Source organism: Salvelinus namaycush, unplaced genomic scaffold (genome assembly GCF_016432855.1).
Source record: "Salvelinus namaycush isolate Seneca unplaced genomic scaffold, SaNama_1.0 Scaffold1641, whole genome shotgun sequence".
Lineage (NCBI taxonomy): Eukaryota > Metazoa > Chordata > Actinopteri > Salmoniformes > Salmonidae > Salvelinus > Salvelinus namaycush.
In genome coordinates, this window is record NW_024058388.1 from 1 (window position 1) to 56,689 (window position 56,689).

Consider the following 56,689-nt stretch of genomic DNA (forward strand, 5'->3'; position numbering starts at 1 on the left):
CCCTTCCTCTCATCCCCCTCCTTTCCGGAATCTCGTCCCAGCTAGGCCCCCGCATTCTCTTTCTCCTCCTCTCCCTCCCCTCCCTCTTCCCACACACCTTGTCCGCTCTCGCGTGCCCTTCCCCCCCCCTCCTCTCGTCATCCTCCCCCGTTATGTTCAGTGTTGGGTTAGCATGTACCGTATATCTCCAGTGTGGTTAGACATGTACAGTATGTCTCAGTGTGGGTAGCATGTACAGTATGCTCAGTTGGTTAGCATGTACATATATCTCAGTGTGGGTTAGCATGTACAGTATGTCTCAGTGTGGGTTAGCATGTACAGTATATCTCAGTGTGGGTTAGCATGTACAGTATATCTCAGTGTGGGTTAGCATGTACAGTATGTCTCAGTGTGGGTTAGCATGTACAGTATATCTCAGTGTGGGTTAGCATGTACAGTATGTCTCAGTGTGGGTTAGCATGTACAGTATATCTCAGTGTGGGTTAGCATGTACAGTATATCTCAGTGTGGGTTAGCATGTACAGTGTATCTCAGTGTGTGTGTGATGCATGTATGTGTGTCTCTCTGTCCCTGCGTGTAGCTCACTGCCTGTGTGTACTTGGTGTGTGTGTGTGTGTGTGTGTGTGTGTGTGTGTGTGTGTGTGGTGTGTGTGTGGTCAGCTGGATTCCACCCAGATCATCAGGCGTTGCACATTGTGTGTCAGGGTGAATCTGACTCGTCCTCCTCATCCCTCCCTCCCTCCTCATCCCTCTCTCCTCTCCCCCACTACTCCCTCTGTTCATTACGCTTCTCTGTCTGTTGTTGCACTCCTTGCTTCCGACTCTGTGCCCTCCTTTCGCTTCACACTCCTCTCGTACACACACACACACACGCACACACACACACAACACACACCACACACAACACAACACACACACAACCACACACACAACACACACACACACACAAACACACACCAGCCCGCCCTCCCTTCACCCTCCATCTGTGCGTTTAACATTTGGATCACTTGTCTTTTCTTCTTGTGAACCCAAACTAAACCGCTGAACATCTGTCTACGGTAGACTTGTCTTCCCAACTCTCTCTCCCCCTCTCTCTCTTCCCAACTCTCTCTCTTCCCAACTCTCTCTCTTCCCAACTCTCTCTCTTCCCAACTCTCTCTCTGCCTCTGTCTGTCTGTGTGTGTGTGTTAGACGCTAGACTTCAGAATATCTTTCTGCTTCTGCATCGTCCTGATTTCTCCTAACAGCACGACGGTGATGTGATTTAGTACACAACACTTAAAACTAGATGCTGATGAAGGCACCCCCTCCTTGTTTCAGTCCACTTTATTTTGTTCCTAATGAATACAGCCCTGGTCTCTTGGTCCTTCACATTCATTCTTCCATCTCCCCCTCTCTCTCTCTCTCTCTCTCTCTCTCGCCTCTCTTCTCTCTCCACCCCCCTCTCTTTCTTTCTCTCTCTCTCCCCTCCCCCCTACCGCCCTCGTTCTGACGCATGCGTGTACAGAGTCCGCCGGTGCAGTTCTTGCTCTCCATCATGCTCCCACTACAGTGGAGTCCTCCGTTTCGGGGCGGGGGGGCCTGACACTCCCTGCTTGTCCAATGGGTACATTCTGTCCCGCACACTGACCACTTGGCCCACTCTGTCCAGCCTCCGTCCACTACAGGGGTCAGGGGTCAGAGGTGAGGGGTTAGAGGGCAAGGGGTCAAAATTAACTAACTAACTAACTAACAAGCTGGCTAACTAGCAGTAGGTACAAATCTGACCTTAACCTTGAATTAAAATCAATAATATAATTTTTGTTTTCAGGAATACAATATAGACAATATTGACATTGCAGCTGACCTATCTAAGGGGAAATCGCTCAGTTCTGCCTCCAGGACAAGACTCATGACAATATAGGTCAACCTGTGTTTTTAACAAGACCACCTGTCAATAATTTTTACCTGAACATATAGTGGTGCATGTAATTCTCTGAGTAGGCGGGCCCTCGCAGAAGGCTCCCCCGTTTAGAGGAGCGGGATTGGTGCAGCTGCGTGTCCGTCTCTGCCAGCCCCGCCCACACTGGGCGTTACACTCCAACCACTCAGTCCACGAAGACCAGCCCCCACTCACTGAGAGAGAGAGAGAGAGAGAGAGAGAGAGAATTAAAGAGAGAGAGAATTAAAGAGTGAGAGAGAATTAAATAGAGAGAGAGAGAGAGAGAGAGAATTAAAGAGAGAGAGAATTAAAGAGAGAGAGAGAGAGAGAGAGTGCAGAGACTCAAAACAGGAGAGTACTTTATCTGGTTAAAAATCAACAAGGAGGCTCTTTCAACCGATTAAAAGCTCTTCCTCTGTGCCTTACATGTTTACAGTCCCCTACTTTAATGAAGAGTTTCTCCATTCTAGAGGGGGAAATGAGTCACTGTCAGGCCCAAGGTAACGTACTGGTCTGTGGAGACCTGACTGCTAGAACACCAGAAAAACTAGGCACTATTAACAGTCATGGGGACAAACACCTACCGGGAAACAAATCCCTATCAGATTCCTGTGGATAACCCCAATTACAGAAGAAGAATTATTAACTACGTTATTCTACACACCCAAAAATTCCTGTCCGCCGCTTTATGTATTTTAAATCAATGATCAAATATACAGACAACAATAAATCGGCTATACTCAAACTCTTCAACATTATCCTCAATGCAGGTATTTTCCCCCGATATTTGGCCCAAATAATTACAGAGGAATTTGCGTTAAACAGCAAACTTTTGGGGGGAAAATTCTGTGTAGTATTATAAATAGACGACTACGTCATTTCCTTGAAGAATACAACATCATGAGCAGAAAGGCAGATTGGATTTTTACCAAATTACTACAAACAGACCACCACATACACCCTCCTCACTGACAAACAAGTCGACCACATCATTTATGAACTGATACACAAAACAACGCTTGATTAGAATACTTAAGAGTGGTTTTTTTTACGTTAAATTATTATACACAAATCTTGCCACTAACATGATGTTATGTATACAACCATCTCAGCTCTGCAGATTTCGCTGCGAAGAGACAGAATCATTAGATCATTTATTTTGGGTATCCCATCTATGTAGCTTGTTTCAGGAACGGCAGAAAAAAAATCACAACATTTATCTCGAATTAACCAAATAGCACTTTTGGGAGATTTGGAAAAACCAGAGTCAATCAACAATATAACAATACTTTTAGTAAAAAATATTTATATTTTATTTACAATCTGTAGATATTAACGATGAGACAGTAACAGGTCGGAGGTGAGGGCTCTGGTGGAGTCAGGAAAACAACTTCTCCCTCAACGTCAACAAAAACAAAGGAGCTGATCGTGGACTTCAGGAAACAGCAGAGGGAGCACGGGGCTGCAGTGGAGAAGGTGAAAAGCTTCAGGTTCCTCGGTGTACACATCACTGAACATCTGAAATGGTCCACCCACACAGACAGTGTGATGAAGTCGGCGCAACAGCGCCTCTTCAACCTCAGGAGGCTGAAGAAACTTGGCTTGGCCCCTAAGACCCTCACAAACTTGTACAGATGCACCATTGAGAGCATCCTGCCGGGCTGTATCACCGCCTGGTTTGGCAACTGCACCGTCCGCAAGCGTAAGGCTCTCCAGAGGGCGCTGTGGTCTGCACAACGCATCACCAGGAGCACTGCCTGCCCTTCAGGACATCTACAGCACCCGATGTCACAGGAAGGCCATAAAGATCATCAAGGACAACAACCACCCGAGCCACTGCCTGTTCACCCCGCTATCATCCAGAAGGCGAGGTTCAGTACAGGGATCAAAGCTGGGACGAGAGACTGAAAAACAGCTTCTATCTCAAGCTATCGGACTGTGAAAATAGCATCCATATCCGTCCCCACCCAGTACCTTGCCTGAAATTAGTACTGTCACTAGCAGCTATCACCAGGTACTCTACCTCTGCACCTTAGAGACGTTACTAACCGGCTACCACCAGGAATACTCATAACCTGCACCTTAGAGGTGTGCCCTATGACATAGACATGGAACACTAGCCACTTAATAATGTTTACATATGTTTAAACTGTATTCACTGTATTCTAGCCAGTCCATCCTATTCAACTATTGCGTAACATATTATATTGTAGCCATTTATTCTACAGAACATATATATAGTCAATCCACTATGATGTCCCATCATGTCCATCATCTCTTTCATCCTATACACACACACATATATAATATATATATATATATATATATATATATATATGGATATGGAGACAGCAGTTTGTTAAAGATGGGACATTTTATCACGCAAGTCTCTTACAAGTACAGTACTTCGTGTGCGGTGGTAATGAATAACGTTACAGATGCGGTTTCCCACACCCTAGGGGGGTTAAACAAGGAGATGCCTTATCGCCTTATCTTTGTTTGCTTTGTTTAAAAAAATCAAAAAAAGATTTTGCAAAATAGATGAAACAGTTAAATATTGGAGTAAGATATGATGATGAAATGCGAAGTTTTATATACTGATGATGTTATTATGATGTCAGAAACTGAACAAGACCTGCATAACATGTTGTTATGTCCAGTCTGTTGGTGTAAAAGATGGAGACTCGTGATCAACCAGACTAAAACACAGATAATGACTTGGTGTAAAAGATGGAGACTCATCATTAACCAGACTAAAACACAAAAAAACAGCTACTAAGGGAAGTGTTTTTCAGTTTTGTTTTGGAGAAGACATTATTGAGTTTACTAGCAATTATAAATATTTGGGTATGTTTATTGATGAACATAAAACACAGATAGTAAAGCTCTTGGGGGAGTTACAGGAAAAACCAAAACATTTAAAGACATTGGTTACGCTATGTACTTCAAACTGTATCAGACATGCGTGTGTCCTGTTCTGGACTATTCAGCAGGAGTGTTGCGGTCGGTTATGGACTATCAGCAGGAGTGTGGGTCCTGTTCTGGACTATTCAGCCGGAGTGTGGGTCTGTTCTGGACTATCAGCAGGAAGTGTGGTCCTGTTCTGGACTATTCAGCAGGAGTTGTGGGCCTGTCTGGATATAGCAGGAGTGTGGGTCCTGTTCGACTATTCAGCAGGAGTGTGGGTACTGTTTGGACTATTCAGCAGGAGTGTGGGTCCTGTTGGACTATCAGCAGGAGTGTGGGTCCTGTTCTGGACTATTCAGCAGGAGTGTGGGTCCTGTTCTGGGATATTCAAGCCGGAGTGTGGGTCCTGTTATGGACTATTCAGCAGATGTGGTGTGGTCCTGTTCTGGATATTCAGCAGGAGGTGGGGGTCCTGTTCTGGACTATTCAGCAGAGTGTGGGTCCTGTTTCTGATCTATTCGCAGGAGTGTGGGTGGGGTCTGTTGGTACTATTACAGCAACGGAGTGTGGGGGTCCTTGTCTGGACATTCACAGGAGTGTGCGGTCCTGTCGGACTATTCAGCAGGAGTGTGGGGTGCTTAAGAGATTCAAAAACAAACATGTCCAAACAGCGTGCCCCCAGCAGAGTAACTACACGTTTGCACCGTTACTTGCAATAACTGGGAATATGGGCTGGGGACCTGGAAGCGTGAGGATGGAAGGCCCGGTGAATGGTGAGGACTTGGAATAGACTGTGGATAGGCCAAACTGCCAGAATAGCTAGTCAAGTTTTTCAATGGCGAATATATCTCTCAAGGGACCTGGGGACGGGGAAATGTCTGACCTTTTTCAACAGTCTGACTGTGAACATCTGTACGAAAACCAAATTAAGGGAGACATAGATATTATTATGAGGAAGCTCGGCCCCAGTGATGTACTGGGCCGTACGCACTACCCTCTGTAGCGCCTTACGGTCAAGATGATGAGCAATTGCCATACCAGGCGGTGATGCAACCGGTCAGGATGCTCTCGATGGTGCAGCTCTAGAACTTATTGAGGATCTGGGGACCCATGCCAAATCTTTTCAGTCTCCTGAGGTGGGAAAAGGTTGTCGTGCCCTCTTCATGGCTCGTCCTTGGTGTGTTTGGACCATGATAGTTGTGGTGATGTGGACACCAAGGAACATTGAAAACTCCGACCCGCTCCACTACAGCCCCGTCGATGAGAATGGGGGCGTGTTCAGCCTTCCTTTTCCTGTAGTCCACGATCAGCTCCTTTGTCACATTGAGAGAGAGGTTGTTGTCCTGGTTGTTGACCTGGTTGTTGTCCTGGTTGTTGTCCTGGTTGTTGACCTGGTTGTTGACCTGGTTGTTGTCCTGGTTGTTGTCCTGGTTGTTGTCCTGGTTGTTGACCTGGTTGTTGTCCTGGTTGTTGACCTGGTTGTTGTCCTGGTTGTTGACATGGTGTGACCCTGGTTGTTGTCTGTGTTGACCTGGTGTTGTCATGGTTTTTGTTCCTGGTGTTGACCTGTTGTTGTCATGGTGTTGACCTGGCTGGTGACCTTGGTTGTTGTCCTGGTTGTTGTCCTGGTGTTGTCTGGTTGTTGACCTGGTGTGACCTGAGTTGTTGTCCTGGTTCGTGACCTGGTTGTTGTCCGGTTGTTGTCTGTTGTTGTCCTGGTGGTTGACGCTGTGTGACCTGGTTGTTGTCCTGGTTGTTGACCTGGTTGTTGACCTGGTTGTTGACCTGGTTGTTGACCTGGTTGTTGTCCTGGTTGTTGACCTGGTTGTTGACCTGGTTGTTGTCCTGGTGTTGACCTGGTGTTGTCCTGAGTGTTGTCCTGGTTGTGTCCTGGTGTGACCTGGTTGGTGACCTGCGGTGTTGTCAGGTTGTTGTCGCTGGCTTGTTGACTGGTTGTTGTCTGGTTGGTTGTCTGGTTGTTGACCTGGTTGTTGTCCTGGTTGTTGACCTGGTTGTTGACCTGGTTGTTGTCCTGGTTGTTGTCCTGGTTGTTGTCCTGGTTGTTGTCCTGGTTGTTGACCTAGTTGTTGTCCTGGTTGTTGTCCTGGTTGTTGACCTGGTTATTGTCCTGGTTGTTGTCCTGGTTGTTGTCCTGGTTGTTGTCCTGGTTGTTGTCCTGGTTGTTGTCTGGGTGTTGACTGGTGTTAGTCGGGTTGTTGACCTGGTTGTTGTCCTGGTTGTCCTGGTTGTTGACCTAGTTGTTGTCCTGGTTGTTGTCCTGGTTGTTGTCCTGGTTGTTGTCCTGGTTGTTGTCCTGGTTGTTGACCTGGTGTCTTGTCCTAGGTTGTTGACCTGGTTGTGTCCGGTTGTCCTGGTTGTTGACCTGGTTGTTGTCCTGGTTGTTGACCTGGTTGTTGCCCTGGTTGTTGTCCTGGTTGTTGTCCTGGTTGTTGTCATGGTTGTTGACCTGGTTGTTGTCCTGGTTGTTGTCCTGGTTGTTGTCCTGGTTGTTGTCCTGGTTGTTGTCCTGGTTGTTGTCCTGGTTGTTGACCTGGTTGTTGTCCTGGTTGTTGACCTGGTTGTTGTCCTGGTTGTTGACCTGGTTGTTGACCTGGTTGTTGACCTGGTTGTTGTCCTGGTTGTTGACCTGGTTGTTGTCCTGGTTGTTGACCTGGTTGTTGTCCTGGTTGTTGTCCTGGTTGTTGACCTGGTTGTTGACCTGGTTGTTGACCTGGTTGTTGACCTGTTGTGTCATGGTTGTTGACCTGGTTGTTGTCCTGGTTGTTGGACCTGGTTGTTGTCCTGGTTGTGACTGGTTGTTGTCCTGGTTGTTGACCTGGTTGTTGACCCTGGTGTGCCTGGTGTTGACCTGCGTTGTGTCCTGCGTTGTTGTTCTGGTTGTTTTCCTGGTTTTTGACTGGTTGTTGTCCTGGTTGTTGACCTGGTGTTAGTCCTGGCGTTGTTTGACCTGCGTGTGTTTCCTGTGTTAGTCCTGGTTGTTGACCTGGTTGTTGTCCTGGTTGTTGTCCTGGTTGTTGACCTGGTTGTGTCCTGGTTTGTCTGTCATGGTGTTGACCTGGTTGTTGTCCTGGTTGTCCTGGTTGTTGACCTGGTTGTTGACCTGGTTGTTGTCCTGGTTGTTGTCCTAGCAACACACTACCGTTCCTCTAACCTCCTCCCTACCTAAAAGCAAGAGATCGCTATGTGCACAAGTAAGATCAGGGATATTGAAACAGGTCGGTACTGTGGTGAAATGGAAGAGGAAAATAATATGTAACTATTGGGACCTCGAAGAAATAGAGAATTAAACACATTTTATCCTCTATTGCCCTTTCTACCACGATATACACTTGATCTTATTCCAGAAGGCACACCTGAAATGATTATTTTTGTCCAATGTGTTTTTCTATTTGTGGAATATTTAGATAAAGCCAGGAATAAAAGAAAAAGGGATACCTATAATTAAATTATTCAAATATTATTCAAATATTTATCCTCTATGTGGTTAGTGGTGTGTGTATATAGATTGTGTATATGCTTGTCTACCATTTTCATCTTCTCTTTGTGCCAGACTGGGTTCAAATTCCTTCTGTTTCATTTATCTGTATGTATGTATGTATATATTTTATTTAACCTTTATTTAACCAGGCAAGTCAGTTAAGAACAAATTCTTATTTACAATGACGGCCTACACCGGCCAAAACCGGATGGCACTGGGCCAATTGTGCGCCGCCCTATGGGACTCCCAATCACGGCCGGTTGTGATACAGCCTGGATTCAAACCAGGGTGTATGTAGTGACTCCTCTAGCACTGAGATGCAGTGCCTGAGTCCGCTGCACCACTCGGGAGCTCATGTTGATGTATGTATATTATTTTACTGCTCTACGGATGTAATTATTGTTTGGATAACCTTATTTACCTTCCTGGGGCGGTAGGTAGCCTAGTGGTTAGAGCATTGGGACAGTAACTGAAAGGTTGCTGGATTGAATCCCCGAGCCGACAAGATAAAGATCTGTCATTCTGCCCCTGAACAAGGCAGTTAACCCACTGTTCCTAGGCCGTCATTGTAAATAAGAATTTTGTTCTTAACTGACTTATTCTAGTTAAATAAAAGGTTAAAAACATTTGTTTTTACTTTTATGTATTGAGTTTTACCTTAAATGTTTTCACTCTTTATGCGATGCGCACTGCAGATAACCACAGAAGAAGAATTACACTAATGATTGTTTATGTGTCTGTTAATCCCACAAGGGATGGGTTGACAACTGGAGATTTGACACCAAAATAACATTCATTCATTCAGTCATTAATTTCATTCATTCATTCATTGATTTCATTCATTCATTTATTCGTTAATTCATTAATTTCATTCATTCATTCGTTAATTCATTAATTTCATTCATTAATTTCATTAATTTCATTCATTCATTTATTCGTTAATTCATTAATTTCATTCATTCATTCGTTAATTCATTCATTTCATTCATTCATTCATTCATTCATTCTTAATTCCATTCTTTAACTTTTTGTTGTTGTTGATTTGTGTGTATTGTTGTGTATTGTTAGATATTACTGCCCTGTTGGAGCTAGGAAGCATTCCTCTACACGCACTAACATCTGCCTAAACATGTGTATGGAGGGTCTCGCCACAGTCTCACTAAGGAGGGTGCCTGTGTCTGCCACTAAGGAGGGTCTGCCCATAAGGAGGGTCTGCCACTAAGGAGGGTCTGCCACTAAGAGGGTCTGCCACTTAGGAGGGTCTGCCACTAAGGAGGGCGTCTGCCACTAAGGAGGGTCTTATTAAGGAGGGCTCCACTAAGGGGGTCTGCCACTAAGGAGGGTTCTGCCACTAAGGAGGTGTCTGACCACTAAGGAGGGTCTGCCACTAAGGAGGGCTGACGAGGGTGTGCCACTAAGAGGGTGAAGGGGTCTGCCACTAAGGAGGGTCTATCTGCCACTTAGGAGGGATCTGCCACTAAGGAGGGTCTGCCACTAAGGGAGGGTCTGCCACTAAGGAGGGTCTGCCAAAAGGAGGGTGCAAAGGGAGGGTCTGCCAAAGGCAGGGTCCTGCTGTCTCACGCTAAGGAGGGGCTCTGCCAAGGAGGGTTCTGTGTCTCCGTAAGAGGTGAGTCTGCCAAAGGAGTGGTCTGCTGTCTCCCACTAAGGAGGTTCTGCCAAAGGAGGTCAGGTGCGTCTCCCACTAAGGAGGGTCTTGCTGTCTCCCACTTAAGGAGGGTTCTGCTGTCTCCCACTAAGGAGGGCTATGCGGTCTGCCCATAGGAGGGTCTGCTGTCTCCCAACTAAGGAGGGTTGCTGTCTCCCACTAAGGGAGTGGTCTGCTGTCTCCCACTAGGAGGGTTGCTGTAGTCCCGCATAAGGAGGGGTCTCTGTCTCCCACTAAAGGAGGGTTCTGCTGTCTCCACTAAGAGTGTCTGCTGTCTCCCGCTGAAGGAGGGTCTGCTGTCTCCGCTAAGGAGGGTCTGTCTGGATGCAGATGACCTGGTGCTGTGTCTCCGCCTAAGGAGGGTTTGCTGTCTCCGCTAAGGAGGTGTCTGGTATGCAGATGACCTGGTTGCTGCTGTCTCACGCTCAAGCGAGGGTATCGCTGTCTCCCACTAGGAGGGTCTCCCCTAAGGAGGCACTGTCTCCCACTAAGGAGGGTCCTGCGTCTCCAACTAGGAGGGTCTGCTGAGTCTACACTACAGGAGGGTCTGCATGCTCCCGCATAAGGAGGGTTCTGATGTTCCACACTAAGGAGGTCTGCTGTCTCCACGCTAAGGAGGGCTGCTGTGTCTCCGACTAAGGAGGTCTGCGTCTCCCACTAAGGAGGTGTCTCTTTGTGTTCTCCCACTAAGGAGGGTCTGCTGGTCTCCGCTAAAGGACGGTACTGCTGTTCCACTAAGGAGGGTCTGGCTGTATGCAGAGACCTGGTGCTGCTGTCTCCCACTAAGGAGGGTCTGCGTATGCAGTGACCTATGGTGCTGCTGTCTCCCGCTTAAGGAGGGTCTGCTGGTATGCAGATGACGTGCTGTGCTGCTGTCTCCACTAAGAGAGGGTCGGCTGCTAGGGCAGATGACTGGTGCTGCTGTCTCCCGCTAAGGGAGGTCTTGCGATATGCAGATTACCTGGTGCTGCTGTCTCCCGCTGAGGAGGGTCTCTCCGCTGGCATAAGGAGGGTCTGCTGTATGAAGATGACCTGGTGCTGCTGTACTCCACTAAGGAGGGTTCGCTGTATGCAGATGACATCGGGTGCTGCCTGTCTCCCACTAAGGAGGTCTGTCTGTATGCAGATGACCTGGTGCGCTGTCTCCCACTAAGAGCGGTTACAGAGCATGGTCTGCTGCCATAGATGGTCTGGTATGCAGATGATCCTGGGATGCTGCTGTCTCCCAGTTAAGGAGGTCGGCTTATGACAGATGACCTGGTGCTGCTGTCTCCGCTAGGAGGGTCTGTCTGTATAGCAGAACCTGGTGCTATCCCCGTGGAGGCCGTGATACGATGACGTTTGCTGTCTCCCACAGGAGGGCTGCGTCTCCAAACCTCCCCCCACCACCCTCTCTCCCCCCCCCCCCCGCCAGCTCACCCCCCTACCTGCCCCCCCCGCTCCCCTCCCTCCCCTCCCCCGCCCCCCCCCCTCTACCCACATCCTTTTTTTTTTTTTTTGCTCTACCTCCCCCCAGACTGCAAAAGGCCAGGAGGGTTGCCAGTAGGTCTTGCCAGGGTCCCTTCACGCTCAAGGAGGGTATGCTGTATCGCAGATGGGGACTAGGTGCGCTGTCTCCCACTAAGGAGGGTGCTGTATGCCCAGATGACTGTCGTTCAAAGGACTGTGTGCAGATGCTGGTTGCTCTATCCCACTAAGGAGTCGGTCTGCTGTATGCAGATGACCTGGTGCTGCTGTCTCCCGCACTAAGGAGGGTCTGCATGTATGCGATGACCTGTGGCTGCTGTCTCCCGCTAAGGAGGGTCCTGTATGCAGATGACCTGGTGCTGCGTCTCCCACTAAGGAGGGTTGCTGTCGGTGGAATATGCTAGCCACTAGAGGCGCAGAGGGCTGTGTGAAGCTTTGCTCTGTCTCCACTAAGGAGGGTCTGCTGTATGCAGATGACACTGGTGCTGCTGCCTCTCACACACGGAGGGTCTGCCTGTATGCAGATGGACCTGGTGCTTGCTGTCTCCGCTAAGGAGGGTGCCTGGAGACAGATGACATGGTGCTGCTGTCTCCCACTGAGGAAGCGTCTGCCGTATGGGATTACCTGGTGCTGCTGTCTCCCGCAAGGAGGTTCGCGTCTCCACTGAAAGGAGGTTCTGATGTAGACAGATGGACTGGTGCTGCTGCTTCCACTAAGGGGAGTCTGCTGTTAGACCCAGATGACCTGGGCTGCTGTTACCACACTAAGGGAGGGCTCGCTGTATGCAGAGACTGGTGCTGCTGTCTCCCACTAGAGGGTCTGCTGTATGGCAGATGTACCTGGTGCTGCTGTCTCCCGCTAAGGAGGGTTCTGCTGTCTCCCACTAAGGAGGTCTGCTGTAGACAGAGTACTGAGTGCTGACTGTCTCCCACTAAGGAGGGTTACTGCTGTATGCGAGATGACGGTGCTCCCTAAGGGTTGCTTGATGGAATCGGTGCTGTCTCCCACTGGAGTAGGCGGAATGAGAAGGAGGGTCTCTGCTGTATGCAGAATGGACTGGTGCTGCTGTCTCCCACTAAGGTAGGGTCGCCTGTAGCAGATGAACCCCCTGTGCTGCTGTCCCACTAGTGAGGGTCTGCTGTAGCAGATGACCTGGGTGACTGCTGTTCTCCCACAGGAGGGTTGCTAGTATGCAGATGGACCTGGTGCTGTACTGTTCCCACTAAAGGAGGCGTTCTGCTGTAGATGAGATGACCTGCGTTCGCTGTCTCCCACTAAGGAGAGTCGCATGTATGCAGAGACCTGGTGCTGCTCGTCTCCCCACGAAGGAGGGTCTGTCTGTATGCAGCATGAACCCTGGTGTGCTGTCTCCCACTAAGGAGGGTCTGCTAGTATGAGATGACCTGGTGCTGCTGTCTCCCACTAAGGAGGGGTCAGCTGTATGCAGATGACCTGGTGCTGCTGACTCCCACTAAAGGAGGGTCTGCTGTATCAGAGAATGAGATGCGTGCTGCTGTCTCCACTAAGGAGGGTCTGCTGTATGCATAGTTGTTGTCACTAGGATTTTCCATGCGTGACTGTCGGCTGTCTCCCGCTAAGGAGGTCTGCTCGGTAGACAGATGACCTGGTGCTGCTGTCTCCACACAAGGAGGGTTCTTGCTGTAGCAGATGGACCTGTGACTGCTGTCGCCCACTAAGAGGGTCTGCTGTATGCAAGATACCTGGTGTGTAGCTGTCTCCCACTAAAGGAGGGTCTGCTGGTATGCAGATGACCTGTGCTGCTGTCTCCCCACTAAGGAGGGTTCGCTGTATGCATGATGACCTGGTGAATAGCTTGTGGCTCACTAAGGAGGGTCTGCTGTATGCAGATGGACCTGGTGTGCTGTCCCCGATGAAGGAGGCTCTGCTGTATGACAGATTAACCTGGTGCGCTGTCTCCCGCTAAGGAGGGCTGCGTTCCCACTAAAGGAGGGTCTGCTGTAGGACAGATGACCTGGTTGCATGCTGTCTCCCACTAAGGAGGGTCTGCTGTAGACAGATTGACCTGGTGCTGCTGTCTCCCGCTAAGGAGGGTCTGCTGTATGCAGATGACCTGGTGTGCTCGTCACTCCACTAAGGAGGTCTGCTTGTATGCAGAGACTGGTCGCTGGCTTAGTCTGCCCGCTAAGGAGGGCTCGCTGTCCCCCAATAAAGGAGGTATGACCCTGTAGACAGATGACCTGGTGCTGCTGTCTCCCACTAAGGAGGGTCTGCTGTAGACAGATGACCTGTGCTGCTGTATCCCGTAAAGGAGGGTCTGCTGTATGCAGAGACCTGGTGCTGCTGTCTCCCACTAAGGAGGGTCTGCTAGTATGCAGATGACCTGGTGCTGCTGTCTACACTAAGGAGGGTCTGCTGTATGCAGATGACTGGATGCTGATGTCTCCCAACTAAGGGGGTTGGCTGTATGCAGATGGACCTGGATGCCTGACTGTTCTCCCTGTTAAGGAGGGTCTGCTGATGCAGATTACCGGTGCTGCTGTCCTCCGCTAAGGAGGCTGCCTGTCTCCCACTAAGGAGTGTCTGCTGATAGACAGATGACCTGGTGCTGCTCGTCTCCCACTAAGGAGGGTATGCTGTAGACAGATGACCTGGTGTGCGTTCTCCGCTGAGAGGAGGGTCTGCGTTATGAGATGACTGGTGCTGCTCGTCTCCTAAGGAGGGTATCTGCTGTAGCAGATGACCTGGTGCTGCTGTTCTCCCACTAAGGAGGGTCTGCTGTATGCAGCATGTACCTGGGTGCTGTCTCCCACTAAGGAGGGGCTGCGGTATGCCAGATGACTGGTGCTGCTGTCTCCCGCTAAGGGAGGGTCTGCTGTAGCAGATTACTTGGTGCTGCTGTCTCCCGCGTAAGGAAGGGTGCTGTCTCCCATAAGGAGGGTCTGCTGTAGACAGATGACGGGTAGCTGCCTGTCTCCCACTAAGCAGGGAGGGTTTACTGCTGTAGAAAGGACTAGGTAGCTGCGTCGCCCGCCCCTAAAGGAGGGTCTGCTGTAGACAGATGGACCTGGTGCTGACTGTCCCCACTAAGGAGGGTCTGCTGTCTACCACAAGGAGGGTCTGCTGTAGACAGTGACACTGGTCGGCTTTGCTGTGTTCCAATAAGGAGGGTCTGCTGTCTCCCACTAAGGAGGGTCTGCTGTTCCCACTAAGGAGGGCCTTGCTGTAGACAGATGACCTGGTGCTGCTGTCTTCCCACTAAGGAGGGTCTGCTGTAGACAGATGACCTGTGGTGCTGCTGTACTCCCACAAGGAGGGTGTGCTGTACGACAGATGACCTGTGGTGCGATGGTCTCCCGCTAAGGAGGTCTGCTGTCTCCCGCCTAAAGGAGGGTCTGCTGTATAGAGGCACCTGGTGCGCTGTCTCCAATAAGGAGGGTCTGCTGTAGACAGAGACTGGGTGCTGTCTCCCGGATAGAGGGCTGTCATGCTGTAGAAGTGGACCTGGTGCTGCTGTCCACTAAGGAGGGTCTGCTGTAGACGATGCCTGGTGCTGCTGTGCTCCCACTATAGGAGGGTATGCTGGTAGACAGATGACCTGGCTCTGCTGTACTCCCAACTAAGGAGGGTCTGCTGTAGACAGAAGGACTGGTGCTGCTGTCCTCCTACTAAGGAGGGTTAGCTGTAGGCAGATTGACCTGGTGCGGCTTGTCTCCCACTAAGGAGGTCTGCTCGTAGACAGTGACTGGTGTTGACGTGCTCACACTAAGGAGGGTACGCTCTCCCACTAAGGAGGTTCTGCGTAGACAGAGACCTGGTGCTGCCTGTCTACTAGAGAGGAGTTACAGCAGCATCTAGATGTTCAATCTGGCACAGGTTACGTCAGACCTGGGCTACTGACGTTAACAACACCGGTTACTGTCTAGACGAAATATAAGATATCACAAAATACTTCCAGAAATCAGGATGACAAATATAAATTCTATTTGGACCTATTAGAACACACCAAAAAACGACACGTATCTAGGACTAAATATCAGCAACACAGGTAGCTTTCACATCGCTGTGAACGAGCTGAGAGACAAAGCAATCTATGCCATTAAAAGGATAATTAAAATCGAAATTCCAATTAGAAACTCCTATTAACGCGTGTAGATCAGAATTGGGCCAATACCCCTCTCCTTTATTAGAATAGAAAAAAAAGAGCCATCAAATTTTACAACCATCTAAAAACAAGTGACCCCAAAACCTTCCATCACACAGCTCTACAATGTCAAGAGATGAAACCAGAGAAGAGTCCCCTCAGCCAGCTGGTTCTGAGGCTCAGTTCACCAACCCAAACCAACCCCATAGAGCCTCAGGACAGCAGTCAGAAAATCTGGCCCAACCAAATCATCACAAAGCAAAAATAAAAATATATATCACCTATTGGAAAGACACCACAAAACACAAAAAATCAAAGTAAACATCAATGATATTTGTCTCTAAACAGACAGTACATGGTGGCAGACTATCTGACCACTGTGACTGATAGAAAACTGAGCAAAACATTGACTAGGTACAGACTCAGTGAGCACAGTCTGGCTGTAGAGACCGGTCGTCACAGACAAACCTGGCTGCCCAGAGAGGACAGTCTGGCTATAGAGACCGGTCGTCACAGACAAACCTGGCTGCCCAGAGAGGACAGTCTGGCTATAGAGACCGGTCGTCACAGACAAACCTGGCTGCCCAGAGAGGACAGTCTGGCTACAGAGACCGGTCATCACAGACAAACCTGGCTGTCCAGAGAGGACAGTCTGGCTATAGAGACCGGTCGTCACAGACAAACCTGGCTGCCCAGAGAGGACAGTCTGGCTATAGAGACCGGTCGTCACAGACAAACCTGGCTGCCCAGAGAGGACAGTCTGGCTATAGAGACCGGTCATCACAGACAAACCTGGCTGCCCAGAGAGGACAGTCTGGCTATAGAGACCGGTCGTCACAGACAAACCTGGCTGCCCAGAGAGGACAGTCTGGCTATAGAGACCGGTCGTCACAGACAAACCTGGCTGCCCAGAGAGGACAGTCTGGCTATAGAGACCGGTCATCACAGACAAACCTGGCTGTCCAGAGAGGACAGTCTGGCTACAGAGACCGGTCATCACAGACAAACCTGGCTGCCCAGAGAGGACAGTCTGGCTATAGAGACCGGTCGTCACAGACAAACCTGGCTGCCCAGAGAGGACAGTCTGGCTATAGAGACCGGTCATCACAGACAAACCTGGCTGCCCAGAGAGGACAGTCTGGCTATAGAGACCGGTCATCACAGACAAACCTGGCTGCCCAGAGAGGACAGTCTGACTACAGAGACCGGTCGTCACAGACAAACCTGGCTGCCCAGAGAGGACAGTCTGGCTATAGAGACCGGTCATCACAGACAAACCTGGCTGCCCAGAGAGGACAGTCTGGCTATAGAGACCGGTCGTCACAGACAAACCTGGCTGCCCAGAGAGGACAGTCTGGCTATAGAGACCGGTCGTCACAGACAAACCTGGCTGCCCAGAGAGGACAGTCTGGCTATAGAGACCGGTCGTCACAGACAAACCTGGCTGTCCAGAGAGGACAGTCTGGCTACAGAGACCGGTCATCACAGACAAACCTGGCTGCCCAGAGAGGACAGTCTGGCTATAGAGACCGGTCGTCACAGACAAACCTGGCTGCCCAGAGAGGACAGTCTGGCTATAGAGACCGGTCATCACAGACAAACCTGGCTGCCCAGAGAGGACAGTCTGGCTATAGAGACCGGTCATCACAGACAAACCTGGCTGCCCAGAGAGGACAGTCTGACTACAGAGACCGGTCGTCACAGACAAACCTGGCTGCCCAGAGAGGACAGTCTGGCTATAGAGACCGGTCATCACAGACAAACCTGGCTGCCCAGAGAGGACAGTCTGGCTATAGAGACCGGTCATCACAGACAAACCTGGCTGCCCAGAGAGGACAGTCTGGCTATAGAGACCGGTCGTCACAGACAAACCTGGCTGCCCAGAGAGGACAGTCTGGCTATAGAGACCGGTCGTCACAGACAAACCTGGCTGCCCAGAGAGGACAGTCTGGCTATAGAGACCGGTCGTCACAGACAAACCTGGCTGCCCAGAGAGGACAGGCTGTGCTCACTCTGCTCCAGGGGAGAGGTAGAGACAGAGCTGCATTTCCTACTACACTGTGACAAATACTCAGACCTTAGAGAATATTTATTTCCCAAAATTATAATTCAATACAAAGGATTTCAAACTATAAAAGACAAAGAAAACATCTAATATTTATTGGGTGAAAAGCCAAACTGTGCAGTTTTGGTAGCCAAATATGTGTCCTCCTGCCATAACCTGAGGGACAGCCAGTGAAAAGTGCAAAGTAATGTCGATAATATTTCCCATCTTGTTTTGTTTTGTCTTTCATACCAGGTCATGTGTCTTCTCAGTCATGTTGAGACTGGTCTACTACCAGGTCATGTGTCTTCTCAGTCATGTTGACACTGGTCCACTACCAGGTCATGTGTCTTCTCAGTCATGTTGACACTGGTCTACTACCAGGTCATGTGTCTTCTCAGTCATGTTGAGACTGGTCTACTACCAGGTCATGTGTCTTCTCAGTCATGTTGACACTGGTCTACTACCAGGTCATGTGTCTTCTCAGTCATGTTGACACTGGTCTACTACCAGGTCATGTGTCTTCTCAGTCATGTTGACACTGGTCTACTACCAGGTCATGTGTCTTCTCAGTCATGTTGACACTGGTCTACTACCAGGTCATGTGTCTTCTCAGTCATGTTGACACTGGTCTACTACCAGGTCATGTGTCTTCTCAGTCATGTTGACACTGGTCTACTACCAGGTCATGTGTCTTCTCAGTCATGTTGAGACTGGTCTACTACCAGGTCATGTGTCTTCTCAGTCATGTTGACACTGGTCTACTACCAGGTCATGTGTCTTCTCAGTCATGTTGACACTGGTCTACTACCAGGTCATGTGTCTTCTCAGTCATGTTGACACTGGTCTACTACCAGGTCATGTGTCTTCTCAGTCATGTTGACACTGGTCTACTACCAGGTCATGTGTCTTCTCAGTCATGTTGACACTGGTCTACTACCAGGTCATGTGTCTTCTCAGTCATGTTGACACTGGTCTACTACCAGGTCATGTGTCTTCTCAGTCATGTTGAGACTGGTCTACTACCAGGTCATGTGTCTTCTCAGTCATGTTGACACTGGTCTACTACCAGGTCATGTGTCTTCTCAGTCATGTTGACACTGGTCTACTACCAGGTCATGTGTCTTCTCAGTCATGTTGAGACTGGTCTACTACCAGGTCATGTGTCTTCTCAGTCATGTTGAGACTGGTCTACTACTGCTTTAATGTATTATTATTCTCATTAATATTGTTGTTGTAGTTGCTGTTAATGGTAATCCCATGTCCACTACTACTACTACTGTTATGATTACTTTATCACTGTTGGTTCCACCATTACTGTATAGGTGTACTTTGACAAAGTCTGTGATTTAACTTGCCATGTAAATAAAGTCTACTGAATTAAAAGAGAGAGTAGAGATTGAGAGAGACAGAAAAACACACTGTGTGTGTGTGTGTGTGTGTGTGTGTGTGTGTGTGTGTGTGTGTGTGTGTGTGTGTGTGTGTGTGTGTGTGTGTGTGTGTCTTATAGTGAGACTGTGTGTGTGTGTGTGTGTGTGTGTGTGTGTGTGTGTGTGTGTGTGTGTGTGTGTGTGTGTGTGTGTGTCTTATAGTGAGACTGTGTGTGTGTGTGTGTGTGTGTGTGTGTGTGTCTTATAGTGAGACTGTGTGTGTGTGTGTGTGTGTGTGTGTGTGTGTGTGTGTGTGTGTGTGTGTGTGTGTGTGTGTGTGTGTGTGTGTGTGTGTGTGTACATGCTTATGTGTGTTACTTACCATAGACGATAAGCGTGGCGGTACTACTGCGTCTCCTGGCTACATGGTTACGTGCCACACAAGTGTAGTTGGCCGTGTCAGAGAGACGGGCTTGTTTAATAATGAGGTCATGATCAATGGTCATCAGGAAGTTAGAGTCCTGAGCTGGGTCTATGGTTTCCTCATTCTTTAACCAGTCAACCTGGGGGAGGGGAGGGGAGGGGAGAGGGGGAGACCAGTTAGAGTCCTGAGCTGGGTCTATGGTTTCCTCATTCTTTAACCAGTCAACCTGGGGGAGGGGAGAGGGGAGGGGAGAGGGGGAGACCAGTTAGAGTCCTGAGCTGGGTCTATGGTTTCCTCATTCTTTAACCAGTCAACCTGGGGGAGGGAGAGAGGGGAGGGGAGAGGGGGAGACCAGTTAGAGTCCTGAGCTGGGTCTATGGTTTCCTCATTCTTTAACCAGTCAACCTGGGGGAGGGAGAGAGGGGAGGGGAGAGGGGGAGACCAGTTAGAGTCCTGAGCTGGGTCTATGGTTTCCTCATTCTTTAACCAGTCAACCTGGGGAGAGGGGAGAGGGGGGGAGGGGAGAGGGGGAGACCAGTTAGAGTCCTGAGCTGCGTCTATGGTTTCCTCATTCTTTAACCAGTCAACCTGGGGGAGGGGAGAGAGGGGGGAGGGGAGAGGGGGAGAGGGGAGAAGGGGAGACCAGTTAGAGTCCTGAGCTGCGTCTATGGTTTCCTCATTCTTTAACCAGTCAACCTGGGGGAGGGGAGAGAGGGGGGAGGGGAGAGGGGGAGAGGGGAGAGGGGGAGACCAGATAGAGTCCTGAGCTGGGTCTATGGTTTCCTCATTCTTTAACCAGTCAACCTGGGGAGAGGGGAGAGGGGGGAGGGGAGAGGGGGAGACCAGTTAGAGTCCTGAGCTGCGTCTATGGTTTCCTCATTCTTTAACCAGTCAACCTGGGGGAGGGGAGAGAGGGGGGAGGGGAGAGGGGGAGAGGGGAGAGGGGGAGACCAGTTAGAGTCCTGAGCTGGGTCTATGGTTTCCTCATTCTTTAACCAGTCAACCTGGGGGAGGGGAGAGAGGGGGGAGGGGAGAGGGGGAGAGGGGAGAGGGGGAGAGGGGAGAGGGGGAGACCAGTTAGAGTCCTGAGCTGGGTCTATGGTTTCCTCATTCTTTAACCAGTCAACCTGGGGAGAGGGGAGAGGGGGGAGGGGAGAGGGGGAGACCAGTTAGAGTCCTGAGCTGCGTCTATGGTTTCCTCATTCTTTAACCAGTCAACCTGGGGGAGGGGAGAGAGGGGGGAGGGGAGAGGGGGAGAGGGGAGAGGGGGAGAGGGGAGAGGGGAGAGGGGGAGACCAGTTAGAGTCCTGAGCTGGGTCTATGGTTTCCTCATTCTTTAACCAGTCAACCTGGGGAGAGGGGAGAGGGGAGAGGGGGAGACCAGTTAGAGTCCTGAGCTGCGTCTATGGTTTCCTCATTCTTTAACCAGTCAACCTGGGGGAGGGGAGAGAGGGGGGAGGGGAGAGGGGGAGAGGGGAGAGGGGGAGACCAGTTAGAGTCCTGAGCTGGGTCTATGGTTTCCTCATTCTTTAACCAGTCAACCTGGGGGAGGGAGAGAGGGGGGGGGGGGGGGGGGGAGACCAGTTAGAGTCCTGAGCTGGGTCTATGGTTGCCTCATTCTTTAACCAGTCAACCTTGGGGAGGGGAGAGGGGAGAGGGGAGAGAGAGGGAGACCAGTTAGAGTCCTGAGCTGGGTCAGTTAGAGAAGACAGAGAGAACACCACACAGACACAAGGACACACACACACACACACACACACACACACACACACACACACACACACACACACACACACACACACACACACACACACACACACACACACACACACACACACACACACAACAAAAAGAACAACACACACACACACACACACATGAACACATGTACACACCAACAAATCAAGGCAAACACACAAGTCACCCAGGACTGATCCAATCCTGCAATGTCCCAATGCCAACACTGGATGACATTTACCAGACAAATACATATGTTCCCTGTCACTCTGTTTCTGTTATTGGCTCGGTTTATCCCTCCTAAACATGTACACTCAGCCACACATGCACACGCATGCTCACACACACACGGTCTGTCAGGAAAGTCTGTCAGGAGGAGTGATGAAGATGATTATGAAGAGGATTATGAAGATGAGTGATGAGGAGTGATGAAGAGGGATGAAGATGATGAGGAGCGATAAGGAGTGATGAAGAGGAGGATGAGTGATGAGGAGTGATGAGGAGTGATGAGGAGTGATGAAGTGGAGGAGAAGTGATGAGGAAGAGGGATGAAAGAAGAGTGATGATGAAGAGTGGTGATGAAGAGTGATGATGAAGAGGAGGAGTGATGAAAATGAGTGATGAAGAGGAATGATGAAGAGGAGGAGTCATGAAGATGGCGATCGATGAAGAGGAGTGATGAAGATGACGGGTGATGAAGATGACGGGATGAAGAGGATGTGATGAGGACACACACACACACACACACACACACACACACACACACACACACACACACACACACACACACACACACACACACACACACACACACACACACACACACACACAGGTAGTGTACCTCAGCAGGGGGAATACCCTCAGGGGGTCGACACTGCAGCAACACCTCCTGCTCCAATCTCACCTCTCGACCCAGAGGCTCCTGTTCAAAGGACTTACGCAGATCTGCAGACAGGGAGACAGAGGGTGGTGACAGAGAGTTTTATATTATTTATTAATTATATTTCACCTTTATTTAACCAGGTAGGCCAGTTGAGAACAAGTTCTCATTTACAACTGCGACCTGGCCAAGATAAAGCAAAGCAGTGCGACACAAACAACAACACAGAGTTACACATGGGATAAACTGAGTGTCTGTGTGTGTGTGTGGGGGAGGGGGTGGGGGGGTGGGGGGACTACAATTAAGGTTGGAATTAGGATAAGGGGTTAGTGGTTAGGTTTGGGTTTAGGGTTAGAGAAAATAGGATTTTTAATGGAAATCCATTTTAGGTCCTCACGAGGATAGAAAAACAAAATGTGTGTGTGTGTCTCAGAAGATGCTGTGTGTGTTACTCAGAGTCAGTTTCTCTCTCTCTCTCTGTGTGTGTGTGTGTGTGTGTGTGTGTGTGTGTGTGTGTGTGTGTGTGTGTGTGTGTGTGTGTGTGTGTGTGTGTGTGTGTGTGTGTGTGTGTGTGTGTGTGTGTGTGTGTGTGTGTGGGGGAGGGGGTGGGGGGGTGGGGGGACTACAATTAAGGTTGGAATTAGGATAAGGGGTTAGTGGTTAGGTTTGGGTTTAGGGTTAGAGAAAATAGGATTTTTAATGGAAATCCATTTTAGGTCCTCACGAGGATAGAAAAACAAAATGTGTGTGTGTGTCTCAGAAGATGCTGTGTGTGTTACTCAGAGTCAGTTTCTCTCTCTCTCTCTGTGTGTGTGTGTGTGTGTGTGTGTGTGTGTGTGTGTGTGTGTGTGTGTGTGTGTGTGTGTGTGTGTGTGTGTGTGTGTGTGTGTGTGTGTGTGTGTGTCTGTGGGACAGTGTGAGTGACAGATCTTCTCCTCTCCTCTCTGACAGCTGTCAGAGAAACCAATGAATCCCTCACTAGGCTTTTAACTGTGTAGCTAACCAACATGCTAGTGTGTGTGTGTGTGTGTGTGTGTGTGTGTGTGTGTGTGTGTGTGTGTGTGTGTGTGTGTGTGTGTGTGTGTGTGTGTGTCTTCCAGGCATGTATCTCATCAACAAGCACAGTGTGTCAATCACACCACATATCCAGTAGGAGTCATGTGAAGGACATGTGTCAATCACACCACATGTCCAGTAGGAGTCATGTGAAGGACATGTGTCAATCACACCACATATCCAGTAGGAGTCATGTGAAGGACATGTGTCAATCACACCACATATCCAGTAGGAGTCATGTGAAGGACATGTGTCAATCACAGCACATATCCAGTAGGAGTCATGTGAAGGACATGTGTCAATCACACCACATATCCAGTAGGAGTCATGTGAAGGACATGTGTCAAACGTATCTGGATGGATGTGAATGAACGTTGTCACAGACACCACAGACACCACAAACACCACAAACACCACAGACACACAGACACCACAGACACCACATACACCACAACCACCACAGACACCACAAACACACAGACACCACAGACACCACAAACACCACAGACACCACAAACACACAGACACCACAGACACCACAAATACACAGACACCTGAAACACCACAAACACCACAAACACAGACACACAGACACCACAAACACCACAGACATCACAGACACCACAGACACCAGACACCACAAACACCACAAACACCACAGACACCACAGACACCACATAGACACAGACACCACAAACACCACAGACACCACAAACACACATACACCACAAACACACAGACACCACATAGACACAGACACCACAAACACCACAGACACCACAGACACCACATAGACACAGACACCACAAACACACAGACACCACAGACACCACACCCCCCCACACACACAATGATCCCCCCAACACACAGATCCCCTCCCCACACACACAGAACCCCCCCCCCCTCACACACACAGAACCCCCCCCCCCACACACACAGAACCCCCCCCCCCACACACAGATCCCCCAGACTCCCTCTCTCACTGTACCTACAGATCCCCCAGACTCCCTCTCTCACTGTACCTACAGATCCCCCAGACTCCCTCTCTCACTGTACCTACAGATCCCCCAGACTCCCTCTCTCACTGTACCTACAGATCCCCCAGACTCCCTCTCTCACTGTACCTACAGATCCCCCAGACTCCCTCTCTCACTGTACCTACAGATCCCCCAGACTCCCTCTCTCACTGTACCTACAGATCCCCCAGACTCCCTCTCTCACTGTACCTACAGATCCCCCAGACTCCCTCTCTCACTGTACCTACAGATCCCCCAGACTCCCTCTCTCACTGTACCTACAGATCCCCCAGACTCCCTCTCTCACTGTACCTACAGATCCCCCAGACTCCCTCTCTCACTGTACCTACAGATCCCCCAGACTCCCTCTCTCACTGTACCTACAGATCCCCCAGACTCCCTCTCTCACTGTACCTACAGATCCCCCAGACTCCCTCTCTCACTGTACCTACAGATCCCCCAGACTCCCTCTCTCACTGTACCTACAGATCCCCAGACTCCCTCTCTCACTGTACCTACAGATCCCCCAGACTCCCTCTCTCACTGTACCTACAGATCCCCCAGACTCCCTCTCTCACTGTACCTACAGATCCCCCAGACTCCCTCTCTCACTGTACCTACAGATCCCCCAGACTCCCTCTCTCACTGTACCTACAGATCCCCCAGACTCCCTCTCTCACTGTACCTACAGATCCCCCAGACTCCCTCTCTCACTGTACCTACAGATCCCACAGACTCCCTCTCTCACTGTACCTACATGCGATGTGGACGTACGCCCGGCTACTCTTGGTGGTGCATGCAGAGCTCCAGGCCACACACTGTACCTACATGCGATGTGGACGTACGCCCGGCTACTCTTGGTGGTGCCTGCAGAGCTCCAGGCAACACACTGTACCTACATGTGATGTGGACGTACTCCCGGCTACTCTTGGTGGTGCCTGCAGAGCTCCAGGCAACACACTGTACCTACATGCGATGTGGACGTACGCCCGGCTACTCTTGGTGGTGCCTGCAGAGCTCCAGGCAACACACTGTACCTACATGCGATGTGGACGTACGCCCGGCTACTCTTGGTGGTGCCTGCAGAGCTCCAGGCAACACACTGTACCTACATGCGATGTGGACGTACGCCCGGCTACTCTTGGTGGTGCCTGCAGAGCTCCAGGCAACACACTGACACCAGTAGTCCTCCAGACCAAACAGTTCCTCCACCTGGGTCCTCGATACAGAGATATCCACCTCCCTCACCACCAGGCCTGGGAGAGAGGGGGGAGAGGGGAGAGAGAGGGGAGAGAGAGGGGAGAGAGGGGGGAGAGAGGGGGGAGGGGAGTGGAGAGATGGGGGAGAGGGAGTGGAGAGATGGGGGAGAGAGAGTGGAGAGATGGGGAGAGAGAGGGAGGAGATGGGGGAGAGAGAGGGGAGAGAGAGGGGGGAGCGAGAGGGAGGAGAGAGGGGAGAGAGTGGAGAGATGGGGGAGAGAGGGGGGGAAGAAAGAGGGGGGAGAGGCGAGATGGGGGAGAGAGGAGGGGAGAGGAAAGAGGGGGGAGAGAGGGAGGAAAGAGGGGGGAGAGAGGAGAGAGGGGGGAGAGAGTAGGGAGAGATTAGGGAGAGGGGGAGAGAGGGGGAGAGGGGGGAGAGAGAGAGGGGGAGAGGGGGGGAGAGGGGAGAGAGAGGGGGAGAGGGGGGAGAGGGGGGAGGGAGAGAGGAAAGAGGGGGGAGAGAGGGGGGGGGAAGAGGGGGGAGAGAGGAGAGAGGGGGGAGAGAGTAGGGAGAGATTAGGGAGAGGGGGGAGAGGGGGGAGAGAGAGAGGGGAGCGAGAGAAAGGGGAAAGAGGGGAGAGAGAGGGGGAGAGAGAGGGGAGAGAGTGGTGAGAGCGGGGGAGAGAGCGGGGGAGAGGGGAGAGAGAGGGGGAGAGAGGGGGAAAGAGGGGGGAGAGAGGGGAGAGAGTGGAGAGAGAGGGGAGAGAGTGGAGGAAGCGGGGGAGAGAGGGGAGATAGAGGGGAGAGAGAGGGGAGAGAGAGGGGAGAGAGTGGGGAGAGCGGGGGAGAGAGTGAGGAGAGAGAGGAGAGAAGGGATAGACTGAGATCATTATATGTTAATGAATGCAGTGTACAGTAGCGATGCGCGGGTTGACTCATAACCTGCAGTCCCCATGGTGATATCTGTGGGGTGGGCTGGTTTAGTAGTCCCCATGGTGATATCTGTGGGGTGGGCTGGTTTAGTAGTCCCCATGGTGATATCTGTGGGGTGGGCTGGTTTAGTCGTCCCCATGGTGATATCTGTGGGGTGGGCTGGTTTAGTAGTCCCCATGGTGATATCTGTGTGGTGGGCTGGTTTAGTAGTCCCCATGGTGATATCTGTGTGGTGGGCTGGTTTAGTAGTCCCCATGGTGATATCTGTGGGGTGGGCTGGTTTAGTCGTCCCCATGGTGATATCTGTGGGGTGGGCTGGTTTAGTCGTCCCCATGGTGATATCTGTGGGGTGGGCTGGTTTAGTCGTCCCCATGGTGATATCTGTGGGGTGGTTTAGTCGTCCCCATGGTGATATCTGTGGGGTGGTTTAGTCGTCCCCATGGTGATATCTGTGGGGTGGTTTAGTAGTCCCCATGGTGATATCTGTGGGGTGGGCTGGTTTAGTAGTCCCCATGGTGATATCTGTGGGGTGGGCTGGTTTAGTAGTCCCCATGGTGATATCCTCAGGGTGGGCTGGTTTAGTAGTCCCCATGGTGATATCTGTGGGGTGGGCTGGTTTAGTCGTCCCCATGGTGATATCCTCAGGGTGGGCTGGTTTAGTCGTCCCCATGGTGATATCTGTGGGGTGGGCTGGTTTAGTAGTCCCCATGGTGATATCTGTGGGGTGGGCTGGTTTAGTAGTCCCCATGGTGATATCCTCAGGGTGGGCTGGTTTAGTAGTCCCCATGGTGATATCCTCAGGGTGGGCTGGTTTAGTAGTCCCCATGGTGATATCTGTGGGGTGGGCTGGTTTAGTCGTCCCCATGGTGATATCTGTGTGGTGGGCTGGTTTAGTAGTCCCCATGGTGATATCTGTGGGGTGGGCTGGTTTAGTAGTCCCCATGGTGATATCCTCAGGGTGGGCTGGTTTAGTAGTCCCCATGGTGATATCTGTGGGCTGGTTTAGTAGTCCCCATGGTGATATCTGTGGGCTGGTTTAGTAGTCCCCATGGTGATATCTGTGGGGTGGGCTGGTTTAGTAGTCCCCATGGTGATATCTGTGGGGTGGGCTGGTTTAGTAGTCCCCATGGTGATATCTGTGGGGTGGGCTGGGTTAGTAGTCCCCATGGTGATATCTGTGGGGTGGGCTGGTTTAGTAGTCCCCATGGTGATATCCTCAGGGTGGGCTGGTTTAGTAGTCCCCATGGTGATATCTGTGGGGTGGGCTGGTTTAGTCGTCCCCATGGTGATATCTGTGGGTTGGGCTGGTTTAGTCGTCCCCATGGTGATATCTGTGGGGTGGGCTGGTTTACTAGTCCCCATGGTGATATCTGTGGGGTGGGCTGGTTTAGTAGTCCCCATGGTGATATCCTCAGGGTGGGCTGGTTTAGTAGTCCCCATGGTGATATCTGTGGGGTGGGCTGGTTTAGTCGTCCCCATGGTGATATCTGTGGGGTGGGCTGGTTTAGTAGTCCCCATGGTGATATCTGTGGGGTGGGCTGGTTTAGTAGTCCCCATGGTGATATCTGTGGGGTGGGCTGGTTTAGTAGTCCCCATGGTGATATCTGTGGGGTGGGCTGGTTTAGTCGTCCCCATGGTGATATCTGTGGGGTGGGCTGGTTTAGTAGTCCCCATGGTGATATCTGTGGGGTGGGCTGGTTTAGTAGTCCCCATGGTGATATCTGTGGGGTGGGCTGGTTTAGTCGTCCCCATGGTGATATCTGTGGGGTGGGCTGGTTTAGTAGTCCCCATGGTGATATCTGTGGGGTGGGCTGGTTTAGTAGTCCCCATGGTGATATCCTAGGGTGGGCTGGTTTAGTAGTCCTCATGGTGATATCTGTGGGGTGGGCTGGTTTAGTAGTCCCCATGGTGATATCTGTGGGGTGGGCTGGTTTAGTCGTCCCCATGGTGATATCTGTGGGGTGGGCTGGTTTAGTAGTCCCCATGGTGATATCTGTGGGGTGGGCTGGTTTAGTAGTCCCCATGGTGATATCCTAGGGTGGGCTGGTTTAGTAGTCCCCATGGTGATATCTGTGGGGTGGGCTGGTTTAGTAGTCCCCATGGTGATATCTGTGGGGTGGGCTGGTTTAGTCATCCCCATGGTGATATCTGTGGGGTGGGCTGGTTTAGTAGTCCCCATGGTGATATCCTCAGGGTGGGCTGGTTTAGTAGTCCCCATGGTGATATCTGCAGGGTGGGCTGGTTTAGTAGTCCCCATGGTGATATCTGTGGGGTGGGCTGGTTTAGTCGTCCCCATGGTGATATCTGTGTGGTGGACTGGTTTAGTAGTCCCCATGGTGATATCTGTGGGGTGGGCTGGTTTAGTAGTCCCCATGGTGATATCTGTGGGGTGGGCTGGTTTAGTAGTCCCCATGGTGATATCTGTGGGGTGGGCTGGTTTAGTAGTCCCCATGGTGATATCTGTGTGGTGGGCTGGTTTAGTAGTCCCCATGGTGATATCTGTGTGGTGGGCTGGTTTAGTAGTCCCCATGGTGATATCTGTGTGGTGGGCTGGTTTAGTCGTCCCCATGGTGATATCCGTGGGGTGGGCTGGTTTAGTAGTCCCCATGGTGATATCCTCAGGGTGGGCTGGTTTAGTCGTCCCCATGGTGATATCTGTGGGGTGGGCTGGTTTAGTAGTCCCCATGGTGATATCTGTGGGGTGGGCTGGTTTAGTAGTCCCCATGGTGATATCTGTGGGGTGGGCTGGTTTAGTAGTCCCCATGGTGATATCTGTGTGGTGGGCTGGTTTAGTAGTCCCCATGGTGATATCTGTGTGGTGGGCTGGTTTAGTAGTCCCCATGGTGATATCTGTGGGGTGGGCTGGTTTAGTCGTCCCCATGGTGATATCTGTGGGGTGGGCTGGTTTAGTAGTCCCCATGGTGATATCTGTGGGGTGGGCTGGTTTAGTAGTCCCCATGGTGATATCTGTGGGGTGGGCTGGTTTAGTAGTCCCCATGGTGATATCTGTGGGGTGGGCTGGTTTAGTAGTCCCCATGGTGATATCTGTTTGGTGGGCTGGTTTAGTAGTCCCCATGGTGATATCTGTGGGGTGGGCTGGTTTAGTAGTCCCCATGGTGATATCTGTGGGGTGGGCTGGTTTAGTAGTCCCCATGGTGATATCTGTGGGGTGGGCTAGTTTAGTAGTCCCCATGGTGATATCTGTGGGGTGGGCTGGTTTAGTAGTCCCCATGGTGATATCTGTGGGGTGGGCTGGTTTAGTAGTCCCCATGGTGATATCTGTGGGGTGGGCTGGTTTGGGGTAATTCATTATTGTGTGAATGAAGGGTGGGCTGGTTTGGGGTAATTCATTATTGTGTGAATGAAGGGTGGGCTGGTTTGGGGTAATTCATTATTGTGTGAATGAAGGGTGGGTGGGTAGCGGGTTAAATAAAGACTAAACTATAACTTAAAAATCATTAAATATATAATTATTGTGCATTTTATATCTATAGGCTACATTGAGGATTTTCTGTCCTTATTTTAGGCTCTCTGGCATTAGTGCGTAACACTAAGCTTCAGGACCTAGCTGCATGAGCGCTAAATAGCTTACACGCCAATCGCCAAATGTTTTTTTGGAACAGGCAGAAAAAGTTAACGTCGATCCATTGGAGGCAAAAAAAGGACAACGTCAGAGTTGAATTATTAGGTGACGCGGTAGAAGAGGATGATAGCAGTGCCGTTCTGTGATGTGTGATGACTGTGAGGCGCTATAAACATTCGACAGTCACAAGAGAGGGACTTCAAATAGGCCTATGGCACGTTAAGGGAACTGTTGCCTACTGTTTAGATGGGTTGACTGGACATCTGGACACTGACTGTCGGGTCTTTAACCTCTCGCCTTAATATTAACTCCTGCAGATTTAAACTTTTCTTGCAGTAAAATGATCCACCAAATGTAGGCAACATTTTGACTCAGGAACAGGAGTGGATAAGTACGATTTATTTATTTCATCTTAAGAGAATGCACAGTTAGGGACCGTCTGTAAACGTGCTATCTTTATCAGCGTCATAAAAGCTGATAGTATTTCTACCACAGTTAGGGACCGTCTGTAAACGTGCTATCTTTATCAGCGTCATAAAAGCTGATGGTATTTCTACCACAGTTAGGGACCGTCTGTAAACGTGATATCTTTATCAGCATCATAAAAGCTGATGGGCCCTAACTGTAGTAGAAATACTATCAGCTTTTATGATGCTGATAAAGATAGCACGTTTACAGACGGTCCCTACATGTGGTAGAAATACTATCAGCTTTTATGACACTGATAAAGATAGCACGTTTACAGACGGTCCCTAACTGTAGTAGAAATACTGTCTGTAAACATGCTATCTTTATCAGCATCATAAAAGCTGATAGTATTTCTACCACAGTTAGGGACCGTCTGTAAACGTGCTATCTTTATCAGCGTCATAAAAGCTGATAGTATTTCTACCACAGTTAGGGACCGTCTGTAAACGTGCTATCTTTATCAGCGTCATAAAAGCTGATAGTATTTCTACCACATAAAATATTGCATTCAAGCTGAACTGAAATCTTATCAGAAGCATGTCGTTTTCACAGCTTTCTGTTTCCTTACAACCGCTACAACTGATGTTATTTTCACAGAAAATCGTTCCCCGTTTATTTTTTTGTTATTGCATTTTCTCCCCCGGTTCCTAAATGTCTTCGCTCAGGGAAAGAAGCAGAGACGACAGAGAAATCTTTACTAATGTCAAATAGATTGAAACATTCATTCTATCATTTAAAAAAAAAACATTATTCTGGTTTATTTAGTCTTCTAGGGCATATAATGACCGAAGAGAAGCTGCATATTCTAATTGACTAACAGCCAATCAAAATGTCAGAAATTATAACCAGAAACTTCTAAATCCGGCTAAATTACCACCCGTCAAAAAATAACTCCTCCATCTGTGACTGTAGCCTACAGCTCATTTTCTATATTAGCAGGTTGGGATCTGGTTTTCTCAGCTTTTCACTATCACATATAGTCGGGAGGTTGTGGATGGGTTATTAGCGATTGCGGGCAGGTGAACAAACAGCTGACCAGCGTACCACTAGTGTACAGGGTTTCTTTATTGTAACGTCTATTAGTGAACGGTTGTGGAAAGTTAAGAGTGAGTGTAGTGTTTGTGTTTGAGAATGACTATGGGATTGTGTGTGTGTGTGTGTGTGTGTGTGTGTGTGTGTGTGTGTGTGTGTGTGTGTGTGTGTGTGTGTGTGTGTGTGTGTGTGTGTGTGTGTGTGAGTGAATTCTTGCGCTCGTGAATGTTCGTGACTATGGGATTCTGTGTGTGTGTGTGTGTGTGTGTGTGTGTGTGTGTGTGTGTGTGTGTGTGTGTGTGTGTGTGTGTGTGTGTGTGTGTGTGTGTGTGTGTGTGTGTGTGTGAATTCTTGCGCTCGTGAATGTTCGTGACTATGGGATTCTGTGTGTGTGTGTGTGTGTGTGTGTGTGTGTGTGTGTGTGTGTGTGTGAATTCTTGCGCTCGTGAATGTTCGTGACTATGGGATTGTGTGATTGCATTGTGTACTCCAGTACTATTCCTGTACCTGTGATCTGGTCGAGGCTCTCTTTGGTCACATGATCGTTCTGGTTGACCCACTCTCCGTTACATTTGAAGTATATCTGCGTAGCGGGGGCGGCCCTACAGCGGAGCTGCACCGGACGGTTCTTTACGACGAACCCATCCTCGGGTTCCAGCTGGAACTCTGGGAGAGGTTCTGCCGGGGCGGAGGGGAAGGAGTCGGATATCACCTCGCTGTAGTCACTGCTCTCTAAGGAGAGAGAGAGAAAGAGGGAGAGAGAATAAGAGGGAGAGAGAGGGAAGGAAGGAAGGAAGGAAGGAAGGAAGGAAGGAAGGAAGGAAGGAAGGAAGGAAGGAAGGAAGGAAGGAAGGAAGGAAGGAAGGAAGGGAGACAGAGAGAGAGAGAGGGAGAGAAAAAAAGAGAAAGAGACAGAAAGAGAGCGAGAGAGATTAGAAAATACATTTGCCTAAATTATATAAATTACTCCTTTCTATACAGAAATATATAAACTCAGCAAAAAAAGAAACGTCCTCTCACTGTAAACTGCGTTTATTTTCAGCAAACTTAACATGTGTAAATATTTGTATGAACATAAGATTCAACAACTGAGACATAAACTGAACAAGTTCCATAGACATGTGACTAACAGAAATGGAATGTGTCCCTGAACAAAGGGAGGGTCAAAATCAAAAGTAACAGTCAGTATCTGGTGTGGCCACCAGCTGCATTAAGGACTGCAGTACATCTCCTCATGGACTGCACCAGATCTGCCAGTTCTTGCTGTGAGATGTTACCCCACTCTTCCACCAAGACACCTGCAAGTTCCAGGACATTTCTGGGGGGAATGGCCCTAGCCCTCACCCTCCGATCCAACAGGTCCCAGACGTGCTCAATGGGATTGAGATCCGGGCTCTTCGCTGGCCATGGCAGAACACTGACATTCCTGTCTTGCAGGAAATTACGCACAAAACGAGCAGTATGGCTGGTGGCATTGTCATGCTGGAGGGTCATGTCAGGATGAGCCTGCAGGAAGGGTACCACATGAGGGAGGAGGATATCTTCCCTGTAACCCACAGCGTTGAGATTGCCTGCAATGACAACATGCTTAGTTCGATGATGCTGTGACACACCGCCACAGACCATGACGTACCCTCCACGTCCAAATCGATCCTGCTCCAGAGTACAGGCCTCAGTGTAACGCTCATTCCTTCAACGATAAACACGAATCCGACCATCACCCCTGGTGAGACAAAACCGCGACTCGTCAGTGAAGAGCACTTTTTGCCAGTCCTGTCTTGTCCAGCAGCCGTGGGTTTGTGCCCATAGGCGACGTTGTTGCCGGTGATGTCTGGTGAGGACCTGCCGTACAACAGGCCTACAAGCCCTCAGTCCAGCCTCTCTCAGCCTGTTGAGGACAGTCTGAGCACTGATGGAGGGATTGTGCGTTCCTGGTGTAACTCGGGCAGTTGTTGTTGCCATCCTGTACCTGACCAGCAGGTGTGATGTTTGGATGTACCGATCCTGTGCAGGTGTTGTTACACGTGGTGTGCCACTGCGAGGACAATCAGCTGTCCATCCTATCTCCCTGTAGCGCTGTCTTAGGCGTCTCACAGTACGGACATTGCAATTTATTGCCCTGACCACATCTGCAGTCCTCATGCCCCCTTGCAGCATGCCTAATGCACGTTCACGCAGATGAGCAGGGACCCTGGGCATCCTTCTTTTGGTGTTTTTCGGTAGAAAGGACTCTTTAGTGTCCTAAGTTTTCATAACTGTGACCTTAATTGCCTTCCGTCTGTAAGCTGTTAGTGTCTTAACGACCGTTCCACAGGTGCATGTTCATTAATTGTTTATGGTTCATTGAACAAGCATGGGAAACAGTGTTTAAACCCTTTACAGTGAAGATCTGTGAAGTTATTTGGATTTTTATGAATAATCTTTCAAAGACAGGTTCTTTTCTTGCTGAGTTCTTCTGTGAGTGTAACTTCTGTGAGTGTGATGTTTACTGTTCATTTTTATTGTTTATTTCACTTATACTTATTATCTACTTCACTTGCTTTGGCAAAGTTAACATATGTTTCCCATGCCAATAAAGCCCCTTGAAATTGAATTGAGAGAGCGATATAAAGAGAGAACCATGGGTAGGAACAGAAAACACACACGGTCAGTAAGCTAGAGGGAGAGTTAGAGAGAGTGAGCGTGAGAATGGAGTGTGTGTGTGTGTGTGTGTGTGTGTGTGTGTGTGTGTGTGTGTGTGTGTGTGTGTGTGTGTGTGTGTGTGTGTGTGTGTGTGTGTGTGTGTGTGTGTAAGCCAGCAAGCCAGAAGGTGTGTGTTACAGTAGTGATAGTAATGTGAATCTGTGAGCTTGGCACCCTGACCAAGCCTTTATTTCACAAAGTCCTTTAAAGTGTTGATAGGTTGTCCCCCCCCCTCTGGTTTCAGTCGTCTGCCCCATCCAGCCTCTCCGGGAGGTACCATGTCCCTCAGCGGGGGTGGACAGGACCTGACCCTCTAGTGACAGGTCTGGTGTTTACAAATTATCCTCAGACGTTTTCCACCTGACACATCGCTCCTGGGTGTGTGTGTGTGTGTGTGTGTGTGTGTGTGTGTGTGTGTGTGTGTGTGTGTGTGTGTGTGTGTGTGTGTGTGTGTGTGTGTGTGTGTGTGTGTGTGTGTGTGTGTGTGTTGGAGTGTGTGTGTGTAAGGGTTTCCGTGGTACCGGACAACGTGACCTGGAAGATTATAATTTACCAGACCCATATGCATTGGGTGCTTAATTAATCCACGGCGCTCCAAGTAACAAATCACATTTACATATATGGTAATACATCTTAACAGAACATGTAACTCATGTAACGAAGCAGCCAATGAAATGTCATTTTCAAAACATTGGAAAACACCATTCTAAATAACACACCTGACAGCAGTTCCATATGTGCCAGAGATTCAACACCTACGATGGGTTAATGATATAACCAGGATTGGCTTCAACCAAAGAAAGTTGATATGAAAATCAACAGAACAGAAGTGAAAAAATGCATAGCACTGGGTGGAATTAGGGAAGTAATTATTATATTATAAATGTAATAATATATAATTACTCCTGTTTATACAAAAATAAATAAAATCATTCAAAAATACTTCCCCAGAAAATATGACTTAGCCACAGAGGATTCGAGCTCCCTATAGGCTATATCATTAGCTTACCACAGACCCGGGTTCGATTCTAGGTTGTGTCGCAGCCGACTGTGACCGGGAGACCCATGAGGCGGGCCATAATTGCAGTGATGGGACGAGACTGTAACAACCAATTGGGGAGGAAAAAAGTAAAAAGTACACAAAAATAAAACAATAACACAAAAATATACAGCTGTCGATTATTTCAAATCACAAGCTTGTGGGCCTATTTGGGAAGCGCGCGCGCGGCAACAGGCCCAGCTGATTATCGAGTCGCGGCTGTCACTGAAAAGCATCTAATCAATCAATTTTATTTTATATAGCCTAATATATCTAATATATGTGAAGATAATGTGGCTTGAGTATCATTTAAAATGTTGAGACAAGAAGAAGGGGAGGGGTGGAGATATAGGACAGTCTCTCTCCAGAATAGCTCAGCTGTCTCCCAACAATTCTTGCGCATTCATTCCTTCATTGTATTCCATTTTATTACGAATTCTCCGTTAGGGATTGTTTGAAAGATTTTTCAAATAGTTTAATGTGAGGAATTATAGTTTTAACATACAGTATTATAATTCGCAAACACTTTCCTACATTTCTGCGCAGCAAGACAGATACTTCTATGCGTGCTCAACATTATCAGGACAGTGAAACCAGACACGTGCTCATTGTTCACACCGAGCACTCCAAACAAAAGACAATGAAAACATTTACAAATCTCGTAAATGATGGTTATGAAATAAACCCAAACTGGTTTCTCACAAGTGTAGCAGGTTGTGAACTCTGCAAACAACGACTGTAATTAATACATGGATTAACAGAAATTAATGTAACCAAATGATGGAGATTAACGATACATTTACTACTGGCGACGTATGTAACGGATAGATAATCGCCAATCCTCAGTGTAAAAGAGCATTGGAAGTTATAGGACCACAGCTGCATTGGCCTATAGGCTAACTTCCATTCACTCATTTCTTTAGCCGCCAATCGATCACAGTGTTTCAACGTGTTCATATGGCAGAGGCTTTAAACGTTTACATTTTTTATCATTAACCACGTGACGATGTTTTGAGAAACGAAAAGATCGTTATTGAAATGAAACTGTTTCATGAAAATGCACATATGAAAATCAAAGAAATGGTAGAAAATATATAAATTGTAAGCTTCCCCAAACTTGAAAGTCAACCGCTGCCTAAGGAATCTTCATAAAACGGTTGGATTTAGCCTATAGCCAACTTTTAAAGCAAGTTAAGACATAGCTCATAATAACAAATAAACAAACAATTAAGTATGTTTTCAAAATGCATACTGCCTCCAGCTTACATTGTAAAGTGGTATGTGATGCGCTGATAGCCTGTTGCCTGCACTTGAATGGTGAGGTTTAATGACTGACTTCAATGACCAGTTTAGAAATAAAAAATATTAGCTATTTTTTGTCGCGCAACAAAAATGTTGAAATGTGATTTGCATTTACAATTGTTGTGCAATGAAAGTGTTTATAAAAGCACGTCTTACTCCAGCAGCAACCAGCTGAAGAGTAGCAGGATACAATCCAGCTCAAAATAAGCGTTGTATGCTGTCCATGTATGATAGTTGTCATGAATAAGACACTTGATGACTAACAAAAAATACACGCGGGCCAATTTAATTCCACTAAATTATGCAAATTAACCTACAGACCGATAAGCATGATGGTCAAATGAACATGGAACAAAAAATATAAAATTGCAACATGCAACAATTTTAACAATTTTACTGAGTTACAGTTCATATAAGGAAATCAGTCAATTGAAATATTCTATGGATTTCACATGACTGGGAATACAGATATGCATCTGTTGTTTCACAGATACCTTTAAAAAAAAAAGGTATGTGGATCAGAAAACCAGTCAGTATCTGGTGTGACCATCATTTGTCTCATGCAGCGTGACACATCTCCTTCGCATAGAGTTGATCAGGCTGTTGATTGTGGCCTGTGGAATGTTGTCCCACTCCTCTTCAAAGGCTGTGTGAAGTTGCTGGATATTGGCGGGTTTATACAGTTTTATAGGCTTTTATTTTTTATCAGCCAAAAGTCGGCAAGAGGAAACCCTGGTGTGATGGAGAGAGGGTGAGAATGAGTTTCAGTCTCACAGGGAGAAGTGTCACTTAACGCTAACTAGTAGTAACACCCAGCGCTGCCAGCCTCCCAGTCAGACTCCCAGCCAGCCTCCCACCCACCCAGCGCTGCCAGCCTCCCAGCCAGCCTCCCAGCCAGCCTCCCACCCACCCAGCGCTGCCAGCCTCCCAGTCAGCCTCCCAGGCAGCCAGTCAGCCTCCCAATCAGCCTCCCAGCAAGCCAGCCTCCCAGTCAGCCTCCCAGCCAGCCAGCCTCCCAGCCAGCCAGCCTCCCAGCCTCCCAGTCAGCCTCCCACCCACCCAGCCAGCCAGCCAGCCAGCCTCCCAGGCAGCCAGCCTCCCAGCCAGTCAGCCTCCCAGCCAGTCAGCCTCCCAGCCAGCCAGCCTCCCAGCCAGCCAGCCTCCCAGCCAGCCTCCCAGTCAGCCAGCCTCCCAGTCAGCCAGCCTCCCAGTCAGCCAGCCTCCCACCCAGCGCTCCCAGCCAGCCAGCCAGCCTCCCAGCCAGCCTCCCAGTCACCCAGCGCTCCCAGCCAGCCAGGCAGCCAGCCTCCCAGTCAGCCAGCCAGGCTCCCAGCCAGCCAGCCAGCCTCCCAGCCAGCCTCCCAGTCACCCAGCGCTCCCAGCCAGCCAGCCTCCCAGCCAGCCAGCCTCCCAGTCAGCCTCCCAGCCAGCCAGTCAGCCTCCCAGCCAGCCAGGCAGCCAAGAGGAGAGTTGAGCAGAGGAGAGCCAGTAGCAGAATAATCTGATCAGAGAGAGAGTACTGTACTTCAACCTCTGACTTCTCGTGGCCATGGCAGACGTACATAGAGAGAAGTTTTGGTTTCTCTCAATTCAATTCTATTTTCAATTTAAGGTGCTTTATTGCCATAGGAAACATACAGTGCCTTAGGAAAGTATTCAGACCCCTAGACTTTTCCCACATTTTGTTACGTTACAGCCTTATTCTAAAATTGATTAAATAAAACAATTATTCATCAATCTACACACACTACCCCATAATGACATCACAATACCCCATAATGACATCACAATACCCCATAATGACATCACAATACCCCATAATGACATCACAATACCCCATAATGACATCACAATACCCCATAATGACAACGCAAAAACAGGTTTTTAGAAATGTTTTTACAACTGTATTAAAAATACCTTATTGACATAAGTATTCATACCCTTTGCTATGAGACTCGAAATTGAGCTCAGGTGCATCCTGTTTCCATTGATCATCCTTGAGATGTTTCTACAACTTGATTGGAGTCCACCTGTGGTAAATTCAATTGGTTGGACATGATTTGGAAAGGCACACACCTGTCTATATAAGGTCCCACAGTTGACAGTACATGTCAGAGCAAAAACCAAGCCATTAGGTCAAAGGAATCGGTAAAGCTAAGAGACAGGATTGTGTCGAGGCACAGATCTGGGGAAGGGTACCAAAACATGTCTGCAGCATTGAAGGTCCCCAATAACACAGTTGCCTCCATCATTGTTAAATGGAAGAAGTTTGGAACCACCAAGACTCTTCCTAGAGCTGGCTGCCTGGCCAAACTGAACAATCGGGGGAGAAGGGCCTTGGTCTGGGAGGTGCCAAGAACCAGATGGTCACTCTGACAGAGCACCAGAGTTCCTCTGTGGAGATGGGAGAAACTTCCAGACGGACAACCATCTCTGCTGCACTCCACCAATCAGGCCTTTATGGTGGAGTGGCCAGACGGAAGCCACTCCTCAGTAAAAGGCACATGACAGCCCGCTTGGAGTTTGCCAAAAGGCACCTAAAGACTCTCAGACCATGAGAAACAAGATTCTCTGGTCTGAAGAAACCAAGATTGAACTCTTTGGCCTGAATGCCAAGCGTCACGTCTGGAGGAAGCCTGGCACCATCCCTACGGTGAAGCATGGTGGTGGCAGCATCATGCTGTGGGGGTGTTTTTCAGCGGCAGGGACTGGGAGACTAGTCAGTATCGAGGCAAAGATGAACGGAGTAAAGTACAGAGAGATCCTTGATGAAAACCTGCTCCAGAGCTCTCAGGACCTCAGACTGGGGCGAAGGTTCACCTTCCAACAGGACAACGACCCTAAGCACACAACCAAGAAAATGCAGGAGTGGCTTCGGGACAAGTCTCTGAATGTCCTTGAGTGGCCCAGCCAGAGGCCAGACTTGAACCCGATCTAACATCTCTGGAGAGACCTGAAAATAGCTGTGCAGCGACACTCCCCATCCAACCTGACAGAGCTTGAGAGGATCTGCAGTGAAGAATGGGAGAAACTCCCCAAATACAGGTGTGCCAAGCTTGTAGCTTCATACCCAAGAAGACTCGAGGCTGTGTAGTGTTTAATTTCTGTATTACCAAATGAGGAGAGACAGACTTCACACACCAGTCAGAGTTATACTTAAACTACATCTTTAATAATAAGAGCTTTGCATTAGCATTTGACTTTCAACGATTCGCCATTTCTAATGAACCGTTGAGAGTGTCAACACAATGGCTACCGAGATATTTTATAGCAAAGATCCACCCCCCTTTGACATGACAAACCACAGATATTAGGAACAGTTCACAAAGACTATTACTTGAGAGAGGAGTATCCCATAGCCAGAAAGCATTCGCTATAAATTATCGTTCAGTTTGGTCCCTCAGACGAGGTTCTAATCTCGTTCCTGATACTCCTGATACTCTGCGGACCTGGCATCCTTTCACTCCCTCCTCTCTACATTTTCCTCTTCTGTCTCTGCTGCTAAAGCCACTTTCTACCACTCTAAATTCCAAGCATCTGCCTCTAACCCTAGGAAGCTCTTTGCCACCTTCTCCTCCCTCCTGAATCCTCCTCCCCCCCCCCCCCCTCCTCCCTCTCTGCAGATGACTTCGTCAACCATTTTGAAAAGAAGGTCGACGACATCCGATCCTCGTTTGCTAAGTCAAACGACACCGCTGGTTCTGCTCACACTGCCCTACCCTGTGCTCTGACCTCTTTCTCCCCTCTCTCTCCAGATGAAATCTCGCGTCTTGTGACGGCCGGCCGCCCAACAACCTGCCCGCTTGACCCTATCCCCTCCTCTCTTCTCCAGACCATTTCCGGAGACCTTCTCCCTTACCTCACCTCGCTCATCAACTCATCCCTGACCGCTGGCTACGTCCCTTCCGTCTTCAAGAGAGCGAGAGTTGCACCCCTTCTGAAAAAACCTACACTCGATCCCTCCGATGTCAACAACTACAGACCAGTATCCCTTCTTTCTTTTCTCTCCAAAACTCTTGAACGTGCCGTCCTTGGCCAGCTCTCCTGCTATCTCTCTCAGAATGACCTTCTTGATCCAAATCAGTCAGGTTTCAAGACTAGTCATTCAACTGAGACTGCTCTTCTCTGTATCACGGAGGCGCTCCGCACTGCTAAAGCTAACTCTCTCTCCTCTGCTCTCATCCTTCTAGACCTATCGGCTGCCTTCGATACTGTGAACCATCAGATCCTCCTCTCCACCCTCTCCGAGTTGGGCATCTCCGGCGCGGCCCACGCCTGGATTGCGTCCTACCTGACAGGTCGCTCCTACCAGGTGGCGTGGCGAGAATCTGTCTCCTCACCACGTGCTCTCACCACTGGTGTCCCCCAGGCCTCTGTTCTAGGCCCTCTCCTATTCTCGCTATACACCAAGTCACTTGGCTCTGTCATAACCTCACATGGTCTCTCCTATCATTGCTATGCAGACGACACACAATTAATCTTCTCCTTTCCCCCTTCTGATGACCAGGTGGCGAATCGCATCTCTGCATGTCTGGCAGACATATCAGTGTGGATGACGGATCACCACCTCAAGCTGAACCTCGGCAAGACGGAGCTGCTCTTCCTCCCGGGGAAGGACTGCCCGTTCCATGATCTCGCCATCACGGTTGACAACTCCATTGTGTCCTCCTCCCAGAGCGCTAAGAACCTTGGCGTGATCCTGGACAACACCCTGTCGTTCTCAAATAACATCAAGGCGGTGGCCCGTTCCTGTAGGTTCATGCTCTACAACATCCGCAGAGTACGACCCTGCCTCACACAGGAAGCGGCGCAGGTCCTAATCCAGGCACTTGTCATCTCCCGTCTGGATTACTGCAACTCGCTGTTGGCTGGGCTCCCTGCCTGTGCCATTAAACCCCTACAACTCATCCAGAACGCCGCAGCCCGTCTGGTGTTCAACCTTCCCAAGTTCTCTCACGTCACCCCGCTCCTCCGCTCTCTCCACTGGCTTCCAATTGAAGCTCGCATCCGCTACAAGACCATGGTGCTTGCCTACGGAGCTGTGAGGGGAACGGCACCTCAGTACCTTCAGGCTCTGATCAGGCCCTACACCCAAACAAGGGCACTGCGTTCATCCACCTCTGGCCTGCTCGCCTCCCTACCACTGAGGAAGTACAGTTCCCGCTCAGCCCAGTCAAAACTGTTCGCCGCTCTGGCACCCCAATGGTGGAACAAACTCCCTCACGACGCCAGGACAGCGGAGTCAATCACCACCTTCCGGAGACACCTGAAACCCCACCTCTTTAAGGAATACCTAGGATAGGATAAAGTAATCCCCCCCCCCCCCTTAAAAGATTTAGATGCACTATTGTAAAGTGGCTGTTCCACTGGATGTCATAAGGTGAATGCACCAATTTGTAAGTCGCTCTGGATAAGAGTGTCTGCTAAATGACTTAAATGTAAAATGTAAATGATACTTCATAGTACAAAAACACCAACTCATTCAATAGCATATATCAATTGTCAACTCTAGATACTCCCATCTCAAGTAAACCCCCTCTTGACCCCACTCCTGGACAAGCTCACTGAGGGGAGTGAGCCTCTAGGTCATACACTATCCCAGGATAAGTGTAAGATCAGAGATGACATACAATGTTTCCAGACACTGCCATACACCTCCCCCCAATGGGAAAAGGTGGGAGTGACTGGCGCACAGACATTGTGGAGACAAGTAATTGGTTCCCCATTAAATCACGCCATCCCTTCACATGGTTTAAGAATAGGTAAAGACACATTCACATATGAAGACAATGTTCCATTCTGTCCTCTTCCCTTTCTGATATTCTGCATAGCACCAGGGACATGTGAAAGACAAGCCTGACCTCTCCCCTCTCTGGGCCCCAGGTGACTGAGCCCCAGGTGACTGAGCCCCAGGTGACTGGGCCCCAGGTGACTGAGCCCCAGGTGACTGGGCCCCAGGTGACTGAGCCCCAGGTGACTGAGCCCCAGGTGACTGAGCCCCAGGTGACTGAGCCCCAGGTGACTGAGCCCCAGGTGAGGGAGGAAGTCCAACTGCCAACACCAGAGTCCAAAGGAATACATTCTAATGACAAGTATATCACATCAGCATATTATGCAGATAAGACATCTTAATTATCGATGTTACCCAACTAATTCTGATTCTTCCGCCACAGCTGTAATCGCTGCCAAAGGTGCTTCAACAAAGTACTTAGTAAAGAGTCTGGAAACTTATGTACATGTGATAATTCCGTTAAAAAAAATATATAAATTATCAAACATTTCTAAAAACCTGTTTTTGCTTTGTCATTAAAAAAACCAATATGGCTGGAACATAACAAAATGTGGAAAAATCCAAGGGGTCTGAATAATTTCCGAAGGCACTTTATGTTTACATTGCCAAAGCAAGTGAAATAGATAAAACAAAAGAGAAGAAAACTTCAAAAAAACGCATTTCAAATGTCATATTATGTGCAAATAGTTAAAGTAAAAAAGGGAAGATAAATAAACAGATAAATATGGGTTGTGTTTACAATGGTGTTTGTTCTTCACTCGTTGCCCTTTTCTTGTGGCAAAAGGTCACACATCTTGCTGCTGTGATGTCACACTGTGGTATTTCACCCAGTAGACATGTGAGTTTATCAAAACTGAGTTTGTTTTCAAATTCTTTGTGGATCTGTGTAATCGGAGGGAAATATGTGTCTCTAATATGGTCATACATTTGGCAGGAGGTTAGGAAGTGCAGCTCAGTTTCCACCTCATTTTGTGGGCAGTGTTGCACATAGCCTGTCTTCTCTTGAGAGCCAGGTCTGCCTACGGCGGCCTTTCTCAATAGCAAGGCTATGCTCACTGAGTCTGTACATAGTCAAAGCTTTCCTTAAGTTTGGGTCAGTCACAGTGGTCAGGTATTCTGCCACAGTGGTCAGGTATTCTGCCACAGTGGTCAGGTATTCTGCCACAGTGGTCAGGTATTCTGCCACAGTGGTCAGGTATTCTGCCACAGTGGTCAAGTATTCTGCGACAGTGGTCAGGTATTTTACCACAGTGGTCAGGTATTCTGCCACAGTGGTCAGGTAAGTGGTCAGGTATTCTGCCACAGTGGTCAGGTATTCTGCCACAGTGGTCAGGTATTCTGCCACAGTGGTCAGGTATTCTGCCACAGTGGTCAGGTATTCTGCCACTGTGTACTTTCTGTTTAGGACCAAATAGCATTCTAGTTTGCTCTGTTTTTTGGTAAATTCTTTCCAATGTGTCGAGTAATTATCTTTTTGTTTTCTCATATTTCGGTTGGGTTATAATTGTGTTGCTGGCCTGGGGCTCTGAGGGGTCTGTTTTGTGTTTGTGAACAGAGCCCCAGGACCAGCTTGCTTAGTTATAGAAGGTTTGGGAATCGCTTCCTTTTATGTGGTTGTAGAATTTAACGGCTCTTTTCTGGATTTTGATAATTAACGTTTTTGTTCTGCATGCATTATTTTGGTGTTTTACGGTGTAAACGGAGGATATTTTTTGCAGATTTCTCTGTCTCTCTCTCTCTCTCTGTATCTCTCTTTCCTCACCAGTCACTAAGCCCTAAGCTGTCGTCTTTCAGACTTCTATTGGTCCAGACGTTGAATTCTGTCAATAAGCAATTGTGTTTCTCCTTTCTCTCCTTGCCTTTGTCTGGTATTGATCGTTTTTCTCAAACACAGATAGAAAAAAAGAATGACAGAGAAGGGTTGAAAAGGTATCCTCTACACTGTTGAATGACAGAGAAGGGTTGAAAAGGTGTCCTCTACACTGTTGAATGACAGAGAAGGGTTGAAAAGGTATCCTCTACACTGTTGAATGACAGAGAAGGGTTGAAAAGGTGTCCACTACACTGTTGAATGACAGAGAAGGGTTGAAAAGGTGTCCACTACACTGTTGAATGACAGAGAAGGGTTGAAAAGGTGTCCACTACACTGTTGAATAACAGAGAAGAGTTGAAAAGTGGTTTTAAACCTGTTTCAGAGGCCGACCCACACACACACACACACACACACACACACACACACACACACACACACACACACCCACGTCACACACACACACACACACACACACACACACACACACACACACGTCACACACACACACACACACACACACACGTACACACACACACACACACCCACGTCACACACACGTTCACACACACGTTCACACACACACACACACCCAAACATCCATCAGGCTTCAGCAGCCAGTAATTTGTGTGAGATGGAGGAGTCACATTGTTTAAAGAAAATAACAGAGCTGTATTCCAAATTCCCTATAATGCACTTCATTTGAGCAGAAATCGTACAGGCCATTTGGGAGGCAGCTTGTCTTCTGCTCTGCTATGTAGTGCAGCTAGTCAGTACTATTCCATTACCAATGACAGACAGCAGAACAGAACAGAGAACACTGGCTGATCACGGGGATTCTAGAATCAAGGAAACAGTCACACGGCCACAAGTATGACATGGGCTACAATAGTGTGAGGTAGGCACACAGGTAGACATGTACACAGGTAGACATGTACGCAGGTAGACATGTACACAGGTAGACATGTACGCAGGTAGACATGTACACAGGTAGACATGTACACAGGTAGACATGTACGCAGGTAGACATGTACACAGGTAGACATGTACGCAGGTAGACATGTACACAGGTAGACATGCACACAGGTAGACATGTACACAGGTAGACATGTACGCAGGTAGACATGTACGCAGGTAGACATGTACGCAGGTAGACATGTACACAGGTAGACATGTACACAGGTAGACATGTACACAGGTAGACATGTACACAGGTAGACATGTACGCAGGTAGACATGTAAACAGGTAGACATGTACACAGGTAGACATGTACGCAGGTAGACATGTACACAGGTAGACATGTACGCAGGTAGACATGTATGCAGGTAGACATGTACGCAGCTAGACATGTACACAGGTAGACATGTACGCAGGTAGACATGTACACAGGTAGACATGTACGCAGGTAGACATGTACACAGGTAGACATGTACACAGGTAGACATGTACGCAGGTAGACATGTACACAGGTAGACATGTACGCAGGTAGACATGTACACAGGTAGACATGCACACAGGTAGACATGTACGCAGGTAGACATGTACGCAGGTAGACATGTACGCAGGTAGACATGTACACAGGTAGACATGTACACAGGTAGACATGTACACAGGTAGACATGTACACAGGTAGACATGTACGCAGGTAGACATGTAAACAGGTAGACATGTACACAGGTAGACATGTACGCAGGTAGACATGTACACAGGTAGACATGTACACAGGTAGACATGTACGCAGGTAGACATGTACGCAGCTAGACATGTACACAGGTAGACATGTACGCAGGTAGACATGTACGCAGGTAGACATGTACGCAGGTAGACATGTACACAGGTAGACATGCACACAGGTAGACATGTACGCAGGTAGACATGTACACAGGTAGACATGTACACAGGTAGACATGTACGCAGGTAGACATGTATGCAGGTAGACATGTACGCAGCTAGACATGTACACAGGTAGACATGTACGCAGGTAGACATGTACGCAGGTAGACATGTACGCAGGTAGACATGTACACAGGTAGACATGCACACAGGTAGACATGTACACAGGTAGACATGTACACAGGTAGACATGTACACAGGTAGACATGTACGCAGGTAGACATGTACACAGGTAGACATGTACGCAGGTAGACATGTACGCAGGTAGACATGTACGCAGGTAGACATGTACACAGGTAGACATGTACGCAGGTAGACATGTACGCAGGTAGACATGTACACAGGTAGACATGTACACAGGTAGACATGTACGCAGGTAGACATGTACACAGGTAGACATGTACGCAGGTAGACATGTACACAGGTAGACATGCACACAGGTAGACATGTACACAGGTAGACATGTACGCAGGTAGACATGTACGCAGGTAGACATGTACGCAGGTAGACATGTACGCAGGTAGACATGTACGCAGGTAGACATGTACACAGGTAGACATGTACGCAGGTAGACATGTACGCAGGTAGACATGTACGCAGGTAGACATGTACGCAGGTAGACATGTACACAGGTAGACATGTACACAGGTAGACATGTACACAGGTAGACATGTACGCAGGTAGACATGTACGCAGGTAGACATGTACACAGGTAGACATGTACACAGGTAGACATGTACGCAGGTAGACATGTACGCAGGTAGACATGTACACAGGTAGACATGTACGCAGGTAGACATGTACACAGGTAGACATGTACACAGGTAGACATGTACACAGGTAGACATGTACGCAGGTAGACATGTACACAGGTAGACATGTACGCAGGTAGACATGTACGCAGGTAGACATGTACGCAGGTAGACATGTACACAGGTAGACATGTACACAGGTAGACATGTACACAGGTAGACATGCACGCAGGTAGACATGCACGCAGGTAGACATGTACGCAGGTAGACATGTACACAGGTAGACATGCACACAGGTAGACATGTACACAGGTAGACATGCACACAGGTAGACATGTACACAGGTAGACATGTACGCAGGTAGACATGTACACAGGTAGACATGCACGCAGGTAGACATGTACACAGGTAGACATGTACGCAGGTAGACATGTACACAGGTAGACATGTACACAGGTAGACATGTACACAGGTAGACATGTACACAGGTAGACATGTACACAGGTAGACATGCACGCAGGTAGACATGTACGCAGGTAGACATGTACGCAGGTAGACATGTACGCAGGTAGACATGTACACAGGCACACAGGTAGACATGCACACAGGCACACAGGTAGACATGTACGCAGGTAGACATGTACGCAGGTAGACATGCACACAGGCACACAGGTAGACATGTACGCAGGTAGACATGTACGCAGGTAGACATGTACACAGGTAGACATGTACGCAGGTAGACATGTACGCAGGTAGACATGTACACAGGTAGACATGTACACAGGTAGACATGTACACAGGTAGACATGTACGCAGGTAGACATGTACACAGGTAGACATGTACACAGGTAGACATGTACACAGGTAGACATGTACGCAGGTAGACATGTACGCAGGTAGACATGTACGCAGGTAGACATGTACACAGGCAGATACATACGCGTCAATGGCAGACACACACAACCCCCCTTTCACAACCATTCAGACAGACAGCCAGAAAGCCAGACAGACAGGCAGCCAGCCAAAAAGACAGGCAGCCAGCCAACCAGACAGCCAGGCAGACAGAAAGCCAGACAGACAGACAGCCAGACAGCCAGACAGCCAACCAGACAGGCAGCCAGACAGACAGAAGAGACAGCCAGCCAGCCAGCCAGACAAACAGAAAGCCAGCCAGCCAGACAGATTAAAAGCCAGACAGACAGCTAGCCAGCCAACCAGACAGGCTGCCAGACAGACAGAAAGCCAGCCAGACAGCCAACCAGACAAGCAGCCAGCCAGTCAGAAGAGCCAGCCAGCCAGCCAGACAAACAGAAAGCCAGCCAGCCAGCCAGCCAGACAGACCAAAAGCCAGACAGACAGCTAGCCAGCCAGACAGACAGAGGGCGAGGCGGACATACTGACGGACGGCAGGGGGGGGGGGGGGGGGGGGGGTGGGGGGGGGTGAAAAGGTATCCTCTACACTGTTGAATGACAGAGAAGGGTTGAAAAGGTATCCTCTACACCATGGGTGTCAAACTCTGGCCCTTGGCCCGCGGGGTAATTATATTTGGCCCGCGAGACAATACCAAATTACTACTAGAGCTGGCCCGCCGGTATTATACAGCGCATTCACCGCTAATACTACGAATCCCATAATGCTCTGCTGTTGTTTTCGCGCGCCAATCAGGACAGGACCCAGAAACGCCCTCTCCTCTGTGACAGTAGTCATAGCAACATAGACGCTACAACTGTCAGCGCGCTATCCCTTCCCAAAAATGGCGAAAAGAAAGGCAGAAAACAGGAGCTTTCTGGACAAGTGGGAGGCAGAATATCTGTTTACATATGTAAAAGACAAACCTGTTTGTCTTGTTTGTGGAGTCAACGTGGCTGTAAGTAAGGAGTACAACATTAGACGACACTATGAAACGAAACACCATGACAAATACAAGGACCTGGACATGACTCAAAGGAGCCAGAAAGTAGAGGAGATGAAAAGAAGTTTGGTTTCACAACAGAATATGTTCAAAAAAGCCACATCACAAAGTGAGGCTGCTGTAAAGGCTAGTTATATAGTGGCAGCAGAGATCGCAAAATCAGCCCGGCCCTTTAATGAGGGAGAGTTCGTGAAAAAGTGCATGATGAAAGTTTGTGACCTCGTATGCCCAGAGAAAAAGCAAGCATTTTCAAACGTGAGCCTGAGCAGGAACACAGTAGCTGATCGCACATGTGATCTTGCCACCAATCTGTATGACCAGCTGATGGAAAAGGGAAAAGATTTCGTTGCGTTCTCCCTCGCTGTGGATGAGAGCTGCGACGCATCTGATACTGCTCAGCTGTCAGTCTTCATCCGTGGAGTGGACTCAAATCTGTGTGTTACGGAGGAGCTATTGGGATTCAAATCAATGCATGGCACAACCACAGGAAAGGAAATCTTTGAGGAGGTTTCCAAATGTGTAACTGAAATAAAGCTGCCGTGGGATAAACTCGTTGGATTAACGACAGATGGTGCGCCAGCGATGTGCGGTAAAAAGAGTGGACTGGTGGGCATGGTTCGGGAGAAGATGCGGGAAGAGAACTGTGCAGGTGAGCTAACTGTTTACCACTGCATCATACATCAGGAATCACTGTGTGCCAAAGCCCTAAAGATGGAACATGTTATGACCACAGTAACACAGGTAGTTAACATTATAAGAGCCAAAGGTCTGAATCACCGCCAGTTTAAATTTTTTCTAGAGGAGTGTGGTTCGGAATACGCAGACGTGCCGTATCACACAGAGGTGAGATGGCTAAGCAGAGGAAAAGTACTGAACAGATGTTTCGAGCTGCGTGAGGAAATATGTCAATTCCTGGAAACCAAAGGGAAGGGTACAGCAGAGCTCCGGGAGCAAAAGTTTCTGTGTGAGCTGGCCTTTCTCTGTGACATCTCGAGCCATCTCGATGCGCTGAACCTGCAGCTTCAGGGGCGGGGCGCATCATCACAGACATGTACGCTGCAGTGAGGGCCTTTAAAACTAAACTGTGCCTGTGGGAGAATCAGATGCTGCAAGGAAACCCTTGCCATTTTCCCTGCTGCCAAACCATAAAAGCGCAGATCTCTACCGCCGTGTTCCCATGCGCACAGTTTGCTGAAAAACTCAGTGTTCTCGCCGCTGAGTTTAGCCGGCGATTTGCCGACTTCGATGTCCAGAAATGTAGGTTTGAACTGCTTAGTAATCCCTTCGCAGTTGATGTGGAAAATGCACCAACCAACATCCAAATGGAGCTGATTGAACTCCAGTGCAACGACACGCTGAAGTCAAAGTATGATGCTGTGGGCGCCGCACAGTTTCCACGGTTCATCCCTGACACAATGCCTCAGCTCCGCACCCAAGCTGCTCAGATGCTCTCCATGTTCGGCAGCACTTATCTATGCGAGCAACTTTTCTCCTCGATGAAGATGACCAAAACAACTCACAGGAGACGTCTGACTGATGAACACCTTCGCTCGATACTGAGGATTTCTTCAGCTCAGAGCCTGAGCCCAGACATTGATGAACTAGCATCCAAGAAGAGATGCCAGGTATCTGGCTTGGGCACATCAGATTAGATCAGTGTGCAATAATTAACGTTTTCTTTGTGCACTTTTTCTTGCTACAAGGCATGGGCTTGAATGGTTGATTGATTTATTATCATTTTATTTGTAAAATTATTAGCCAGTGGAAAAAGTTTATTTTGGTATTTAAATCAGAAGGCTGCAAATAGAAAAGAGGCATACGATTTTTATTTAAATTTTATTTATTTAATAAATGAATGCCATTGATGTGTTTTTTCATTTGAAATTCGATTTTGCATGTCTCCACTATTAAATTATATATTGTATGGTAATAAGCGATGCTTGTTCCATATTCAATGTTAAAGCAAAACTTGTTTGGGTCCATATTAAAAGGTTCATTTGTTCAATGTTGGCCCGTGACTTTGTTCAGGTTTTACATTTTGGCCCTCTGGGTATTTGAGTTTGACACCCCTGCTCTACACTGTTGAATGACAGAGAAGGGTTGAAAAGGTGTCCACTACACTGTTGAATGACAGAGAAGGGTTGAAAAGGTGTCCTCTACACTGTTGAATAACAGAGAAGGGTTGAAAAGGTGTCCACTACACTGTTGAATAACAGAGAAGAGTTGAAAAGGTGTCCTCTACACTGTTGAATGACAGAGAAGGGTTGAAAAGGTGTCCACTACACTGTTGAATGACAGAGAAGGGTTGAAAAGGTGTCCACTACACTGTTGAATGACAGAGAAGGGTTGAAACGCTGTCCAATACACTGTTGAATAACAGAGAAGGGTTGAAAAGGTGTCCACTACACTGTTGAATAACAGAGAAGAGTTGAAAAGTGGTTTTAAACCTGTTTCAGAGGCCGACCCACACACACACACACACACACACACACACACACACACACACACACACACACACACCCACGTCACACACACGTACACACACACACACACACACACACACACACACACACCCACGTCACACACACGTTCACACACACGTTCACACACACACACACACCCAAACATCCATCAGGCTTCAGCAGCCAGTAATTTGTGTGAGATGGAGGAGTCACATTGTTTAAAGAAAATAACAGAGCTGTATTCCAAATTCCCTATAATGCACTTCATTTGAGCAGAAATCGTACAGGCCATTTGGGAGGCAGCTTGTCTTCTGCTCTGCTATGTAGTGCAGCTAGTCAGTACTATTCCATTACCAATGACAGACAGCAGAACAGAACAGAGAACACTGGCTGATCACGGGGATTCTAGAATCAAGGAAACAGTCACACGGCCACAAGTATGACATGGGCTACAATAGTGTGAGGTAGGCACACAGGTAGACATGTACACAGGTAGACATGTACACAGGTAGACATGTACGCAGGTAGACATGCACGCAGGTAGACATGTACACAGGTAGACATGTACACAGGTAGACATGTACACAGGTAGACATGTACGCAGGTAGACATGCACGCAGGTAGACATGTACACAGGTAGACATGTACACAGGTAGACATGTACGCAGGTAGACATGTACACAGGTAGACATGTACGCAGGTAGACATGTACACAGGTAGACATGTACACAGGTAGACATGTACGCAGGTAGACATGTACGCAGGTAGACATGTACGCAGGTAGACATGCACGCAGGTAGACATGTACGCAGGTAGACATGTACACAGGTAGACATGTACGCAGGTAGACATGTACGCAGGTAGACATGTACACAGGTAGACATGTACACAGGTAGACATGTACGCAGGTAGACATGTACGCAGGTAGACATGTACACAGGTAGACATGTACACAGGTAGACATGTACGCAGGTAGACATGTACGCAGGTAGACATGTACACAGGTAGACATGTACGCAGGTAGACATGTACGCAGGTAGACATGTACGCAGGTAGACATGTACACAGGTAGACATGTACACAGGTAGACATGTACACAGGTAGACATGTACGCAGGTAGACATGTACACAGGTAGACATGTACACAGGTAGACATGTACACAGGTAGACATGTACGCAGGTAGACATGTACGCAGGTAGACATGTACACAGGTAGACATGTACACAGGTAGACATGTACGCAGGTAGACATGTACACAGGTAGACATGTACGCAGGTAGACATGTACACAGGTAGACATGTACGCAGGTAGACATGTACACAGGTAGACATGTACACAGGTAGACATGTACACAGGTAGACATGTACGCAGGTAGACATGTACACAGGTAGACATGTACACAGGTAGACATGTACACAGGTAGACATGTACGCAGGTAGACATGTACACAGGTAGACATGTACGCAGGTAGACATGTACGCAGGTAGACATGTACGCAGGTAGACATGTACACAGGTAGACATGTACACAGGTAGACATGTACACAGGCAGATACATACGCGTCAATGGCAGACACACACAACCCCCCTTTCACAACCAGCCAGACAGACAGCCAGAAAGCCAGACAGACAGAAAGCCAGACAGGCAGCCAGCCAACCAGACAGGCAGCCAGCCAAAAAGACAGGCAGCCAGCCAACCAGACAGCCAGGCAGACAGAAAGCCAGACAGACAGACAGCCAGACAGCCAACCAGACAGGAAGCCAGACAGACAGAAGAGACAGCCAGCCAGCCAGACAAACAGAAAGCCAGCCAGCCAGACAGATTAAAAGCCAGACAGACAGCTAGCCAGCCAGACAGACAGAGAGCCATGCAGACAGAAAGCCAGCCAGACAGCCAACCAGACAAGCAGCCAGACAGACAGAAGAGCCAGCCAGACAGCCAGACAAACAGAAAGCCAGCCAGACAGCCAGACAGACCACTAGCCAGCCAGCCAGACAGAGGGCGAGGCGGACATACTGACGGACGGCAGGGGGGGGGGGGGGGGGGGGGGGGTTGAAACTGTATCCTCTACACTGTTGAATGACAGAGAAGGGTTGACAAACTGTCCACTACACTGTTGAATAACAGAGAAAGGTTGAAAAGTGGTTTTAAACCTGTGTTTCAGAGGCCAACCCACACACACACACACGTTCACACACACGTTCACCAGCCTAGATGGGATCCTTGGTAGGGAGCCAGCCTAGATGGGATCCTTGGTAGGGAGCCAGCCTAGATGGGATCCTTGGTAGGGAGCCAGCCCAGATGGGATCCTTGGTAGGGAGCAACCCCAGATGTGATCCTTGGTAGGGAGCCAGCCTAGATGGGATCCTTGGTAGGGAGCCAGCCCAGATGGGATCCTTGGTAGGGAGCCAGCCCAGATGGGATCCTTGGTAGGGAGCAACCCCAGATGTGATCCTTGGTAGGGAGCCAGCCTAGATGGGATCCTTGGTAGGGAGCCAGCCTAGATGGGATCCTTGGTAGGGAGCCAGCCCAGATGGGATCCTTGGTAGGGAGCCAGCCCAGATGGGATCCTTGGTAGGGAGCAACCCCAGATGTGATCCTTGGTAGGGAGCCAGCCTAGATGGGATCCTTGGTAGGGAGCCAGCCCAGATGGGATCCATGGTAGGGAGCCAGCCTAGATGGGATCCTTGGTAGAGAGGCAGCCTAGATGGGATCCTTGGTAGAGATCCAGCCTAGATGGGATCCTTGGTTGGGAGCCAGCCCAGATGGGATCCTTGGTTGGGAGCCAGCCCAGATGGGATCCTTGGTAGGGAGCCAGCCTAGATGGGATCCTTGGTTGGGAGCCAGCCCAGATGGGATCCTTGGTGGGGAGCCAGCCTAGATGGGATCCTTGGTAGGGAGCCAGCCTAGATGGGATCCTTGGTTGGGAGCCAGCCCAGATGGGATCATTGGTAGGGAGCCAGCCCAGATGGGATCCTTGATAGGGAGCCATCCCAGATGGGATCCTAGATGCAACACAGCTCCTTGAGATCAAGTGCCCCTTCAAGAGTTACACATCTCTGACAGTCGCCCCAAATGGTGACATCAAAAGCTTGGATGCTGGACAGTATCTAATTCACCCCAATGGAAAAGATGGATACTACATTCGGGTGGGTAAAAATGTTTTGAAGAAAATAGATTATTAGCTGTATTATTACAAGTATTGAACATTGTATTATAAACTCAAACTAATCAACATTTTTGTGACAATGTGCTTTCTTATTCCTTCTTACAGACACAAGTGACCATGATGTGCCCGAGCCTACAGAGCTGCAAGCAAGCTGGTGGTCTGGACACCAAGTGACCATGATGTGCCCGAGCCTACAGAACTGCAAGCAAGCTGGTCGCCTGGACACCAAGTGACCATGATGTGCCCGAGCCTACAGAGCTGCAAGCAAGCTGGTCGTCTGGACACCAAGTGACCATGATGTGCCCGAGCCTACAGAGCTGCAAGCTGGTCGCCTGGACACCAAGTGACCATGATGTGCCCGAGCCTACAGAGCTGCAAGCAAGCTGATCGCCTGGACACCAAGTGACCATGATGTGCCCGAGCCTACAGAGCTGCAAGCAAGCTGATCGCCTGGACACCAAGTGACCATGATGTGCCCGAGCCTACAGAGCTGCAAGCAAGCTGATCGTCTGGACACCAAGTGACCATGATGTGCCCGAGCCTACAGAGCTGCAAGCAAGCTGGTCGTCTGGACACCAAGTGACCATGATGTGCCCGAGCCTACAGAACTGCAAGCAAGCTGGTCGCCTGGACACCAAGTGACCATGATGTGCCCGAGCCTACAGAGCTGCAAGCAAGCTGATCGCCTGGACACCAAGTGACCATGATGTGCCCGAGCCTACAGAGCTGCAAGCTGGTCGTCTGGACACCAAGTGACCATGATGTGCCCGAGCCTACAGAGCTGCAAGCAAGCTGGTCGTCTGGACACCAAGTGACCATGATGTGCCCGAGCCTACAGAGCTGCAAGCAAGCTGGTCGTCTGGACACCAAGTGACCATGATGTGCCCGAGCCTACAGAGCTGCAAGCAAGCTGGTCGTCTGGACACCAAGTGACCATGATGTGCCCGAGCCTACAGAGCTGCAAGCTGGTCGCCTGGACACCAAGTGACCATGATGTGCCCGAGCCTACAGAGCTGCAAGCTGGTGGTCTGGACACCAAGTGACCATGATGTGCCCGAGCCTACAGAGCTGCAAGCAAGCTGGTCGCCTGGACACCAAGTGACCATGATGTGCCCGAGCCTACAGAGCTGCAAGCAAGCTGGTCGTCTGGACACCAAGTGACCATGATGTGCCCGAGCCTACAGAACTGCAAGCTGGTCGTCTGGACACCAAGTGACCATGATGTGCCCGAGCCTACAGAGCTGCAAGCAAGCTGATCGCCTGGACACCAAGTGACCATGATGTGCCCGAGCCTACAGAGCTGCAAGCAAGCTGATCGCCTGGACACCAAGTGACCATGATGTGCCCGAGCCTACAGAGCTGCAAGCAAGCTGATCGTCTGGACACCAAGTGACCATGATGTGCCCGAGCCTACAGAACTGCAAGCAAGCTGATCGTCTGGACACCAAGTGACCATGATGTGCCCGAGCCTACAGAACTGCAAGCAAGCTGGTCGCCTGGACACCAAGTGACCATGATGTGCCCGAGCCTACAGAGCTGCAAGCAAGCTGATCGCCTGGACACCAAGTGACCATGATGTGCCCGAGCCTACAGAGCTGCAAGCTATTCGTCTGGACACCAAGTGACCATGATATGCCCGAGCCTACAGAACTGCAAGCAAGCTGATCGTCTGGACACCAAGTGACCATGATGTGCCCGAGCCTACAGAGCTGCAAGCAAGCTGATCGTCTGGACACCAAGTGACCATGATGTGCCCGAGCCTACAGAGCTGCAAGCAAGCTGGTCGTCTGGACACCAAGTGACCATGATGTGCCCGAGCCTACAGAGCTGCAAGCTGGTGGTCTGGACACCAAGTGACCATGATGTGCCCGAGCCTACAGAACTGCAAGCTGGTGGTCTGGACACCAAGTGACCATGATGTGCCCGAGCCTACAGAGCTGCAAGCAAGCTGATCGTCTGGACACCAAGTGACCATGATGTGCCCGAGCCTACAGAGCTGCAAGCAAGCTGGTGGTCTGGACACCAAGTGACCATGATGTGCCCGAGCCTACAGAACTGCAAGCAAGCTGGTGGTCTGGACACCAAGTGACCATGATGTGCCCGAGCCTACAGAGCTGCAAGCAAGCTGGTCGTCTGGACACCAAGTGTCCATGATGTGCCCGAGCCTACAGAACTGCATGCAAGCTGGTGGTCTGGACACCAAGTGACCATGATGTTTCCGAGCCTACAGAGCTGCAAGCTTGGTCATCTGGACACCAAGTGACCATGATGTGCCCGAGCCTACAGACTGCAAGCAAGCTGATCGTCTGGACACCAAGTGACCATGATGTGCCCGAGCCTACAGAGCTGCAAGCAAGCCTGATCGGTCTGGACACCAAGTGACCATGATGTGCCCGAGCCTACAGAGCTGCAAGCAAGCCGGGTAGGTCTGGACACCAAGTGACCATGATGTGCCCGAGCCTACAGAGCTGCAAGCTGGTCGGTCTGGACACCAAGTGACCATGATGTGCCCGAGCCTACAGAGCTGCAAGCTGGTCGTCTGGACACC

At 49.3% G+C, this 56,689-nt stretch overlaps 1 protein-coding gene and 1 pseudogene across 1 annotated transcript; one reads left to right on the forward strand and one right to left on the reverse strand.

The window, feature by feature from the left end:
- Positions 1–1,478: 1,478 nt before the first annotated feature.
- LOC120037224 (netrin receptor UNC5B-a-like) lies at positions 1,479–34,743 on the reverse strand (the record flags this gene model as incomplete). Its single annotated transcript, XM_038983401.1, has 7 exons — positions 34,728–34,743; positions 31,834–32,058; positions 25,224–25,367; positions 22,001–22,104; positions 19,381–19,561; positions 1,948–2,115; positions 1,479–1,661 (listed from the first exon to the last, which is right to left on the reverse strand). Coding segments are annotated over exons 1-7 (1,021 nt in total), but the record flags the coding sequence as incomplete, so codon positions are not given.
- A 13,383-nt stretch (positions 34,744–48,126) lies between these two features.
- On the forward strand, positions 48,127–50,328 carry LOC120037225 (annotated as a pseudogene).
- The last annotated feature ends 6,361 nt before the right edge of the window (positions 50,329–56,689 follow it).